Source organism: Mercenaria mercenaria, chromosome 9, assembly GCF_021730395.1.
Source record: "Mercenaria mercenaria strain notata chromosome 9, MADL_Memer_1, whole genome shotgun sequence".
Classification (NCBI taxonomy): Eukaryota; Metazoa; Mollusca; class Bivalvia; order Venerida; family Veneridae; genus Mercenaria; species Mercenaria mercenaria.
Window position 1 is genome coordinate 58,382,152 of NC_069369.1, and position 60,948 is coordinate 58,443,099.

General features: G+C 36.7%; 3 protein-coding genes across 3 annotated transcripts; 2 read left to right on the forward strand and 1 right to left on the reverse strand.

Moving 5' to 3' along the window:
• Window positions 1–1,724: 1,724 nt before the first annotated feature.
• LOC123547217 (solute carrier family 23 member 1-like) lies at window positions 1,725–23,440 on the reverse strand. Its single transcript, XM_045334141.2, has 12 exons — window positions 22,486–23,440; window positions 14,042–14,206; window positions 13,265–13,520; window positions 11,631–11,722; window positions 10,047–10,228; window positions 9,605–9,725; window positions 8,883–9,039; window positions 7,908–8,161; window positions 7,307–7,412; window positions 6,345–6,512; window positions 4,265–4,360; window positions 1,725–2,910 (listed from the first exon to the last, which is right to left on the reverse strand). Exons 1-12 carry the CDS (start codon window positions 22,564–22,566, stop codon window positions 2,741–2,743), a joined length of 1,848 nt encoding a protein of 615 aa, XP_045190076.2. The 5' UTR covers window positions 22,567–23,440; the 3' UTR covers window positions 1,725–2,740.
• Window positions 23,441–27,884: 4,444 nt separating this feature from the next.
• On the forward strand, window positions 27,885–42,301 carry LOC123547218 (uncharacterized). The gene is made up of 7 exons (XM_045334143.2): window positions 27,885–28,034; window positions 29,613–29,694; window positions 33,770–33,870; window positions 37,556–37,819; window positions 38,686–38,757; window positions 40,945–41,091; window positions 41,731–42,301. Exons 1-7 carry the CDS (start codon window positions 27,998–28,000, stop codon window positions 41,826–41,828), a joined length of 801 nt encoding a protein of 266 aa, XP_045190078.2. The 5' UTR covers window positions 27,885–27,997; the 3' UTR covers window positions 41,829–42,301.
• Window positions 42,302–47,969: 5,668 nt separating this feature from the next.
• On the forward strand, window positions 47,970–58,106 carry LOC123547219 (uncharacterized). Its single transcript, XM_045334144.2, has 2 exons — window positions 47,970–48,100; window positions 52,557–58,106. The coding sequence occupies exon 2, from the start codon at window positions 52,578–52,580 to the stop codon at window positions 54,888–54,890; it is 2,313 nt and encodes a 770-aa protein (XP_045190079.2). The 5' UTR covers window positions 47,970–48,100; window positions 52,557–52,577; the 3' UTR covers window positions 54,891–58,106.
• Window positions 58,107–60,948: the final 2,842 nt, after the last annotated feature.

Sequence of the window (60,948 nt, forward strand, 5' to 3'; positions counted from 1 at the left end):
AATGAAATAAACGTATATATTAGCCATCAAGTTTAAGATGATACTCTATGATTTATTAAATAACCTGTTTAAGTGCGTCAATGTTAAAGTTTTAATGTTTTATGGTTAAAATTGAATGAAACTGTTCATATTTATGTAACTTCGTTGTGATGAAGTGATCTATTGGGATATTTTATCTAACGTAAAATCTGCAGTACGTTGAATATGTTCTGAATTTATCTGGCTGGTATCGTGTAGCGACCACGAACCGACAAACACCCTCTGTTTAAACATCACAATAAATTTTAATAGAAACAATGGTTTAAAATTTGATTTACTCCTACAAATTCTGGTATTTGTATTAGGTTTAATGTCTCATCCTCCACATGAAGCAGCTAAGATCAAACTATCCATCACTTTGTTTCAAGCACAGCGTATAGGGCTCTTGTCGCCACTCACCGATGTGGGTCCGAGCCTCACTCGGGGCGTTGAATTCTTCATGTGAGTAGGCTTACTGAAGGTCGATGATTTAGAGATAGACCCTAAAATTTTCAATGATAGTAATACATTAAATAAAGTCTAGAAATTGATTTCCAAGACCTTGAAATAACCAAAAATGATTTCACAAATGTGAAGTTTATGATAGTTTTGTTAATATCAATAACAGAAGTTTTAATTTTTAATTTAAAGTTGTGATCCATAAAGAATGACAACTCTTGCCTTGGGCTAGTACTTATAAGCAGAGATATCTATTAGTTTACTTCCCTTGCAATTACACAATTGAGTGGAAAATGAAAACCGTTTTAGACACAATATCATACTTTTTTTGCACAACAAAAACATTTAGGATTTATTCATTTGTGTTTGATTTACCCCTCAAAACATGGTTCCTATGATTCTGTCAACTTATATATGGTAAAAAGTTAACTTTTAACAAGCCAATAAGAAAATGAAGTACCAGTAAGTAAATAATAGTGCAGATAATACAGTTTTGCTTGTATCAAAATGTCACGATAGAAGCACTTTTGTAATACAGAATACCTGGTAGGATTAGTAAAGGTGCAATTATATTGATCTCTATTTCCTACGCCTAGATGGTTCTACCCAAGTGCCCGCCTGTGATGAAATAATGCACGGAGGGGCACCTGGGGTCTTCCTCCACTATCAAAGCCGGAAAGTCGCCATATGACCTATACTAGTAATTGTGTCGGTGCGACGTTAAACCTAACAAACACAAAACACAAAAACAACAAAAAAGACGTCTTGTCGAAAACTGTATCTGTCTGAATTTGACTTTTTGACATTCTACTCATGAAAAAAAAATTCAATTACAGGTGCTTCAAAGTACATTGGTGGGGAACGTGAATTCAGGTGATATTTTGATTATTTCTGGTAACATTTGCACTTTTAATTCTCCTTTGCTATATAAAGTCAATAGAAATGAAATAAATCATATAAAATACTGCAACGTATTTTCGTCGATTAATAAAAAAAATGTAGAGCTTTTTTCTTTCGATTTGCACGACTTTTTTGTTATTTCCCTGAGTTTCACTGAAAATGGCAGAAATAAAATCGTTGTTGTGGAATAAAAAAGCTTTTACCAGTTCTTGACGGACAAAAATGGAACCGAGAGAGAAAAGCATTTCAACATAACAGAAAACTATGGCAGCCTTTATAGGACATCACAGTTTTATTGAATTGTTTCTGAGATAATCAAAGGAATGCTGAAATAACACAAGAGTATCGCTGTTCTTCGACTTGAATTTATATTGGTATCTAGTCATCTACTTCTCGCACAAATTTGTAAAGTGACACTTCAACATAATCATACATACAAGCTTTGACAGATATAATGAGCACTACATGTATTTGTATGTCACAACCTTTAGAAATAAACACGATTTGAAACACCGAAGCCTTTGCAGTACTGGGACTGGAAAAAACGCTCCAAAGTTTGAAATATTTGCGGTGAAGTCTAGTCTGGACGTATTTTGTTGTAGGGTAGGATACTAAATTTTGTCCACTTTACGCTGACAATTTGAAACGAAACACATTTTCATTCATTACGTTGTTTTGATTTGGCACCATTGCAAAACGTATTAACTCAACTGCCCCACGTTGACTACGTTACGTTGAAAAGTTTGAAAGGTATGGTAATTCGCTATAAAAAATGACCTACTCAACATTTGGTTTGGTTAAAACTGCAATGGTAGTAAAATTGACCTTCTTCCAATAAAATTGTATTATACAAGACACGTGATTCACGTTGCTGGGTTTAGAAAGCTGTAAAACGTAAAAAACTAATGTCATTACGTGGCAGAATTTAATAAACCCAGTACATTGTATTACACAATGAAACTGACCTCTTCGCGTTGTAGTGTTAACTATAAAACGGGATACAATTTACCTCTTTGCGTTTTTGGGTTTGAAGATATGGTAAAACGCTATAAATTGAACATTTGTCAGCTCACACTGAAATACTACGTAATTTAACGATAAAATGTTTTACGTATGACGTTCAACACGTCACGTTGACGTTCCACACGTCCCGTTGTAAGGTTTTGTAAACATAGTAAAAAACACTAAAATCATGTATGTGTAACTTCCCACTTTTGTAAGGTTTGGTAAAAACCAAAAAAATGCAACATTGTGACCTCCTCACGTTGTATGGTTTAGTAAACATGGTGCTACAAATGTGACTTCCCACGTTTGTAAGCGGAACTTGTATAAAAAAAACACGATAAAACGCGATAAAATCTTATCATGTTGTAGAATTTGGTAAAAATGGTATAAATCTTAAGATCTTTGATTTTCTAAGTCTTGCAGGCATCAGTGGTGTATAAATCTCCAGTCCCTCAACATATTTTGTTGCCGCGTTCTCGGGATCATCTACATTTTGCCAGGTCGCTATCCCACGTTCTCTGATCGTTCCTGAAATATAACAGGAGCATTGTCATAAGGGAATTTTATTATACAATTATTGACTTATGTTGAGGTCAATATGTGTTTTACGGACCTGTAAAAACACATATTAACCGAAACATAAGTCTATAAATGTTATACTATATGCCCTTCTCATCTGACTGTCCTATATTTCAAACATATAAGAAAAAGTGATATCACAAGAGTCATTGTCGCTTTTGCAGGTCAATATCGCTTTTTGCGGACTCGCGCGTACACTCATTTCGACCAATCAAATGAGCGCATTTGAGAAGGGTATATAATTTTTTTTATAAACAGTTGAAAAACTGACTTTTTTTTTTAATTAACATATTGATATATCAGTTGTTTAATAAATTATAATAATGCAATTAAATTCATCGATAATGTAATTAATGGATGCCGTTTTACTATTGATTCATTGATTTGTGATATCCTAAATTCATATATGGATATCACAAATCAAAAATTCATTTAGTAATAGCCATTGATTCATGTATGGATATCATAAATTCATTTTATATTATCACTAATTATTTTTGATATCATAAAATGCATTTAAAGGCATCAAAAAATGAGTTATTGACATCTATCTGTTGGAGTATTTGATATATTCTAGCCAGATCTCCCGAAAAAGAACAAAAAGTGGTACAGCCTGCAGTCTGATTCCGTTCCTTGCCGGAGTCTTCATCAAAAATACTTAGAACTCAAAATGCAAAGGGTGTTTTCTGTGCTCAAATTAGCATTGGTTGTAATACCAATAGTTTCAGAAAGGTGAGTGAACTCAACAACAGAATTACGTTGTAAACAATGTTAAACAAACAGAAATAACGCTTTTTTTCTAAAACCTTAGTCAAAATTAAATTTCAAACTCATTCATTCAAAGTTGGACACAGGTGAATCCTTCTCCTTCTTCTTGTCTTTCACCAATGTGTAGGTGAATCCGTAACTACCCATTTCACGCATGCGCAATAAAGACCTGAATAATTCTCTGCTGTTCTAAATACAAATTTGAATAGTAAAAAGAAATTAACAAAGAACATTGTATGACCTCAGTCTCCAAGACACTATTTAGTATAAATGAGCCGCACCATGAGAAAACCAACATAGTGCATTTGCGACCAATATGGATCCAGATCAGCCGGCGCATCCGCGCAGTCTGGTCAGGATCCATGCTGTTCGCAAACCGTTTATCTAACTGCAATAGGCTTTGAAAGGGAACAGCATGGATCCTGACCAGACTGCGCGGATGCTGGTCGCAAATGCCTTATGTTGGTTTTCTCATGGTGCGGCTCAATTTATTCTCTATGGCATCATTTTATCTTTGATGTAACGAAACTCAAACCTGGGACTGTATTATCTAAGAAACAGGCAAGGATACCACCAAACATGTTTGGATTGCCAAGGAGAATCTTCAGCACCTCGTCAGCTTTTTCATTACCTGTCGAGACAAAAATTTAATAATAATTTCACAGGAAAATATATTATTATTTCTAGTTCAGGGAAACAATTTATAATTATATTAAGGCCTCGGTGGCCAAGTGTTTAATGTCATAGACATGTCCGAAATCTCACGTCCTAACCAATTCTGTGTATTCAATGCCATTGGCATTGTTGCATGTGAGCCATCCAGATACATTGCGAAAGACCGACTGTTCTAACAAAACGCCCGAATTCAACAGAAAATTGTTCAAACGCGGTCCTCCTCCACCGTCGTCATATTACCTCCGACGTTACATAAACAAGAGGGCCTAGTTTTTGACCCCACGTGACCCAAGCTTATTCTTTTATTTGACCTGATGATCTAGTTTTTGACCCCACGGGACCAAGATAAAAAATCTTCCGAGATTTTATGCAGCCCTTTTGCATACACAAGGTTTTTCTTTGATTTTAACAGGTGATCTACGTTTTGACCCCAGATGACCTAGATTCGAAATTGGGTTTAAAATCATCAAGATAAACATTTTGACCAAGTTTCCTGAAGATAGGATCATAAACGTGGCCTCTTGAGTGTTATCAAGCTTTTCCTTTGATTTGACCGGATGACCTAGTTTTTGACTCCACATAACCAAGATTCAAACTTGACGTAGAGGTAATCAAGAGTTACATATTCTAACCAATTCTCATGAGTTTCAAACTTAAACTGTGGACTCTAGAGTGTTAACAAGATTTTCCTTTGATCTAGCCTAGTGACCTAGTGTTTAATCCCACATAATCCAGTTTCAAACTTGACCTAGATCATCAAGACAAACATTCTGACTAAGTTTCGTAAAGACTGAGCCACAACTGTAGCCTCGAAAGTGTTCACAAGTTTTTCGTTTGATTTGACCGGGTGACCTAGTTTTTGACTCCACATAACCCAGATTCAAACCTGACCTAGAGGTCATTAATACAAATACTCTGACCGATTTTCATGAGTTTTAAACTTAAATTGTGGTCTCTAGAGTGTTAACAAGATTTTCCTTTGATCTAGCCTAGTGACCTAGTATTTAACCTCACATAACCCAGTTTCAAACTTGATTTAGAGACAATCAAGACAAACATTCTGACCAAGTTTCATAAATATTGAGTCACAACTGTGGCCTCTAGATTGTTCAAAAGCTTTTCCTTTGATTTGACCGGGTGACCCAGATTTTTACTCCACATAACCCAGATTCAAACTTGACCTAGAAATCACCAAAACAAACATTCTGACCAAGTTCCATAAAGATTAAATCACAACTGTGGTCTCTACAGTGTTCACAAGCTTTTCCTTTGATCTGACCTACTGACATAGTTTTTGACCCCACATAACCCAGTTTCAAACTTGACCAAGAGATTATCAAGACAAACATTCTGACCAAGTTTCATAAAGATTCTGTCACAACTGTGGCCTCTAGTTTGTTCACAAGGCAAATGTTGACGGACGACGGACGGACAATGACCGGTCATAATAGCTCACCTTGAGCACTTCGTGCTCAGCTGAGCTAAAAACCCAACAAGACTCAAGATACTGGCCCTAATGGATACTCTCCTTTAATAACGATTACGTCGAAATCTCTATGTGTGTAGTAAGCTATCTTACTAGCCTCCTGAACCAAGGAAATCCTCACATAAAAATGGAACAAGCAAATCGATTTTTGTAGAATGAACAGAACGATTAACAAAAATCGTCTGATGGACGTGAAATCGCGGTTCATCAAAAATGGACGTCAATGTCGGTTTTGAAGGTTTGTAGAGAAAAAAGTTACAAAAATATCAAAAAAGTAAAATACGCAGTCTATAAGGAATATGCTGAATTTTATATTAATCACAATTTCGAAACGAAACCCATTAACTTCAAATTAGGCGCATTTCACCTTAAACAGTAACCGAGTCAAATAAGTTAATTACACAAATTCATGCAGATTTAGAAATTCTGGTTATTGGTTTCAAGGAAAACTTACCTGTCTGTAGTTCTGTCGGAAACGTTTCTATCCAATATGGCACCATGAGCCCAGCAAATATGGCTGTACCAATTATAGCAAGATTCCGACTCGAACTTAGGTCAATAGCCTTGAGATTAGATAAAACAACTCCGGTAAACATACCAAACATTGTAATGAGGGCGCCACCTGCAAAGACAGTTTAGTTACAAAATCATATGTATCAAAGATTCCGCTTAAGGTACAAGTGCCTCATGCCGCCAAAGGTATTTCATTAGGTTTGTAATGCCAGTGTTCCTTAAAGTTGTTATCATGTGCTAAATTAAGTATGTCATCAGCTTAGTCAGGTCAAGGTCGTATGTAAAGTCTTTTTTTTTCACCTGAACGGGCAACTGTACCCCGTGCCGTGCCGGAGTTGATAAAGTCACGGGGTGGACTAATTACAACTGTGTAATACACGACAAACTGCATGTCCATTCATAGCAAGACTGTCACCATCTTCATACCTTCATGTGAAAATAATCTGATTTATGTTAATATAAACAAGTTTAATTGTTTTGTGAATATAATTAAGTTATCACCTTATAAATAAGGATAGTAACCAAACAGATGACAGTTAAATAATAACAAGTTACATTTTAAATAGTTGCTCAGCCTCGTTTTTGTTTTCTTTCTTTCAACAGAAAAATGCGTAGGAATGCTCCGGTTTCATTTAGATGGTCTGTTTTCATGTGTCTGGTTATGTCCCTGCGTTTACTAGACACTAACCTTATTCCCACTACTTAGCAAAATTGCACAACCTTCCTATCGATAAGGGGAAGTAACACTGTCAGACTTAGCAAGATTACATCCCTTTACTGGACAGATAAGGGGAAGTAACACTGTGTCGAAACTGGAAAGACTGAACAACCTTCGCGCAATCATCCCCATACCGTACCAATAAGGAGAAGTACCATTGTCGGACTTAGCAAGATTGATGTTACCTAAGACAGGGTAAGGTATGCAGATGAACACGGCCGATATTTTGCCAATAACTCCAAATATGACATATATCACTCCGCAAACAAAGAACACATGTCGACTTGCAACCTGAAAAAAGAAAAGAAAATTCAATAGTTGTGTACATGGCGCATTCCACTTTTTAGTGAGGTAACTGAAACAATTTTACCACCATGGTTCGTTATGGAATGGCGGCTCGTAACCGCACTGAAGCAAATTAATGCATGTGTTTTTCTTGAAACGTCTTCAAACAATAACCTAAATAAAAAGTTAAAGCCTACTTTACATTCGATGCGATGTGCGTGAGAATAAGATATAAAGTTACTCTTGCCTTTGCGAAAAGTTTCAAAGCAAACCACAGCATTTTTAAAAAATATTATACAATTGTGTTGTGGGATACATTGAAGAATATGCATGAACTAACAGAAATTTCACTAGACATAAAAGCATGTCCCACAGCTATATCTCAGCCATTAGTGTTGTGACCTCGTTACGGTCCTCAACGCAAAAAAGGTTTTGCAATGTGCAACAAAATTTCCAGAATAAACATGTTTTGCAGATCATATAAAAATATTTTTTGTGTACCCTAGTTACTCCAATAGCGCCAATATTCCCTCCATAAGTCGTGGTTGCATGACCACAGCCCAACAAACCGGCTATTGCAGAACAGAATCCTTCTATGGCGATACCCCTGTTGACAGCATGTGCCGGAGGTGGGGGCACGCGACACATTGACGCGCATGCGTAATAATCACCAATGGAATCGAGGATGGAGGTGAATGTCGCAATTATAAAGCCAAGAAAGACACTGACTGTGAAATCTATTTGTCCAAACTGCCCTAAAATGAAAATGGCCGTTAACTTTTTTTCGACCATTTTTTTTAAATCTTATTTCTACATAATATGTAAAGCTATGTTCATCCTAATAGTCTAACAGTATTGATTATTCAATATCACGAAGAAAATGAGAAAACTACTCGAATAAAAATTGATATTTTAGGCTATATTCTCATATAATTTTTACTAGATGCAACGAGTAAAAGATATCCAATTAATTATTTCCCTGAAATATTTTATCCTTAAATATTTATGACATGTAAGAAATTTTCTTCAGATATATGTAACTTTATTAAAAAGATATAAGTTAATTGTGCAAGTAGAGTTACAATCATAACAGCAGTTTGTTAAAAAATAAAAACTTCCAGTTTTTGGTGGTAGTACACATTTATACTGTGATAAGTTATAACCTAATGTATTATTCTGTTAACACATGTAAACTTGTTATTTTTATGTTACATAAATAGTATAATTATACAGTAACTGTTTATATTCTCGAACATGAATTTGGGTAAAGCATACCTCTAAGTTAAGAATATCATGAAACCAAAGCTCGGTTATTAATCAAGTATAAATCACACACAAATCCATAACAAAGGATGAAAAATTGTTAATAATTGATTTTTGGTCTATTGTTAACACAAAGTGTTTCCTTATATTGAGACGGGTACTAACACTTCAATAAGTGAGGAAATTGTTAAATGACATAAAATTATGTTATACCTGGGTAGGGAAAATGGAACCATTTAGCTGTTGTGAGAATATAACTTCTGGCATCAGTGCGTGTATAATACGAGGTGGAATTTTTGTCGTCTGTTAGGCGACCAGTTACCGTCAATATCCCACACACCGCCCAGCCAAACATTATGGCAATTAAGATCTACAATAATATTGAGCCGCACCATGAGAAAACCAACATAGTGCATTTGCGACCAGCATGGATCCAGACCAGCCTGCGCATTCGCGCAGTCTGGTCAGGATCCATGCTGTTCGCTTTCAAAGCCTATTGCAATTAGAGAAACCGTTAGCGAACAGCATTGAACCTGACCAGACTGCGCGGATGCGCAGCCTGGTCTGATTCCATGCTGGTCGCAAATGCACTATGTTGGTTTTCTCATGATGCGGCTCATATATATTTACTATGATTGTTGTTTCGTGACTTTTTATGTAAACTGTTGATTTACAGATAATATAAACTCACAGTGTATATATATTTTTAAAAATCACCACATGGTGTAAAAAACGCGAACTATTTCTTAAGTAAGTTATGAAATATTATTAACTACAGTAGTTAAAAAATGTTATTCAGAAAATACCAAAGTGCATGAAAATATCATTTTCAATTTCTCAAATCATATATTTTGTCCGTATTGATTGTTAATTGTCCAAATATTTTACTTCAAGAACGACACTGATTTAGACAAAGTAATAGTAATTTCGCTTACTGCAAACATTTGATGAAATGGATATCTAGTGATGTGACACCCCTTCTGTCTTGTCCACACCGGAACCGGAAGCTTGATTTTCGACATATATAAGGCCAAAATAAGGGATATTGCACATGTCCTACGAGTGAAAGCGGAATAATTGTCAAATTAAACGTGAATCTCTCCGTCTATGAGTTGTCACATTTTTAACAAAATTTGTTTGCGTGTAATTCATCATACAAAACAAAAATAAAAAGTGGACTTCAGCATATACAAAATGTGATAAAAACAGTCCAAGGGAAAGAATTCAATCTGGCAACCATTATCTTTTGAAGACGTAATTTTACAAAATCATGCGCAATAAATCTGACTGAAAAGGGAGAAGATGAAGGGTAAATATGTTAAAAATGGAGGTGAAACGCGGGTAAAATGCGTACAACTAATATCAAATCATTCTTACATAAACGAGATCCCCCAGTGGACTTTAGCAAAATTGACGGTGGCTCTGACAATATAAATGCCGATCAGCAGTATTGCTGGCACGATGGTAACGGGTCCTATGAACCGCATGAGCACACCAACAAGTCCGGTGGCTCCAATCAGAAAATGGATCATTCCAGCCAAGATCAAACTTCCCTGTAGCTAAATAACAAAAGTCACAAACTATTGTAGGTAGGGACAGTAGCACTTGTCAGTCATCACAATTATCCCAGTCAAAATAAATCTTCTTTCAGAAAATTAGATGAAAAGCGTTTAACATAAAGCATTGTTAGGCAGTATTTTCACAAATCATATTCTTCACACTCCTGTGAAGAATACGATTCTAAGCTTCACGTTTTGGACATGTAAGGAATATGAATGACCAAAAATGGGACTTGCACTAAATCACATAATTATTTCAAATGAACTTCTGTGCAATTTATTAAAGATAACTTCTAAAGTGTAGAAGCCCTCATTATTTAATATCAGAGTCATGCGCAAGAACCTTTGTCTGTCTCTTAAAAGTGCTTCTCGCAAATTTCGAATTTTCAAATAGTTAATTGTAAGTGTTTGCAATTTCCACTTCAAGGGTGTATCTAAGAACTATATGCATATTAATTTTCAATCCTTGGCTGGGCAGCGTGAGAAATGTGTGCTTTAGTGAAACTGCCGCCGTATTCCTTGTGTGTACCGCCCCCCCCCCCCCCCCCCCCCCCCCCCCCCCCCCCCCACACACACACACACAAAGATCGATCACAAATTTCACTGAAAATGTGAACAATATGTTCAGCTTGTGTGAAGAATGCGACCAGTCTTATTTTTCACAAGTGTGAAAACTGTGGTCTAACAAGGCATTGATATGATATTTATTAATTTTTCATACAATGCACTCGGACTAAGCATGTTTTGTGGGCATAAATTTTTATACAATGTACTCGGACTAAACATGTTTTGTGGGCATAATTTTTTATACAATGTACTCGGACTAAACATGTTTTGTGGGCATAATTTTTTTATACAATGTACTCGAACTAAACATGTTTTGTGGGCATACTTTTTTATTCAATGTACTCGGACTAAACATGTTTTGTGGGCATAATTTTTATACAATGTACTTGGACTAAACATGTTTTGTGGGCATAATTTTTTATTCAATGTACTCGGACTAAACATGTTTTGTGGGCATAATTTTTTATACAATGTACTCGGACTAAACATGTTTTGTGACTAAACATGTTTTGTGGGCATAATTTTTATACAATGTACTCGGACTATACAATGTTTTGTGGGCATAATTTTTAAACAATGTGCTCGAACTATACATGTTTTGTGGGCATTTTGTTGGCAAAATATTTTATACAATGTACTCGAACTAAACATGTTATGTGGGCTAAAAAGAACGTGTATCTAGAACAATTCGTGACGTAGAAGACTGACAATATTTTAGCTCTCGTAATGTCAAAATATCAATTAATAAAATCAGAATTCTATTAATCCTTAAAAAGTAAAGAAGCACATTAGTCCCAATAAACTTCCTATATAAGAAACCGAATACCATGAGTACCGTTTGAATATTCTTTTTCACCATGGGTCTTTGCACTGAGACCATATCCAGCGTTGTGTTTGCCAGCAAAGCCTCCTTTTGTGACCTTGAAACTAAAAATGAAGTTTTAAATTATACCAAAATTACAAGTACCCTACAATAAAATATTTAGACCATGAACTACAAGTATCCTACAGTAGAAACTTAAACCATGGTTACAGGCATGCTACAGTAAAATTTAAACCATGGTTTCAAGTATCGTACAATGAAAGTTAAGATCATGGTATCCTACAGTAAAAAATAGACCATGATTTGAGTAGTTAAGTTCATGGTGACTGGTATACTACAGTAAAAAATAGACCATGATTTTGAGTAGTTAAGTTCATGGTGACTGGTATACTACAGTAAAAAATAAACCATGATTTTTAGTAGTTAAGATCATGGTGACTGGTGTACACTCAACAAAATTCCTAATCGGTCAGTTTATATTGTATAACTATTTTGTTGATGATACATGTATTTACACGAAATTTCACATACCGACATTTGAATAGGTACTGCAGCTAATTATTGATTTTTTTTGACCGACTCACGGTCGAAGTAACCGCATTAGGCGTTTTGACAAATATAACATATTTTGCACGTGCAGGGCATGTGCACCAATATGCACGTGTTAATTGACACTTTTTATATTACTGACGAAACTCATACTAGTAAAACACATATCATCGTGAAATTGACTCAAGAGCAACGCGCTTGGGCTGGCGGAATTATACAACAAATTTCAAAATCGGTCACTTCAGTGAATTGTACTTCGGTTAAATTTAGCCAAAAGAGCGCGGAGAGTAGCTAACCAACGATTGAAGGTTCTTGTAAACGTAAATAAGGTTAAGTCCCGGCTAGGAACATTCCGACAGCTAGATCGCGTTGTTCTTGTGTCAATTCCACCATGATATGTGTTTTTTCTAAAAGGACTTTCGTCAGTAATGCCAAAAGTGTAAATGAACACGTGCATGTTGGTCGGGCACGTGCAAAATATTCAATATTAGTCAAAACGCCTAATGCGATTACTTTGGCCGTTAGTCGCCAAAAATAATTCAAAAATTAGCTGTAGAACCTATTTAAATGTCGGTATGTGAAATTTCGTGTAAATACATGCATTATTAACAAAATAGTAATTCAAATATAAACTGACCGAGTAGGAATTTTGTTGAGTGTACTACTTATTGAATGGCTGGCCGGTCAATAGTCAAAACTTTGGACCTCGGGCAATAGTTTGACAACTGACCGGCAATCCATATAATAAGTGTAGAATAGTATCAAGAGGTAGCTTTCTTCGACATTCATTTATGGAATGGCTTATGTTCCTGGTCTTTTTGTGCTATTATCGTTATAAACTTGGTTCTCAGTTTCTTATATGATTAAACACACGTCACCGTGGTTTACATCTAAAAGTGTTGAAAGAACTCGGACTAATTTGGCTATATTTTCCGACGTCATATTAGTAAACGCAAGTCTTGGTTCAGCCGAGGATTCATCAGCGATTTACGTATTGGTAATCTAGTGAATAAAAAACTAGGCCTGGATATTTATCGTCTGCTGGATGGGAATGATCTACACATACTAACCAACACGTAAGGACATTCAAATCATACTTAGTTCCGGATCCAAGTCACAGCGGTCTTTATCTATGGCCACCATGACAAGAAGTGGGATTACGTAGTCTCCAGCGGCTCCTTGGAACAGCGGAAGTCTTGCGCCAACAAACGTCATTAACAGGGTTGTAACGCCGCTCATGAATAAAGTAGTTCCAAGTAATTTGGCTTTAATTTCTTCGTCATTTTCGGCACAAATAACTTCCGCTACCAGCAAAGATACAGCCAGGTTGCCTGACAGTGAAAGTAGTGCTTGCTGTAACAAAGTAAACATTAATTTTAATTTCATTTTTAGCATGCCTTATTTATCAAGAACAAACTTTTTTTAAGCCATTTCGTTTTCTAAAGATGTTTGGTGACGGATAAGGTCTGTTATATTATTTTAATGCATTTTCCCCCATTTAGCTAATATATTCTTACTGTTAAGAATCGATTAAATCATGGATTAAAAGTACAATGTAACATGCATTTCATACAACTATAAAACAACAAGTTAAACACAACGTATAGGCTATATTGTTTACTCACTATACAAATAAAACTTTGAAGCATTTAAAGCTGATTTTGGGTAAATCAAGGGCCATAATTCTGCAAAGCCTCGGCTAGTTAATGAACTTAGCCGAGGAGTTACGGTCAAAAACATTTGGTTTAAGTTTGGTAAAGATAAGATGAGAACTGTTCGACTTAGAGCGCGGACAAGAGTAAAAAAGACCGATTTTCGGAGAGAACTTAGGACGAAAGTTACGAAACCATATGTTGCTAAAAATAAAAACAAACCTGGAAACCAAACACAATTGACAAATATATTGGTGGTGAATCACTGACGTTATAAACCAGAGCTGTGTCGGGAACGTCTTCTATTTCTTGGTCAGTCGAAACATTCGGCGGTTGAGGAACTTCAACGACGCCATTTGCCTCGGGCACGTTTTCTTGTTGTTTTTCCTGCAGTAGAATGTGTTTGCGGACGTAACGAGAGAAAAATATAATTTTAAGATGCATTTCCAGCAGGCACATGTATATTGGACCTACATAGGCAAACCGATATCTACTTATGATATTGGTTCGACATACTGATGATATGAGACATCAACACCTAACTGCCATCTGACGGAATCATTATTGCACAAATATGACGTCCACTTTGTAAAACTAATATCGTACCGATATTGAAACTCATATCCGCCCGATATATATTGATTTTAGTTAAGTTGGTCTGCAGTTCGCAGTTCGCAGTTCGCGTTTCGAATTGCGAACTGCAAACTGGTCTGCAGTTCGCAGTTCGCAGTTCGCGATTCGAATTGCAAACTGCAAACTGGTCTGCAGTTCGCGATTCGAATTGCGAACTGTAAACTGGTCTGCACTTTACGATTCAAATGTCAACGTGCAGTCTGATCAACAATGTCCTGCACATTGCAGACAAGAATGCATTTCACAGTTGGTCTGCAGTTCTAGTTTCGAATTGCGAACTGCAGACTGGTCTGCAGTTTGCGATTCGTGTTGCGAACTGCAAACTAGTCTGCAGTTTACGATTCAAATTTCAAAGTGTGCAGTCTGATCAGCACTGCCCGGCAGATTGTAGACAAGAATGCATTTCAAATTTGGTCTGAAGTAAGCAGTTCGCGTTTCGAATTGCGAACTGCAAACTGGTCTGCAGTTCGCGATTCGAATTGCAAACTGTAAACTGGTCTGCGCTTTACGATTCAAATGTCAACGTGCAGTCTGATCAACACTGTCCTGCGCATTGCAGACAAGAATGCATTTCACAGTTGGTCTGCAGTTCGCGTTTCGAATTGCGAACTGCAAACTGGTCTGCAGTTTGAGATTCATATTGCAAACTGTAAACTGGGCAGCAGTTTACAATGCAAATGTCAAAGTGCAGTCAGATCAGCACTGTCCAGCGCATTGCGGACAAGAATGCATTTCATAATTAGTCTGCAGTTTGCATTTCGCGTTTCCAACTGCGAACTGCAAACTGGTCCGCAGTTCGCGTTCCGAATTGCAAACTGCAATCTTGTCTGCTGATTACAATAAAAATTTCAAAGTGCAGTCTGATCAGCACTGTCTTGTGCATTGCAGACAAGAATGCACTTCACAGTTGGTCTATAGTTCGCAGGTTGTGTTTCCAATTGCGAACTGCAAACTGGTCTGCAGTTTGCAGTTCGCGTTTCGAATTGCGAACGGCAAACTGGTCTGCAGTTCGCAGTTCGCGATTCGAATTGCGAACTGCAAACTGGTCTGCAGTTCGGGATTCGTATTGCAAACTGTAAACTGGGCTACAATTTACGATTCAAATATCAAAGTGCAGTCTGATCAGCACTGTCCAGCGCATTGCGGACAAGAATGCTTTTCATAATTAGTCTGCAGTTCGCATTTCGCGTTTCCAACTGCGAACTGCAAACTGGTCCGCAGTTTGCGTTCCGAATTGCAAACTGCAATCTTGTCTGCTGATTACAATAAAAATTTCAAAGTGCAGTCTGATCAGCACTTTCTTGCGCATTGCAGACAAGAATGCATTTCACAGTTGGTCTATAGTTCGCAGTTTGTGTTTCAAATTGCGAACTGCAAACTGGTCTGCAGTTCGCGTTTCGAATTGCGAACTGCAAACTGGTCTGCAGTTCGCAGTTCGTGATTCGAATTGCGAACTGCAAACTGGTCTGCGGTTCAAGATTCAAAATAAAAATATATTTGAACGTTACTCTTATACTTTTTAAGTAATAGGTCAGTATTTGCTAAATATAAAATTTTGAGCCGTGCCATGAGAAAATCAACATTGTGGGTTTGCGACCAGCATGGATCCAGACCAGCTTGCGCATCCGCTCAGTCTGGTCAGGATCCATGCTGTACGCTAATGGTTTCTCTAATTGCAGTAGGCTTTAAAAGTGGACAGCATGGATCCTGACCAGACTGCGCGGATACGCAAGCTGGTCTGGATCCATGCTGGTCGCAAACCCACTATGTTGATTTTCAAATGGCACGGCTCATTTATGTTAATGGTCTGCACTTCCTCCCTCTTCAGTAGAACTGCAAAGTGCCGGCAAGTCTGCGGCTCCTAGTTTTCGATTCGAACTACGAACTGCAAACTGGTCTGCAGTTCTCAGTTCGCAGTTCGCAATTCGTAGTTCATAATTCGAATTGCGAACTGCAAACTGGTCTGCAGTTCGCAGTTCACGATTCGAATTGCGAACTGCAAACTGGTCTGCAGTTCAAGATTCAAAATGAAAATGAATTTGAAGGTTACTCTTATACTTTAAAGTAATAGGCAAGTGTTTGCTAAACATAAATGTGAAAAGTCTGCACTTCCTCCCTCTCCATTAGAACTGCAGACAAGAATGCATTTCACAGTTGGTCTACAGTTCGCAGTTTGCGTTTCGAATTGTGAACTGCAAACTGGTTCGCAGTTCGCAGTTCGCCTTTCGAATTGCGAACTGCAAACTGGCCTGCAGTTCGCAGTTCGTGATTCGAATTGCGAACTGCAAACTGGTCCGCTGTTCCCAGTTCGCCTTTCGAATTGCAAACTGGCCTGCAGTTCGCAGTTCGCAGTTCACGATTCGAATTGCGAACTGCAAAATGGTCTGCAGTTCGCGATTCAAATTCGAACTGAAAACTGGTCTGCAGTTCGAGATTCGTATTGAGAACTGTACACTGTGCAGCAGTTTACGATTCAAATTTCAAAGTGCAGTCTGATCAGCACTGTCCAGCAAAATGTAGACAAGAATGCATTTCATAGTTGGTCTGCAGTTTGCTGTTCTCAGTTCACGTTTTCAAATGCGATCTGCAAACTGGAAAAGTAAAGAAGAAATGAAAAATCTTGAAATGGAGCTTTTCTATCTTGCAGGATTTTTTCCAATGAATTTAGTAACATTTTTATGGAGGAACCGCCCATATCAATTATCGGTGACGAATATAGATAAGCTTAAATATAAACAATGAAAACATGTAGAAGTTATAGCATGTTTGTCACGGGATGTAACATTTCATGTTCTTTAAACTTAATAGTGACGTGCGCCGCGCATAGCGGGGAAACTAATACTTTTCCCTGGCGGGATCGGCTGCTGTCTAATTGAATTGGATATCCTCGGCAATGAACGTGTTATTACGAATATTAACGGAGATGTCCGAGGCACTTCATCCTTGCCTGTACAGTCTTTGTGAATTCTTGTCATGTAGGTTACATTCTACCAATTCAATTCCTTATTTATTTCATATTAATAACAAAACATTCAGACCTCATTTTCAGCACTTTAGAGCATTTCAATGATATGAAAACCATATATGGTCATTTAGTATAACATGTCTTCTTATCAAAAATAGAAAAATATTGACATGTTATGTTGTATATAAGAAAAATAATCTGTTCTGAGAAACATCACCCTCTAAAAATGCCCCCATGAAAACAGCCGTTTAGCAATTACGTGTAGGTAGACATTTTTCGCAAAGAATAAAACTTATTCCAGGAAATTTACAATGAAAATGGTCTAGATCTATTCTCAATACAATAAGCAATAAACATAAGCCAAAAATTTAACTGTCACCTCCTCATGTCACTCATTATACCAGACTTCATCCATAGCATGGAACTACATTTTGGACTACTTCACATGTAACACTGAGTAGTCACTTCCGGTTTGGTGTAATCCGTCCTGTATGACCAATCTTCTTGGTTTGTTTTATGAGTAAAAAGGAGAGCTAGAATGAGAGAAAGAAATTCACTGGTGTTCTCTTAGTACCTTTTACTGCCAAATTCCTTCTACGCTCAGAGCAGTTAATGTACTCTTACGAGCAATACAGTAAAATTCATAGAAAACTGAATTAAAATCATTTAGAATTCTTATGATTACTTCAATTAATTCACCAGTCGGTGTGGCAAGGAATATTTTGAAATATCTTTAATATTGTAGTTTGTATTTCTTTACAGAGCGCGTGAATTTTTTATTTTTTGTGTGAAAACTTTGTATTATTTTATCTTTATTTTATCAGTTGATATATATTGTGACATGTTTCAATGTAAAGACATTTACACCCATTATAAGGATCGTCTACAGCCAAGTATGGCCTAATGTAACTCTTGAATGGCTTAAAGCCCAACCCGTTTACTGTCATGATGTTATAACATTTTTTCTTATGGAATGCTTTTAACTCAAATACATTTCTGTTGTATTTAGGACTTATTAAAAGGTCATAAAACACATGAACTGACATATAAAAAATAAAATAAAAAAATCTTGTGCAGCTTTTCCAGTAGTGCGTTGTTCCTGTAAAATAATTCAGATTTACATTGTGTGATTTCTGTTACAGTACATGTGTGTATATCATTTCAATTTTAAACAAAAATTATATTGCCCTTTGTAAATAAAATCAACGAAAGATTAATTGTAAGATTAATCAAAGAACTGTTTCATTTGACGGAATTTGCCCGGATATTGAAGTAACTAGCCGGAATGTTCAAGTCACTGTCAGCCCACTCAAGAATGCTCATCTCACGTCTGACTATAGCTCACCTGACTTTGGATTATTTCTGACATATAAAATATTCAGATTGTAACCTACAGGTCAATGCAAGCTTGACATATCTGCGTCGAAGCCTGTATTGATTGTCCAGTCAGAGAGAGAGGCTAATTTTGCGATGAACTGCACCTGAGACGGGCTAATTTTGCCATGAACTTTACCTATTTCTAACTTTCTAAAACAGAACAATTTGATAAATAGTAACGAATATTAACGAAAGTAGTCCACACTCAAGCAAAGTACACAGTCGTATTTTGACAGTGTTTAAAGCGTGTTTATACTGGACTTATTGTACAAAATATTCATAGATAGTGTCATATTAAGAAGAAAGTCCGTATAATCTCGTCCCTGGCAAAACCAGTATATTACATACATCTGCTAATAAAATACCAACATTTAATTAACACCATTCTTGCCGCCGCCTTCGGATATGTCCAAAGGTAGCACTGGAATGGCTCATCGACAGACCTGTTTTATTGTCTTAGTATTATAATGAAATATGACATAAGAAATCTGCAAACGGTCAGTACTAGAGCCTGGGCTTTGATCTTGGCTTAGAAACATTACTTTATAAATCTTGTTTGGTTTAATGTAAGTGGGGCTTTGATATGTGCAGGTGTCTAATACTTTTAGAGATTTTATCTATTTGTGCCATTGATAAGTAATTTGAATTAAATTGTCCATAACTAATTGGAACGACGACATGACCAGTTTGCAGTTCGCAATTCGAATTATGAACTACGAATTGCGAACTGCGAACTGAGAACTGCAGACCAGTTTGCAGTTCGTAGTTCGAATTGAAAACTAGGAGCCGCAGACTTGCCATTACTTTGCAGTTCTAATGAAGAGGGAGGAAGTGCAGACCATTAAAATTAATGAGCCGTGCCATGAGAAAATCAACATAGTGGGTGTGCGACCAGCATGGATCCAGACCAGCCTGCGCATCCGCGCAGTCTGGTCAGGGTCCATGCTGTTCACTTTTAAAGCCTACTGCAAAGAAGTAGAGAAATCATTAGCGTACAGCATGGATCCTGACCAGACTGAGCGGATGCGCAAGCTGGTCTGGATTCATGCTGGTCGCAAACCCACTATGTTGATTTTCTCATGGCACGGCTCAAAATTTTATATTTAGCAAATACTGACCTATTACTTAAAAGTATAAGAGTAACGTTCAAATATATTTTTATTTTGAATCTTGAACCGCAGACCAGTTTGCAGTTCGCAATTCGAATCACGAACTGCGAACTGCGAACTGCAGACCAGTTTGCAGTTCGCAATTCGAAACGCGAACTGCAGACCAGTTTGCAGTTGCCAAATTGAAACACAAACTGCGAACTATAGACCAACTGTGAAATGCATTCTTGTCTGCAATGCGCAAGAAAGTGCTGATCAGACTGCACTTTGAAATTTTTATTGTAATCAGCAGACAAGATTGCAGTTTGCAATTTGGAACGCGAACTGCGGACCAGTTTGCAGTTCGCAATTGGAAACGCGAAATGCGAACTGCAGACTTATTATGAAAAGCATTCTTGTCCGCAATGCGCTGGACAGTGCTGATCAGACTGCACTTTGAAATTTGAATCGTAAATTGTAGCCCAGTTTTCAGTTTGCAATACGAATCCCGAACTGTAGACCAGTTTGCAGTTCGAATTCGAATCGCGAACTGCAGACCAGTTTGCAGTTTGCAATTCGAATCGCGAACTGCGAACTGCAGACCAGTTTGCAGTTCGCAACTGGAAACACAAACGGCGAACTAAGACCAACTGTGAAATGCATTCTTGTCTGCAATGCGCAAGAAAGTGCTGATCAGACTGCACTTTGAAATTTTTATTGTAATCAGCAGACAAGATTGAAGTTTGCAATTTGAAACACGAACTGACCAGTTTGCAGTTCGCAGTTGGAAACGCGAAATGCGAACTACAGACATATTATGAAAAGCATTTTTGTCCGCAATGCGCTGGACAGTGCTGATCAGACTGCACTTTGAAATTTGAATCGTAAATTGTGTCCCAGTTTACAGTTCGAAATACGAATCCCGAACTGCAGACCAGTTTGCAGTTCGCAATTCGAAACGCGAACTGCGAACTAGAGACCAGTTTGCAGTTCACAATTTGAAACACAAACTGCGAACTATAGACCAACTGTGAAATGCATTCTTGTCTGCAATGCGCAAGAAAGTGCTGATCTGACTGCACTTTGAAATTTTTATTGTAATCAGCAGACAAGATTGCAGTTTGCAATTTGGAACGCTAACCGCGGACCAGTTCGCAGTTGCAAACGCGAAATGAGAACTGCAGACTAATTATTAAATTCATTCTGGTCCGCAATGCGCTGGACAGTGCTGATCAGACTGCACTTTGAAATTTGAATCGTAAATTGCACATTAGTTTGCAGTTCGCAACACGAATCGCGAACTGCAGACCAGTTTGCAGTTTGCAATTCGAAACGCGCACTGCAGACAAACTGTGAAATGCATTCTTGTCTGCAATGCGCAGGACAGTGTTGATCAGACTGCACGTTGAAATTTGAATCGTAAACTGCAGACTAGTTTGCAGTTCACAACACGAATCGCGAACTGCAGACCGTTTGCAGTTTGCAATTCGAAACGAGAACTGCAGACCAACCGTGAAGTGCATTCTTGTCTGCAATGCGCAGGACAGTGTAGATCAGACTGCACGTTGACATTTGAATCGTAAAGTGCAGACCAGTTTACAGTTCGCAATTCGAATCGCGAACTGCAGACCAGTTTGCAGTTCGCAATTCGAATCGCGAACTGCGAACTGCGAACTGCAGACCAGTTTGCAGTTCGCAATTCGAAACGCGAACTGCGAACTGCGAACTGCAGACCAACTTAACTGATATCCGATATTGGCCTAACAGGAAATGCTTACTGGGCATTATTTCTTGCGCAAATATTTTGTAATGACTCCTTGAAGTACGTCTTGTAGACATGAATTACTAGACTATCTCAAAATAAACAGAAATCTGTTGTATACAAAGTAATGTGTAGCTGATTTTAGGGGACATGCCTGTGCACAGTGAACATTAAAATTTGATTGAAAACACATACAGCAATTGATATTAGATGTCGAAAATGATAAACAAGTATTCTTTTAGAAGATATTTAATGTGTATCATAAAAATAGCTAAATTCCTTCTATATTTCATCCAATATCAATGGCGGAGCTAAATTCCTTCTATATTTCATCCAATATCAATGGCCCGACCCATTTGCTTATTTTCTCGGCTCATATTTCGTTGGAGAAAAAAAGTTGCTTTATAGAAAAAGGGGCTAAAATGCAGATAACCACTTTCTATTTTCTTTTTATTGCAATTTCCAACTAATGAAAACATTTTCTAAGCTTAGAAAAAACAACCGACATTGATCTGGAGACCCGCAGCTTTAAACGGTGACTAAATATAACATTAAAGTAAAATAACAACATTCGAGTACAGTAGTTGAAGGTCAAACAAATTCTTTGTTCGGTTAATCAGGTCTAGTAGTCCCGTTCCGTGACTTTATTGTCTACCTCCGTATTACAACGGTCTAATAAAATGTCAATAATAGATGGTTTTCAGGTAATGCACCAACACAGTTAGTTTCATCAATCAAACGCTTAATAAGAAAAATCATTTTTCGTTTCACTTACCTGCAGGGGCCATACTGCTACATGTATAAGACAACGCGTCCCGTGATTCCAGATATAAAAACTTACCTTGGAAACATCCTTGGCGTCGACATGGCCGCAATCTATAGTCCACTCAAAACCTTCATTTAACCTGTATGTACCATTCATGATTCAAACTGCAAGTCAAACTGTCAAATCCGTGTTAAAATATCTGTAAAATGATAATTTGACAACGGAGATATACAGTGGTATTTAATCTACATCTTTACCACGCATGTTTTTTGCTAAACAGATAAATGAGGGACTTTAAAAGGTAAAACACAGTTCACAAGTGTCATCGTTTTATATACGTTGCATAAATTAAGATTTCAATTTAATCTGACACGGATTTTCAAATAGTTAAAGATTTACATAGGTAAACAACATTTTAATGTTATTTGAATACTAGTATCTCCTGATCGACTGCCTCGCATTTACGTTGTTATTGTTTTTTTCGCGGCTATGTTCGTTCCCTCTCTACTCTTAGCTCAAATGTTCACGCGAGATTTTTGTCATTACTGTAGGAATATAGTTTCTATCTTAGGATAATAAAATCATACCTACCTTTAAATAGTCTACAATCTCAGGCATCTGCGACAAAATTTTGCGCCATTTTTTTCTTCCGGTTTTTTTTTTCATGCGTCGCAAAATTGCAACAGCTCGTGCGCAGATTTCGTTTCCATCGCAATACAAGCACATGCACAACCGGGCCGTGCTTTGCTACACAGGAAGAACAGTTAACTAAATCATTGGTCCTAACTATTGTACAAGTTCTTCTGGCATGCATTTCTCTTTCTACAAGTTGCTGCATGTACATTTAGCTGTTTAATAGCCTTACTACACGTGCAGCATTCAGCATATGGTGAACGTTTCCAAGGTGCATTAATACAGGGCAAAATTTGCAAAATTGTAAACAAAATATTTTCCTCAAGCTTGATATCAAGCGTGATCTATAAGGAAAAAAAATAGTTTGATTTTGAGGTCAGTGATCTTTTTGTACTTTTTAAAATGGAAAGGTCCGTTATTTAGGTAATGTTATTCAGTACGATGGTGGTTTTTGTCTAAATAAGGCAAAGTAAATCATGCTGATTTACCTAACCGACAGACGAGTCTATAAATTGAATTTCTCAAACTATAACATTGTCAATTAGTTTGTACTGCTCGTTTAAATGGGTCAGCTGTGTTGATGTACTTATAAAATAGACTTGCCCAGTTTATAGGTTGGTCAGGCCTACGGATATGTATTGTACAGTCCGTGTCTGATAACTTCGGAGTGACGTCACGTTTGTTTATGTTTTCTGTACTTATAAAACTAACAATATAGGTAAAGCAGCTTACATAAACAATAATATTGGTTATATTTTATTGTAACACGTCTGTCAGTCCCGGTAGCTCAGTGGTAAGCATTGATGTTTGAAATGCTGAATTTTGCGGGCCGTAGGTTCGCATCGAGGAAAGTGTTTTTTTTTCCAGTTTCTCTTTCAGGGTAACCACCATAATCATTCATTTTTCCTGGAATATATTAATATATTTAGATAGAAATATTATTAAATTAATTTCTATTTAAAGGTGACCAGCCAGCAGCTATGTGTACACATCGTATTATGCATAGTCACGAAAACGTGGAAGTTTCGTGCAGGTTAAATTCCTCTTTGGTATATTGCCAGTATTAGTGTAGTCAATATGTCCGAGGCGTCCACGTCTGTTGTTGCAAAGAGAAACATTGTTCAGTATAAGAATGATGCTAACTGCATAGTACAAAATGTTCTGAAGGTTATTTCAAGCATCATCATTTTTCCATATTTCAGTTCGTTATTGTAGGGATAATACACGTTTTTTTGTGTATTAACGTCTGCAGAAGCCCGCGGGATTGTTTGTGACCGAGACCGAAGGGCTTCTGCAGGCGTTAATACACAAAACAAACGTGTATTGTCGCTATTCTTGCATAAAAAACATTACACGACGACTAAATGCATTGTTTTCATATGTGATGACTTGACGATTCCGGTACATTTTTTATTTACCATTCTTGTTGTTCTTGGAAACGGTAAACATGTTTTAAGTATCAATAACCGGAACACACATAATAACAACACTACTAAAAGCGTGATTTGAAGGTTTTTGAGCATTTTATTTTTATTTTTAGTTATTACAAACGTAACATTACACATAATTTTGCATATAACTAAAAAAATTGATAAACAGGAACACAATTATTTTAAGAATAACAACTTTACATTCGAATTATTTTGAGTACGAACACACATAGTACGGATGAGTACGAAGCTAGTGACTAGCTTTCGAGGTTTATTATATGAAGTCTGCGAACAATCAGTAAAAACAAACCGACTGATACTAACAACAATCATTAATATAATTCCTAAAAACGGGCAATAGCACAAGTTACACGCGATACTTATTTATTCACAGTTATTTACAATAACTGAACAGACACTTTGTAAAGGGAGTAAACTCTAAGAGAAGCTAGTGCGTACATTGATGGGGGCAGTACGTTTGGGGTTGGAAACTGATACAGCTAAACATACTTGGATTACATTGTATCTATAATGCTACAAGAAAAGGTTATTATGGAAGAAACAAGATGCAGATGCCAAATATCAGTCTGCGCAGAAATACATACATACGTCCCAGGTAAAGCATTTCAAAAATAAAAATCATGTATTAACATCACGTGAATTGCCTTGTTTGCGCACGATTTTTCTCCCGTGTATACATGGGCGGATCCAGTGAAAAAAGTAGTTTTTATGCAAGAATGTATATTACCGTAGTGCTGTATTACTGCATTTTGAATATCGGTGGGTAACGAACCAACGCGACAATGGAAATAAAAAGAATCGTACATGTAAGGCTAACGCTCTACGGCCGGTACTAATTTTCTTCAAAGTAAACGTTCCATATTGTAGTATAATATAAAAGTGTGTACTTAGATAATGATAATTATTAATTACCCTCCTGACTTGGACTCGTCCAAATAGTCACTCCGAAGTTATCAGACACGGACTGTATTTTGCCATCGGAATATTTCTATATAATGCTTCTTACCCTTCCGTTTGGATCCGTCCATGTTAACAAACACGTTTGTTTATTTATGGACTGTACAATTTATACTCTAGTTGGTAAATTTTGTACAATATCATTAGTTTTCTTTCGGGATCGTTCAGGTTAACCGAACATATTTCTCATTACAAGCTGTTTTGTGACGGTCTTAGGCCTATGAGGACATCGTGATAAAAAAAATGGAGAACACAATTTTACACATGAAAATTGACAAAAAATTATTCTAATAATATGTTTTGGTTTAGTTAAAATCGAAATAAAAGACCAAATTATGGATATAAATGAGCCGCACCATGAGAAAACCAACATAGTGCATTTGCGACAGCACGGATCCAGACCAGCCTGCATCTGCGCAGGTTGGTCAGGATCCATGCTGTTCGCTTTCAAAGCCTTTTGCAATTAGAGAAACCGTTGGCGAACAGCATGAATCCTGACCAGGCTGCGGGGATGCACTATGTTGGTTTTCTCATGGTGCGGCTCAAAAGTAATAACAAGCACAGGAAACCGAATAGTACTTAACAATATCAGTTTTGATGAAAAGATAAATGCACTTGCTATACATAATAATATATCAGAATCACTATAAAATCTTTCTACGGTGGCTTTTTTTCTGCCATTTCGTAAATTCGTTCTCTCGCAATGACACAGCTACAAACGTCGTCAAATACAGTCAAATACTTCTAAATATAATACTGGTTGACCAGTTCATGTTCTCACCTATCTTTGTAAGAACTTTAGTAAGATCACAATGATTCTAAGAACTTGTATACAAATAAATTTGTGTTGTTATATTTTCTGGTCCTTTGGGACCATGAAGTCCATTCAATAGGTGCGTTATAGAGTTCCGCTTGAGCCGGTGCTAGGGGGCGTGAGAGGTGTTGCACATTTTATTACCTCTCATGAACAGAGTCTGCTGTTATTCTGCTTCGTGGCATTCTATGCTTCCATAGGATCTGTTTACAGATTTTAGTTATAATCCGAAGGGCGCCTCAGTGGCCGAGTGATAAATGTCTCTGACTTCAAATCACCTGTCTCTCAACGCTGCGGGTTCGAAATTTTGCACAGGGTGTAGAATTTTAGAACGAAATTTAGCTGACTTACAGAAGGTCGGATATTCTGTCACGGGTGCCATATGATTTTAAGATGACAAAGCAGTTAGTTTGAAAATTACCATAAAAAGTACGATGAAAGTACCATAATGCTATTTGAATCGCACCATAAGAAAACCAACATAGCGCATTTGCGACTAGCATGGATCCAGACAAGCCTATGCATCCGCGCAGTCTGGTCAGGATCCATGCTGTTCGCTAACGGTTTCTATAACTGCAATAGGCTTTGATAGGGAACAGCTTGGATCCTGACCAGACTGCGTGGATGCGCAGGCCGGTCTGGATCCATGCTGGTCGCAAATGTGCTATGTTGGTTTTCTCATGGTGCGGCTCATTTATAATAAAACTTGGAACCATTCAAATCAAGCAGATTAAATAAAAAAGTATTTCTTACACCAAATGAAGGACCCATACAAAACACACGTTATTCGACCGATGTTTAATACACTTCCAAAATAATGGCATATTTCATTCACAAGTTTTCTAGTATGACAAACCGAATATATATAAAAGTGTATTCTATGTATACACGAAAGTAGTTTTTATTTCGTTCGGTCTGGTTCAGTCTATTTCAGATGCCAGAGGATTTCCTGGTTTAGCGTTCGATGTGTAAAACACGCACTCAAGGTACTCTAATCAGAAAGAATTATTAATATATTATTTTCTGGTTTCAAAATCTTGATCCCTCATTTTGGTGTACGGTGTAAACTATATATATAGCAGTCTGTTACCGTGCTGTTGCCCAATAAGGTTATCGGACACAAATGAAAACTGTACTGTATTGACGGTCATGTATAAATACTCTTTTTTTTTTTTAAATGCATTGTATAAAATAAAAACACGAGACGATCATTGATCGTGCTGTGCCTGAGGCAGGTAAGTAGTATTTTAGGCTAGAAAGGACAGATCCTCCGTCCATCATGACGTAAACATTTCCTCTATCGATCAACTGTCATCAATACACAATATAGTCAATTGTTGATCGAATGTAATCGATATCACTTATTTGAATTTATTAAAAGAGGCCCGAAAGTCTGTATATTCTTTGTGAGGAACTTTCGGTTTATATATATATAAAAACGCATATATTTTTTTCATTTCTCAGAGAAAGAGCATTAACAGAATGAAACATACAAACGTCCTGTGCCTTTTTACATGAAAATAAGATCATATTTATATTAAGATATTATAACATCTTGGATAGTTTGTCCATGTTTTCTTTGAGGTACGTGTCAGGGCCGCCCAAATGATTACAATACTCACCTGACAACAATAATTAGCCAGACAAGGATCCATTAAATTATTTCGTAAACACTTTGAACTGTTTCGCGGATGTAATTTTCACCAAAGACGCATACCCCTTAAATTTAAAGATGGAATCGTTACTTTTAGGAATATGCTTGCTTCTGTGTAAGTAGAGTTATTATATATTATTTCATATTCCAACACTACGTCATATTTTTGTGACGCCCTTGGTATGAGGTTATACTGTATTTATCCCGTATTTCCGAAATTTATTCCCGTATGCCAGACATATACGGGAAATATACGATTAGAATAACCCTTTTAAAAATTCCCATATTTTGAATAATATACGGGGTATCGTATATCTGGAATTCCGTATTTGATAGAATACGGAAATGCGTATTTTATTAGTATACGGACTTTCAAATATACGAGCACCGTACACGCCCTTATTTAAGTTTTCCCGTATTTCTTCCCGTATATGGGTAATATACGAAATCCCGTACACTCCCGTATATTAACTCTTTTTTTCACAGTGTTAAAAGATGAAAGAAGTAGATTTTCAAAGGCATTAGAATAAACATCCTTTAAGATTTTTAATTATTAATTTCAATGTAGCAAATAACTTTTTAAAACCTATTGTCCCATTAATCATTTTATATGTTAAAATGAAAATGCAACAAAGAGATTGTTTTTTTTTATCGTTCTTTTATATGTTAAAATGAAAATGCAACAAAGAGATTGTTTTTTTTTTATCGTTCTTTTGTTGTTTAAAGGGTCATGATGCCTTTGATAAAATTGTGGTTGCCACATTTTTTGTTGGGAACATTAACATATCATTTTCTTGTTAAATCTCATATTTAATCATTGTTTTCTCATGTAATTGTCATAGGTTTGACTATTATGATTAACATAATAGAAAGTACTATAAAATACGCTGTTTTGATTATCTCCCTTCGTGGTATTGACATCATAATTTCATGTGTAATATTGAAAGTAGCAGTTTTCTAACTATTCAATTATGCGTAGTCTCTTGTTGGCAGCATGATATATTTTTAGCATACATTTAAGAGTCTTATGAAACTTTAATGATCGCACCCCTTTAGTTGCACAATTATCTCCCATAAGCACTGCGTAACTGCCGGGCACATATGTTTGAAACGGAGTATTATTAAAGACTAATTCGTACTGTGAACTTGAGTTATATTATTTGTTTCGTTGTTGCTATTGGGCTGGACGACTCAATGTATTGGGAAATGTTACGTGTATCTTTCACTGTACGTCCGTGTTATTATTTTTCTTGCCTTTCGTATTTGTTATATGAGTTCAACAGGGCCATAAATCCCCGTAATATATATATACACACCAGATATATATAAAAGTTCAATTTCCAAGGAAAAACAACAGTAGACTTCTGATTTTTTTTCAATAATTTTAATTTTTCACTGCAAGAGTTATCAATTGTACATATCTTCAGGCAGTTACATTTTGAAATAATATACAATGACGTAACGTAATAACAAAAATACGAAAAACGTAAAAAGACGTTTCGGCAAACTTCAAGAAAATAATGTCATGAAATTCTGACCACGATTCAAGTTTATCATGTTCAGATCGTTTAAAAACAACTAGACAAAATCCGCTTTTTCAAGTTACGAACCCAAGACCAGGAGCCTAAATGAAGGTGTACAATGTATATTTATCCATGCGATAATTTCATGTCGTATATAATTATAATTTCAGGTGTTAGTTTGGTACATGGACAATGTGACATCGCTGAGTGCAAGAAAGGCTCTGACTCGCTCTTCAGTTTTACTGCATGCAGGTAAGATGGAGTCACTTGTGAATTCATGTTGGGTCGAGTACTGGGTGTCAGTACTCGAGTATAACCCATGGGCGTTCTGAATACATGAACTAATGTTGCTAAATACTCGAGCATTACTCCCATCACTCATAAGTATTTTGTAAGTATCACAGAAAAGACTGAAGTTTAGTAGTGATTTTATAACAATCGAATCGTTAAAATGTATACTTCTTTACCTGTCAGTTCTACACGTTTTACACGTAAAAGATAGTAGTTTCTTCTGGAGATTTCTAATCAGCACACCTGGGCAGTTTGACAGCTTTTTTTCACTTATATATTTTATTTAGATTTTCACTCCATCCATTTAGCATTACAAAAATTGTTACTTTTTAAATTTCTGTTGATTTTTGTTTTAATTCTTAAGTTACTATTTAACAAAGTCAAAGGGTGGATTGTGTCCACCTTGGTCAAATTGAGAACAGGAATTTTGTCATACACTTGCAAGTTTCGAGTGTCAAGGTTCTTGATAATAACTTTTTTTTTCATTGAATCCATGGCAGCTTTTAAAGGTTAGCTGTTGTACATTAGACTAAGATCCCGATTATTTAGGTGGTAGTGAGCTGACTATTTGATCACATGAATTCTTTGAAAACCCATAGAATTTGCACAGTTCCTTCACATTACCAACAAAACCATCGTGAACGTGAAAAAATCAGTATTTCTGTGGTTACTTTGACATATTTCAATATGAACTCTGAACGTGTTTAACATGAAACGGACGCTTTATAAAAAAACAAAACAAAAACAAATGCAATGTGTTTCAAAATTTAAGTACTTTTCCAAAAGAAGAACATATTCATTAAAACTTCAAAAAACTTATGATTACTGAGTATTTTGGAAAAATGATTCAGTACTCATGAGTACAGGTACTAACATTTTTCATGAGTACTAAGTACTGGTGGGTACTGGAAAAAATGGTGCTTTCACTTAGGGCTGTAACGATACGCTAATCTCGCGATACAATACATATCGTGATACAGGTGCAAAGATACGGTACACATCGCTATATACATTGAGCATTCATGTGACAAAATTAAAAAGAAAAAAAGTTTCTACACTTGGAAAGTACTTGAAATTTTGTTTTAAAAGTTAAAGAAACTTTTATAAATGATACATTTGTTTAGTTAATATCTTTAACACTGATTTTGATAAAAGTTTCCATTCAGTGTTTCTACCTTTCACTGTATCGTTTCTGTATCGTGAAACAGGTTTATGATACGATATGCCAATCGCCAGACTAAGGTATCGCGATACAGTGAATTGCGATATAGCGTTACACCCTTAGTTTCACTAATAATACTTGAGTGCTAAGGTACTCGACCAAACCTTCCTTGCGATGTCCTCCGTCTATGTTGCACAGTTACAGATCATACAGTTAACACAGAGTCACTTGCAACGTCCTCAGTCCTGGCCATACAGTTACAGTTTATGCAGGTTATACAGAGTCACTTGCGACGTCCTCCGTCCTGGTCATACAGTTACAGTTTATGCAGGTTATACAGAGTCACTTGCGACTCATACAGTTACAGTTTATGCAGCTAATACAGAGTCACTTGCGACGTCCTCCGGCCAGGCCATACAGTTACAGTTTATGCAGGTAATACAGAGTCACTTGCGACGTCCTCCGGCCTGGTCATACAGTTACAGTTTATGCAGGTTATACAGAGTCACTTGCGACGTCCTCCGGCCTGGTCGTACAGTTACAGTTTATGCAGGTTATACAGAGTCACTTGCGACGTCCTCCGTCCTGGCCGTACAGTTACAGTTTATGCAGGTAATACAGAGTCACTTGCAACGTCCTCCGGCCTGGCCGTACAGTTACAGTTTATGCAGGTTATAAAGAGTTACTTGCGACGTCCTCCGTCCTAGCCATTCAGTTACAGTTCATGCAGGTTATACAGAGTCACTTGCGACGTCCTCCGTCCTAGCCATACAGTTACAGTGTATGCAGGTAATACAGAGTCACTTGCGACGACGCCTTCCGTCCTGGCCATACAGGTACAGTTTATGCAGGTAATATAGAGTCACTTGCGACGCCTTCCGTCCTGGTTGTGCAGTTACAGTTTATGCAGGTAATACAGAGTCACTTGCGACGTCCTCCGTCCTGGTTGTGCAGTTACACTTTATGCAGGTAATACAGAGTCACTTGCGACGTCCTCCGTCCTGGTTGGGCAGTTACACTTTATGCAGGTAATACAGAGTCACTTGCGACGCCGCCGGCCTGACTGTACATTTACAGATCATGCAGGTAATACAGAGTCACTTGCGACGTCCTCCGTCCTGGTTGTGCAGTTACAGATAATGAAAGTAATATAAAGTCACTTGCGACGTCCTTCGTCTCCTCCGTCCTGGATGTGCAATTACAGTTCATGCAGGTGATACAGAGTCACTTGCGACGTCCTCCACCCTGACTGTACAGTTACACTTCATGCAGGTAATACGTTCAGTCACTTGCGACGTCCCGCGGCCTGACTGAGCAGTTATCGTTCATGACAGTAATACAGAGTCACTTGCGACGTTCTCCGTTTCGTCAGTCCTGGTTGTGCAATTACAGTTCATGAAAGTAGTTTAAAGTCACTTGCGACGCCCTTCGGCCTGACTGTACAGTTACAGTTTATGCAGGTAATACAGAGTCACTTGCGACGTCCTCCAGCCATGCTGAGCAGTTACCGTTCATGATGGTAATACAGAGTCACTTGCGACGTTCTCTGTCGCCTCCGTCCTGAGTGTGCAGTTACAGTTCATGAAGGTGATATAGAGTCACTTGCGACGTGCTCCGTCTTTTCCATCCTCATTGTGCAGTAAAACTTCATGTAGGTAATGCAGAGCTAGTTGCGACACCCTCCAGCTTGGCTGTACAGTTACAGTTCATGCAGGAAATACAAAGTCATTTGCGACGTCCTCCAGTCTGGCTTTACAGTTTCAGTTTAGAAGGCAATACACAGTCACTTGCGACGTCCTCCGGTCTGGTTGTACAGTTACAGTTCATGTAGATGAGACAGAGTTATCTGCGACGACCTCCGTCCTGGTTGCACAGTTACAGTTCATACAGATGAGACAACGTCACCTGCAAGGTCCTCAATACTTGTCGTACAGTAAAGTTCATACAGGTAATACAGAGTCACTTGCGACGTCCTCTGCCCTAGTTATACAGTTACAGTTCATGCAGGTAAGACATAATCACTTGCGACGTCCTCTGCCCTAGTTATTCAGTTACAGTTCATGCAGGTAAGACATAATCACTTGCGACGTTCTCCGTCCTGGTAGCACAGTTACAATTCATGCAGGTAATTCAGTGTCACTTGCGACTTCCTCCGGGCTAGTTCTTGTTAGTAATTTTTGATACAATTACCGTCTTCTTTGTGATAAAAATGAATTTCCTTAAACTCCAGACTGACTCCATTTGTATTGTGTTCCACTACCTTACTTGTGCACACAATGCAAAATATATTCGAGCATGTATAGAAGTGTGCATGCACACATATATATAAATATGAAGATATACGCTTATATGGATGTGCACTTACATATACGCGTGTACAGAATACATATAAACGCGTGAGGTTCGAAGTTTCATTCTGCAGTGACAGAGTATAGGGAATAGTTAAGTACCTACACTCGGCGCTTTCGCCTCCCTTACACAGGGAAGTTTCATCCACGCATTTTCTGTAACGTTCACGAAACCATAAAATATTCGAGATGGAAGATAAATTACCACTTATTCAATATCATGAATATGCATAGTACCCATTCACCGAATTGCGCGTTTAAGGTGAGAAGGCGTGATTGAAACGGGTTTGTACATTTATCGTTCATAAACCGTCGTGGTTCAATTTGTATTCTTAAGGGTAGGGTTTAACATTAACAGTGTTTTTTCTTTCTTTCTGGTCTGGTGCCAGTGGCCGGTGCCAGTGGCCTAGACCAAGAAACATGCACCATTATTTTCGATGGTTATTGAATACACAAGTGAATTTTTTTTAAGAACACCAGTATTTTCGTGGGTTTTAAAAAGTAAAAAGTGCACTTTTATTTTCAGTGAGTACACTCAAAGAATCGAATGCTTAAGTCGTCTGTTTGACAGTTGTAAAGGACAAGCGGGTATGTCAGAAATCGGATACGCTATGAGGGCAATGCACCGTAAGTAACCATGCGGACACCTTTCTGTGTATCTGAACAAAGCAGTTTCACGTTCATTTTATCAATCGACTGTATCTAACAGGGAATGACAGACGCAAAATCATCAGCCAATATTTAGAAAACGAAAGTAATTTATAAATGACTGCTAATATCATCGTTTGGTTGGGACATGAGTTAGAGTCTGACCATATACACGTTTGTCATACCCATAACTTATTTATCACAAAATAGTGGGAAAAGGCCGCGATTTTATTTAAAAGTTTCTCATGGAAATTAGCAAGGTGAGATAATGTTTAAAATGCACATATTATACAAACATCTAAACATACATATTGAAGTTGGCAGTTACTTGCAGCGAACAAGAATGTACCAGTGTAGAATCCAGGAATACCGGTTAGATAATGGAGGTAACATAATCTCCAATAAAACACCGATTTGGATATTATGATTTGGAAAAGATTGATAAATATAGTCCATAAAAATACTGACATATTTTCAGGATTTTAAATCGGCTTTAGAAATTTCTTTTATTACGCGAGGCTAGTGAGGCGATTTTACTGGTTATTTGTTTTTATAGACCGAAATGAGGAGAATGCTAACCTCTCTGAAGTATCGATCCTGCGCCGAACATACTAGTAGCATCCTGCGCCGAACATATACCCGGTTACCTAGTGTTTTCAAAACAGTCATACAACATGTTGACTGAAATCTTTTACTGTTTCGTAATCATATGTTATAAATATATAATTTTTCGTCAATCTGAATGTTTATCATGATTTCTCAATTTTATGTTTCGTTGTCTATATTCTCTTGATCTTTGTATGTTTTGTATGTTTATTGTCTTTGCTTTATTCCGTGTATATAGTAAAGGCAAAGTTTTGCCGATATTTATGCCCATAAACTTTGAAACTTGAAACGTGCTGATAGTTTGATTACAAAGACTAAGATAACAAGAGCTCGTCGAACACGAAATGCCCCCCTTGATGCATTCAGTAATTGCACAAGGAACAGAAATTATATGCTCAATGTAAACAAAAGTTCTACCATTCAGGTTTAATCTGACCTTGACCTTTAACCTATTAACCTAACAAGAGATTACAGAGTGATCTTGGCGCCATCCACTGAGCCGTTTTTGAATGTTCCAAATTTCAAGACCAGCTCAAGGTCAAAATCAATGTCAAATTTCATTTCGGTACAAAACAAGTGTATGTGGTCCAAATTTGAAAGCTGTGGCTTAAGAAATGTGAAAGCAGGTCACTAGATCAATTTCAAGGTCAAAGTTCATTTCTGTCTACCGAAATATGCATGTGCTTCAAATCTGAAGGCTTTAGCTTGAGAAATAGGTTACAGGTAAAAATCAATGTCAAATTTCAATTCAGAACACAAAAATATGCATGCAGTCCAAATTTGAAGCCTGTAACTTCAGAAATGTGAAAGTAGGTCACTATGTCAATCTCAAGATCAAAGTTCATTCCGGTACACAAAACTATGCATGTGGTTCAAATTTGAAGGCTGTAGCTTGAGAAATGTGAAAGTAGGTCACTAGGTCAAAATCAAGGTCAAATTTGATTTCGGAACACAAAACTATGCAAGTGGTCAAAATTTGAAGCCTGTACCTTCAGAAATGTGAAAGAAGGTCACTAGGTCAGTCTCAAGATCAAAGTTCATTTCAGTACACAAAACTATGCTTGTGGTTCAAATTTGAAGGCTGTAGCTTGAGAAATGTGAAAGTAGGTCACTAGGTCAAAATCAAGGTCAAATTTTATTTCGGAACACAAAACTATGCATGTGGTCCAAATTTGAAGCCGGTACCTTCAAAAATGTGAAAGTAGGTCACTCGGTCAATAACAAGGTCAAAGTTTTTTTTCGGTACACAAACCTATGCATGTGGTCCAAATTTGAAGGCTGTAGCTACATAAATGTGAAAGTAGGTCACTAGGTCAAGATCAAGGTCAACTCATGTCAAGGTTCATCTTGCCACTCAAAACAATACATGTGGTCCAAATTTGAATGATGCAATTTATGGACATGAAGGTTCTAAGTTTTTCCCTATATAAGTCTATTTGAACCATATAACCACTGGGGCGGGACCATATTTGACCCTAGAGGGATAATTTGAACAAACTTGGTAGAGAACCACTAAATGATGCTACATTACAAAATATCAAAGCCATAGTCTTTGTGGTTTGGACAAGAAGATTTTCAAACTTTTTTCCAATATAAGTCTACGTAAACCATGTGACCCCAAGGGCGGAGCCATATTTAACCCTAGGGGAATAATTTGAACAATCTTAGTAGAGGACCACTAGATGACGTCATATACAAAATATCAAAGCCCTAGGCCCTGTGGTTTTGGACAAGAGGTTTTTCAAAGTTTTTTCCTATATAAGTCTATATAAACCATGTGACCCCCGGGCAGGGGCCATATTTGACCCCAGGGAAATAATCTGAACAATCTTGGTAGAGGACCACTAGATTTTGCTACATACCAAATATCAAAGCCCTAGGCCCTATAGTTTTGGATAAGAAGATCAGAAACCGTTTTAACTGTTCCTGGCCAATGTGACCTTGACCTTTGACCTAATGACCTCAAAATCATTAGGGGTCATCTGCTGGTCATGGCCAACCTAACTATCAATTTTCCTGACACTAGGCCCAAGTGTTCTAGAGTTATTGCCTGGAAACCATTTTACTGTTCCTGGTCACTGTGACCTTGACCTTTGACATACTGACCTCAAAATCAAAAGGAGTCATCTGCAAGTGATGATTAACCTCCCTATCAACTTTCGTGACACTAGGCCTAAGCGTTTTTGAGTTATCATCCGGAAACCGTTTTACTGTGCAGGGTCACTGTGACCTTGACCTTTGACATACTGACCTCAAAATCAGAAGGAGTCATCTGCAAGTGATGATTAACCTCCCTATCAACTTTCGTGACACTAGGCCTAAGCGTTTTTGAGTTATCATCCGGAAACCGTTTTACTGTGCAGGGTCACTGTGACCTTGACCTTTAACATACTGACCTAAAAATCAATAGGGGTCGTCTGCTGGTCATTACCAACCTCCCTATCAACTTTCATGATCCTAGGCTCAAGTGTTCTTGAGTTATCATCCGGAAACCGTTCTACTATTCAGGGTCACTGTGACCTTGACCTTTGGCATACAGACCTCAAAATCAATAGGGGTCATCTGCTGGTGATGACCAACCTCCCTATCAACTTTCATGATCCTAGGCCCAAGCGTTCTTGAGTTATCATCCGGAAACGGATTGGTCTACATTCCGACCGACCGACAGACCGACCGACCGACCGACATCTGCAAAACAATATACCCCTCCTTCTTCGAAGGGGGACATAATTAACTGCATACACACTGGAAACACACCTGTAATTATAATAGTTTGCCTTTGTATGTTTGCCGAATGAAAACAGTGGATTTGACTGACTTGCGATGAAGATGAGTATGGTTCGATGTTGAATGTCGGTTTATATTTCACACATGCTCTTGAAAAGGCAAATATTGGCAGTAATGCTATGTATAGCTATTTGCTAATGTGGTGGTAATTATGGCATATGCCGCTTTCTGCTTTTTCAAACTACCTAAATTTATTGACTTATAATTGTCAGTTCTTTGTTTTTTCTTTCAAAATTTACGATGTCATTTTGTACATATAATATTATTTCAGGTCCATCCGACTGCGTGTCAAGCATGGACGGTATGGCCAAATCTATGACAGCACAATCAAAGATGATGACGTCAGTGATGAAGAAATCACCACCACATCCTGCCATGACATTTTTTCAGGGCGGAAGTGGGCAAAGTACCGGAAGTGGGCAAAGTACCGGAAGTTCTCAAAGTACCGGAAGTTTTCTGTCTGGACTGTTTCCATCAATGGGGATGATGCCTCCAATGATGGGACCAATGATGGGAGAAGAAATGGGTGAAATGGGTATAAGCATTTAACCTTTACCCTGCTAAATTTCTAAAATGGACTGGTCCATCATTCAATTTGGACAATACCATTTATTATTCCAAGGGAAGTTCACTGAAAATTTACTGACTGAATAGCGAACAATGCAGACCATGATCTTGGTCTGCACTGGTCGCAAAGGCAGAATCACTTCCAGTCAGCAGGCTAAAGGTTAAACGTTTGATTTATAATGCTTCACTGTGTAGTGTAAAAAAATCCTGGACACGGGAATGACTAAATACACGCACATTTTTAAAAAAGATCTGTAACGTCACTAATTATGAAAATGTGTTCAAACATGTAGAAGTATATCATGTTTTATTTGATTTCCAGCTTCTAACAAATATATCATTTAAAGTAGTGCAAATGATGGGAATTTCTTGTTTATGGCCAAAACATTTTTAAAAGGTAATCAGTCAAAGGACCATGACTCATTTCCTTGACACTGTGCCTGTATACCCTGGCAACATGAATAAATTCGCTTAAAGTTACTAATATTTCTTTATTTGTTTGGGCCAGGTACCTTGAGTTATCGGGAAAACGAACTAATCTTTAAAACAACCATATCCTCTAAACATATGTCCTGGCAATATGCGGAAGTTCAATTCATAGAAATATATATTCAGTAAGTTTGAGCCAGATCCCTTGAAGATTGTAAGAGGAATTATCCGGACAAGATTTTCTTGCTACTGTGCATATTTTCTTGTTTCTCATTAACATTAATGGCGGATATTCACCAAACAAAACAACAAGAGTACAACACAAAAAAACAACAACAACAAAAAACAAAAGGTGTCTCTTATCTATAAACATACATGTTTGCATGATGTGACTTTTAATTGCAGAGATGGAGGGACCGGAACTAGGTGAAGGTCCTATGGAGATGTTAGAAGATATGATGGAAGGAGAAGGAGGAAGTGAGGAAATTATGCACTACTATTTGATCGAAATTTCTCTTAACAAAGCTTTTTAAATATAAGACACTATCATTTATATTATACATCCTTCTGAAAAACCAACAGCGTTAGTAATAAGAATTCTTTAATACTAGATAATCTTGGGTTTTATCCAGTTTATCCTGAAACAAGAATGATGTTAACTTGTTAAAATTCAAAACTCAAACAAGGGTTGTCAGTAGACAACGAAGCTCACAACAAAACGTTTAATAAGAGCACATTCTGAAAGGGGGTTATATTTAAGCGTGGATGTTTGGCGGGAGGAGGCTGGTTGAGTAAGAAACAATACCGAGAAACACAAAAATGTGAAAATGAAAATATATTATACCAAATTAAAAAAAGAAATTTGACGTGGGTGGGGGACGGGATACTTAGAGATGTTGGTGGGGATGAGGGAGTGTGTGAAGGGATTCTGAGAGACGATTTCAAAAATTTAAAAACTCTTTTAATTTTTTTTAAATCTAAAAAAAATGGGTGGGTTGGGGGGTAGGGTAACGTGTTTGCTAGGGGAGGGAATTGAATTCGAAGGGACAAGACACTACTGTTTTGTTTCTTTTATTTATTAATTATTTTATTTTATTTATTTATTTTTTTGGGAGGAGTGGGGGGTGGGAGTGGGGGTTGTGGGGTGATGGCATACTAAGAGACAATACCAAAATACTCATGAAAGTAAAAGAAAACTCTGGAGGTGGGCATTAAAATAGGATGTTTTCCATTGTAATTGTGTTTCCTATTAAGACTATTTATTGACGGGTTGTTAATAAGCATTCAAAGATATTTTAGTTAGTATAAAAACAACAAAAGCTCGATCATGGTAATGTTAAACAATCCCGAGAATTGATGAAGTTGCTAAAATGACAAGATGAATTCAAACAAAAAATTCCTTAAAAAGTTTGTATGCGTGGGTGGGGGAGGGGTGTAAGTGAGGGGGTCAGGGGAGTCACGACTAGATGAATTTTAAATTGTAATAAGTAAATAACAACTAAAGGGCTTAATTCATGGAATATTTTTGCCACAGTTACGGATCTTGTGTCATAAGATGTGAGTGATGATGTGGAACACCTATATATTTCCAAGTTTGCATCAAATCTATATGAAGTGATAACAGAGATAAAGTGAAAGTGCAACTGAAATTCTAAGTAAAATGGGCATTATTCAGTCATGAAAAGCTGGCGACAGAGTTATAGCTCTTGTGTAATATGATGTGGAAGACGATGAGGAAAAACTCTTTGACTTTGAATAATAGGTCTATAACAATCCGTGGCGGAAATAATGTTTTTCTGTTATTCTCTATCACTGTTCCTAAAGTATCAACTGGAACGTGCAGTTGGTCCTTTGTGTTTATTATGTACACACATCGTTGCATCTCGTAATACTTACTGAAAAAAAAATCAAATCACTTTTAAGCATACCCTGTATAATTCAATTTTCGACAAATGATGCGTCCATCAAGTAATAATAGAGAGTAAAAGTGAATCAAAACTTTTACCTAAAATTTTAACTAAAAGGAGGGCATAATTAATGAAATATTGGTGAGAGTTTTGACCTTGCGTCCACGTCATATGCATGAAGATAAGGAAGAACTTATTTCAGTTTAAAGCAAGCTTTGAAAAAAGCTAAAACAGTAATGTTCTAAGTGTGAAATTACATATAACAGATTTACTGGTAGTTGTTAGATCTGACTCCAGCGTTTTGCCAGGTCAGATCGCACGAGGCGCGCAAGCTCACAGTGTGATCTGGCTTGAAAAAATCAACGAGAGATGAATACAACATCACAGATCTAGCTACTGTTGTAATGACCGTTTTTATTATATACCTCCACGTGTTGTAAACGAAATCTTCAAGGTCTATCAGTGTTAAAATAGAACTGAGTGGGGTTGTGTGAGATGTTTATAGAACTGTGTCAGGTCAAGAATATGTATATGAAAGTAATCCGGCAACATGCACAATACAGAATATACTGTACAATACGAAATTTGTTTTCTGTCTGTTGTTATCTGTGTGTGAAATACAAGCCGTATTTTGTTTTACAGAATTTATACAGGTATATAATAGAGCAATAACTGACATTATAAAGTTATGGTATTGTTCTATTCGTGTAACAGACAACTTAATTATCTAACCATCGTTACTCAATGTATCTTTCAGTGTTCATGCCTGGAATGGCAGGAATGTTCCCAGGAATGTTTGGAGGTATGGGCAGTGGAGGTGCTGCTGGGGAAGGCGGCGAGGGTGCAGGAAGTAGTGTGGCTATGTCACCAGGCATGATGTCATCAGGTGAAGGAGGGGCTGCGAGTAAGTATATATAAAAAATATGTAATTTTTGACATAACCAATGATGAATCATTGGTGCAATTGTAGTTATTAAACTTAACTTAGAAAACTAGTTCTAGTACTTGAAGGAGTTCAAATAATACTGACTTATGTCCCTATTCACAGCTTCTATTTTTAACCCTTACCATGCTGGACACGATTGGTTCTGCCTTTGCGACCAGTGTAGATCATGATCAGCCTGCACATCCGTGCAGTCTGACCATGATCTGCACTGTTCGCTATTCAGTCAGTATCTTTTTGGTAAGCACCCCTTTTAACAGTTAATGGTACTGTCCAAATTGGAAGATGGAGAAGTTCATTATAGAAATTTAGCAGGGTAAGGGTTAAACGTAAGCGGCTGATCTTCAGAAGATCCTGTCACGAAATTTTGCAAAACTATCTTTTGTCCTGATTAAATGCATCAAAAGTTAAGTTTCATGTCTCCTTTTTGGAGACTGATAAGCAACAGCTTATTCAAAGGATTTCTTTTATCATATTACAAAATCAATTTACTAAAATCAAGATTTCATGTCATTATTCTCTATATTAGATGTAAGTTAAGATTGAAAGAACTTTTACACCAAGATATATGTATTAAATACAGACTATGTCTTTTTTCAGGATTTGTGGATTACAGAAATGCCGCCGACGCTACGAAAGCCGTGACAGCTCAGATTATAGGAACAACTCTTTTTGCAATTCTCCTATCACTTCTGTAAACTTTTTCTTACTTACGTTTCTACATTTCATAGGTGTAGGAAACCATTTGTTGTAAAGACGAGATTAGTTTTAGATTGTGAAAGATACAAATTCTAAAGTTTTGTGTTTTGGACATTTTCATAGTAAGACTATGGCGTTTTACGTAGTAGAAGGTTTTAGTTGTCCAGTCTAATTTATTCTATTTATTTTGCTGTCTCAGGTTTAGTGCTCTATTAGTAATTCTATATTTTAGCTATACCAATGACACATGCACTGTAGTAATTTAAATGCAAGAATTTTTATGTTTGTTGCAGACAGTTTTAGCAGCCAAGCTGACTATATTTTAGATATTACTTATATTAGAAAATAGTACCGACGTCAACTTGAACAGTCTTACTGTTATATGACATTTTGTAATTTGTGGGCAGGTAAATAAGAATTGCTAATTACGTTCTAAAATTGACGAATCAGCTAATAAAATATTACAAATTTCTTACGGTGTTTTTCATTTTCATGGAGATGCTTTTCGTATTGACAGATTTTTAAAATTCCCCGGGACAAAATTTGTACAGAACTAAATGTTGTTGTATCGTAAAATCAACTGTGTGTTGTATATGATGATAAAAATCCACCACTCAACGTGCACAGAAAGTTGACTTTTTGAAAGGAGACAATTATCCAGTTTTTCATATTTCAATCGCTCTGCAACGACTCGTATTTTCCTAACTTTAATGCTTACTAGTCGCTTAAATGCATATTTAGTTTTATCAGTCGTCTGTCTGTTTGTTTATCAGTCTTTGTTGTAGTCGGACATAACATATGTGCTTAATTAAGCTATCATTAAATTTAGATTCCCAAGGTTTTTTGGTTTATTTGACAAAATATCTTTTGCTCTACGATACCAAAGAAGTATAAAACAAAATACATTTTCTATGAAATATATATTACTGAAATTGATAATCTTCATGATTAATTTTTTGCGCAGCCCTTGATACGTAACTAAAACATGAGTAGTCGAACAGGTGTATGATTAAATGTCAATTGTATTTGCAACAGTTTGCTCGTTCTTCCCTTTTAACTCACCTGAGCACGAAGTCACACGGTTTATATAGACTTCTATAGGGAAAACTTTGATAATCTTCTTGTACAAAACAACATGGCCTGGGTTTGATTTTTTGTATGTAGCATCGTATTGTCCTGTACCAAGATAGTTCAAATCATCTCCCTAAAAATTGCCCCGCCCCGGGTGGCACGTGTTTTAAATAGACTTGCATAGGGAAAACCCTTAAACATTCTTGTCTTAAACCATAAGGCACAGAGCTTAGATATTTAGTATGTGGCATACTCTAGTTGTTGTCTACCAAGATTATTCAAATTATGACGCTGGGGTCAATATATGCCACGCCCGCGGGGTCCCTTGTTTTTCATTGACTTATATAGAAAAGATGTTTAGAAATCTTCGTGTCCAGAACGATAAGACCCAGACTTTAGATATTGGGTATTTAGTATTGTCTAGTGGTCAACTATCAAGTTTGTTCAAATCATGACCCTGGGGTCAAAATTGACTGCGCACCGGGGTTAACAGTGTTTACATTAGCTTAATATACAGGTAAAAAACTTTTTTAAAATTCTGAAACCATTTAGCCCAGAGCTTAGATATTTGGTATGTTGCATGCTCTAGTGGTTCTATACCAAGGTTGTTCAAATCATGACCCTGGGATCGATATAGGCCACACCCGGGTGGTCCCTTGTTTTACATGGGCTTATTTGTTTTTGGAGCAATGGCAAAGAAATTTGGACCACAAGTATAAATTTTGACAACACGTGTAACTTTTGATATAGATTTCAATACTCATGTTTAATGTTCTTAACCCTGACCTACTGTCCTTCTTTCTCGTTTTCGAAGCGACAGTAAAGAGATTTGGACGTCCTGTATACTTTTTCATACAGATTTCGGTAGTTATCTAATCTTTACCATGACCTACTCACCTACTTTCTGAAAAGAAATTTGAGTCACATGTACAGATTTCAATACTTATCTCGAACAATCTGGTTAGAATTATACCAAACTTGGTCAGTAGCATCCTGGCAGATTGTTTAAATGATTTAGCTTGGTCCCTTTTAGGTGCCCCACAGTTGAAAATTGAAAAAAAAGCAAAACTTTAATGACTTCTTTTCATGAACTGCTCGACGGATCTTCATCAAACTCGGTCTGTAGCATCATTATAAGGTCCTCTCTCAAACTGTTCAAACTGTTTAGCTTAAATTATTTCAAGGTCTAATAGTCAATTTCAGGTGAGCAATTTAGGGTCACTATGGCCCTCTTGTTTAAATATCTCATCTTATTTTGAATCATGGTTGTTTCATGTCCTTTGTGATCTTGGGAGTGAATTCAATGCGCTTTTCTTTGTGATATTGGGAGTGAATTCAATGCACGTTTCTTTGTGATCTTGGGAGTGAATTCAATGCACGTTTCTTTGTGATCTTGGGAGTGAATTCAATGCACTTTTACAAGAAAATACTACAATAGTCGCAAAGCGGCTGCACTTGTCATAATCTCCAAAGAAGGGACTCAAACCAAGTCTGCTATTATTTTGCTTTGTAGCTGTCTATCCTTCAAATATACTTTTCTATTTATTTAATTATCACAACACCAATTGTTGAGTGCCTTGTGGAGGCCGTGAACTAGACTTAAGAGTTGCTGTAACTCATTACGTTTTGATCATCGTGCCCATTCCAAGTACTTAATATAGAGTTTGACTGAAGTTAGTTCTAGTGGTAACGAAAGGGGTTACACTTCTTATCTCTCCTAAACAGACTCGATCACATAGAGTATTTTGGTTTTTTGCTTGATAGTGTGCCATGCTTCCAACTGACCTTCTAAAGATATTTCAACATCAATTTTAAGTGCATTGTGGTAGCCATAAAAAGTCGCCAAGATAGCTGGGCCTTATATAAAGTTTTGAAATAGCCGATGCATTGGGCATGAAAATGCGCTTCACTCTTCATTTCTTCTACACACTATGGGAAAAGTCTGAATCTGCTTAAATTTGCTCGGTTGTGTTCAATGCTTGCAAAGGATCGATCGTTGTTTAAATATATCAACATCGTCTTTAAGGTAGTGTTAGTTATCTATTCTGGTCCTACGGGGTCCTTAAGTATGTTCTATAGTTCCGCATTTTTACGTCAGTGCTAGAGGTTATGCGGGGTGCCTAAAGCACTTTTCATTACCACGAACAGGCCTATTGAAATCGAATACTCGTTTGTGATCTTCTTGACAGTTTGCCAGTTCTATATTAGTAAATCAACTAATGCATCCCATGGTGAAAATGGGCAACAGGATCTTCAGACGGCATGTGTTTTGTAGTCAGATATAGTAAGTCTGGCAATGCAACTAGCTAAAATGTGAATGCCGAGGGTTGATGCTTGTATGGGGCATTTTCAATTTCAAGAATCAATTATTTCCCAGTATGGGGATATGAAAAAAATTCATATGTAAACAGTCAGGCGAGATGAATGTAATGATTTTTAAGAAACCTCCAGAAAGTGATAAACACTGAAGATAATGGGGAGGAGCACTTATATTAATAAATTTTATTAAGTCATACCATTTTAACAGTAAGGCACGAATAAGCACGTATTTGTAATTATGCTTTAGTTATGCTGTCAGTGGTGTTATGATGTCTTATAAATATTTTACAGATTACACTGCTTGAATATACGCGCTACTCTGTTTTTAAGGACTGGAAACAGTCCATATTTACTTTTATTTTGTCTCGGCATCAACTGAAGGATATTTTCCGACTCGACAGCCTAGTGGTTGAGCGTCCGCTTCAAGTGCTTGAGGTCGTGGGTTCGATCCACGGCCGCGTCAAACCAAAGACGTGAAAAATAGTACCAGTGGCTCCCTTGTTAGGCGCTCAGCATGAAAAGGGAAATTGACGTCTCTTCTCTTATTCCCTCGTTGCGATGGATTCTATCAGATGTGTCGAGAGTGGTTAATATAAGTTTTAGAACTTACTTCACAATCGACCTAAAAAAATAGTATAAACTAAGATGTTATCGTCATATATTCATCCAACTTGCAATTGACTTCTAAAGGGAAAACGAAATAGTATTATAAGAGGAAATTATAGCTATCAAAAGTTAAGACCTGCAATACCAATTACTGTAAGAGAGAAAAGTCATGTGACATGGGATAAGCATGTACAGTACAAATGTTTGTAACCTTTACCCTGCTATATTTCTAAAATGGACTGGTCCATTATTCAATCTGGGCAGTACCGCTTATTATTCAAAGGGGTGTTCACTGAAAATTTACTGACTGAATAGCTAACAGTGCAGACCATGAGGATGTGCAGGCTGATCTTGGTCTGCACTGATCGCAAAGGTAAAATCACTTGCCGCCAGCAGGCTAAAGACAATTTTCTCCCTTGATACATGTATCCCTAAAAAGGCATATTACTGTCTTCACCAAGAGACAAGTTTCGTAGTAAATAAAAACAAATCGGTTTACCACTTACATTTTTATGCCCAAAGTACTGTTCATTTTATTGAGATTTCACTTTCATACATTTGTCGTTTAGTCTTTCAAATATAATTAACTGGGTTTTAATATTAGTAAAATATTTTCTAACCAATATGTTAGAAAATAACCAATACTAATAAGCTGGCAGACTGGAGTAAAGATGGAATGAAATATTTGTTGGGATCAAGTCATTATATCATTATATCAAAAGGGTAGATTATCGGATAGGTAAACCATGTTTACATCAATTGACTAATCAAGTTTATCTGACGTCTGTGACCTTGACAAACATATTGGTTAGAAAATATTTTACTAATCTTAAAACCCAGTTACACAATGATTTGACTCTGAATCACTTTTATTTGCAAATACTTGTCTATTCCTCCAGATGAAAAAGCAGTTTTTTGCGCTTTCAACACTTCAAAAGATGCACTTCGCGCATCATCTAAGCTGCCGATTTTTAATATGAACATCTTATCCCTCACTGCTGTGGATTTGAAATACTACTGGAGAAGAATTATTTTATGAGAGGAATGCATCAAGCTAGTTTAATTCTACACAGGAGCCTGAGAAAATAATTGGAGAGGCACAAAAGTGTTTCCCCTTCATTAACGCTAGAAATAAGCCTTATGACTTAAAATCATGACGTTAATCGCAACAAAACGGAAGTTATTATCATACATTATGAAAAAATCTACTAAACGTATTTTCCTTGTGAATTTATTTAAAGTAATATCATCAATTGTTTTTTCACTCGGTGTAGGCGTAAATTTTAACACCTTTTCCAAAATAGTTCTTTCTGCTGTATTTATGTGTCTATTCGAAATATTAATAATTTTTATATCGGTTTCGGGGTTACCTTCATTGATAATTGATTCTTCTACTGCTGTAGCCTCGGGTAACCGCTCCGGCAAAAAAAAAGGGATCGTAATTCATACCTTGATATTCTGTATTTTCAGCTGAAGCTGTATTTGTGTTTCTTCTGTTTTCCTGGTGCATCTTTTCTTAAATCCAACTGTTAATATATCTATAGAGTTTAAAACAAATATATGCATTAGTTTTGGAGAGTTTTGGAGTAACTTGCATGCAAAACTTTAACCAGAAGTTTTTAAGTTCAAAAGTGGGCATAATTTTGCAAAATACATGTCAGAGTTATGGGACATGATGCTATGACCTAGTTTTATAAACCCGAATAAACATGAGAAGTTTCCATTCAACATTAGTTTTTGTGATAGTAACTTGCATGACAGGTACTATACAACTGGTGTTACCATTTTTCAGTTAACACCAGACTTGGTTGTATTTATTAGAATATGCTTATTAATAATATAACTTAATCAATCTCCAATGATGTTTATCAGTTTGCTTATCACATTTGCCAATACAAGACACAAGAAGGATAGACATGTTCAAAGTCGATTGCCAAGAATGTTTGTGAAAATAGCACTTTCCTTAGATAAAAGGACCTTTAATCTGGTAGTGCTATCTTTTCTACACATGAAGCATGTTAAGATTTCTTTTATAAATAAATTTACTCAGACAATGAAGATTACTTGGAAGCAATGACTACATTGGTGTCACTTTTACCTCACATTCTGGGTCTGTACTGAAAATCAACATTACCAGTTGATCACGGTGGATTCGAACAGGAAGTAATCGAAAAATAAACCATCATAAGCTGTTCTCAACAGAAGTGGAGTTTAACAAAAATGAAAGTGGTTAACCAGTGCCTGTGTGAGTGTTCATCATAAATGATTTTTGCAGGTGAGCAAAGCTAAACTATTTTTTAATACTGGTACTTTTCTTTTTACACCTTATTTTCATGATCTACTTAAAACACAATGTAACTAGAGAACTACATATCAAAACACGAGGACTATATTTATGATCTACCGGTTTCGGTCTACAATGGGCTTCTTCAGGATAGTTTGTAGTCAGAAATTCGGAGCAAAGTACACAAAAGGTGGATAATCAATTAAAAAGTTGTTACTTAAAATGGTATCACACGTTACTAAAAATAAATAAAATTTGGCCTAGTTCAAGTGTCTTTTGGCAGAGTTCCAATTCGTGAATTAATATTCAAACTACAGATCCCATTAGGTATGAGTCTGTAAATGGCTACAACTTCAATCATTTGTTCATTATTTGCTCTTTACTGTCCAAACTCATCCTGACATAGTGTTTCCGTGCTGCTTGATCTGGAAATTAAAGGTGAGGTACATCTGGTGATTGTTATTGTTGAGATTAGCCGTAACATTGGAAAAATCATCTTCTCTATGAGGATCTCTTGTTTGGTAGGTTTCTGCTTCCTGGTGGATGTTGTTTTGGTGTTGACTTTGTTCAGTATTGTTCCTCCCTGTTTGCTCATTACAAGTTTGATTCTAGGTTTAGCTTGTACGTTGAATGTGCTTGTAGCTGTTGTCTTGGGTGTTGTGGTTTTCTTCCGGATTTTTATTCTCTCAAACGAAGTTTGTTCAAATCCATGAATTAAATCCACGAATTTGGAGTGCCTTTTGAGGGTGTCTCTTCTGGCATATAGACGATCTTCGTGGGTTCCTTGATGTCGATACTATTTTGATAACATTGGGAAAGGTTCTCAAATAGTTCGCCACACGTCTCACATAATTGTGGGTCTCTTCTTTTAGGAAGACCCTTAGCCTCCCTAACTTCAGCCTCTGTAGCTTTTCTTGCATAAAACATTGTTTCTTTTTTTTCACTTTTTATTTATACTTAAAAATGATTGACTTGAAAAAAATGACATTAAAAAGAAACAAAAGTAATAAATGTCATAATGTTTTGTTTTACACACTTGTAAAACCCGAAACCTCGTACACATATCTACGATAACGGCCTGTTATCGGATATGTGTACTTCGGTTTGCCTTCCGGCCGTTATCGGATATGTATACTTCGGTTTCGGGTTTTACAAGTGTGTAAAACAAAAAAAATACGACATTCATTCCTTTACTTCTTCCATGTTACAACAGGTTTAAGCCATCTGGCGTTTTTGTTCTCAGCTTTCTTTCTGAAACTTCTTGAATTTATAGACAGTTGTTTGTGTTACATTGCGTCATTGGGATTATTGTGATATTGATATTGTGTATGTCATGTCCCGTGTCGGTAAAATGGCGGGAAAGAGGTTTGAAATCTTTTTTGCCTCGTATATCTGCCATGTGACCATAAAACTGGTAAAAAAGAATTGCCAGTCTGACATACATACATGTATTGTAGATTGCATTTTTTGCAGAGGATAGATAACACTTGCCGTTTTGCATGTGCTGTGACGCATCCCTAACCCTATATGTTTCACCTGTAGCTGTGCTTTTGAATGTTGTTGTGTTTTACATGTATTTGCAGCTAACGCAGTTCTGTTTGTTGGAGGAACTTCCTTGTTGTTCGTTTGATTGATCCATATCTGATTTCACCAAAATGTTTCCGATATTTGTTGGCTGTCGGGAGATGATTCTTGAATTATATACGATGTTTGTTGAGTTGTTTTCCGACAGAATTTTGATGTAGGTCTCGAATATTCTTTGTGATTGAGGACAGGATGGGTAGAAGGTAGCTATAAATGTTACGATTTTTGTTGTATTCGTCCCTGTTAATTTTTTGAGGAGGTCCTGTCCATCGAATTTTGCTGCCCGGTTTATGAAATTGCGTATAAGATCTGTTGGGTATCCCCTGGCTCGGAGGTTGTTGAACAGGATATTAATGCATGTGATAAATGCCTGGTTGTTACTGTCTTGTTTTCATGTCTGAGCATGCAAAATAAAATGCTAAAGAAGTCCATGCATAGAAAAACAAGAGGGTCATGATGGCCCTATATCGCTCACCTGAGCTTAATTGCTTGTTTGAACAAAATTCTTTGCTAAAGCTTCAAAAACAAAAACAAAACTAGGTCAGAAGGTCATGGTAAAGATTCTTCAAGATAAGTACTGAAATCTGTTTAAAAGTTATACAGATCTCTTTGCTGTAGCTTCAAAAACAAGAAAATAGGTCAGTAGATCAGGGCTAAGAATATTAAAGATGAGCATTGAAATCTTTATCGAAAGTTACTGAGGTGGTCCAAATTTCTATGCTGTTATGATCGGTGTGCAAAACTGTACTTGTCATCCAAATTTCAAGGCTATATCTTAAAAAACAAGAAAGTAGATCAGTAGGTCAAGGTCACAGTCAAGTGACCCCTAATTACTTGGGTCATCAAGTAATTATAATTAAACAATCTAGGAAATATGATCAGATAGTTTTTGAAGTATTTTTTCCTATATAACTCATATACAAGTGACCCCCGGAGCGGGGCCTCTTTTCACCCCGGGGGCATAATTTGAACAAGCTTGTTAGAGAACCACTAGGCAGTAGTACATACCAAATATCAAAGGCTTAAGCTTTGAACTTTCAGACAAGAAGATTCTTTTCCCAATATAAGTCTTTGTAAAACTTGGGCCTCCGGGGCAGGGTCTCTTTTCACCCCAATTATGGTAGAGGACCATTAGGCAATGCAACATACCAAATATCAAAAGCCTAGGCCTTGCAGTTTCAGGCAAGAAGATTTTTAAAGTTTTTTCCTATATAAGTCTATGTAAAACTTGAGACCCCCTGGGTGGGGCCTCTTTTCACCTCAGGGGCATAATTTGAATCATCTTGGTAAAGGACCACTAGGCAATGCAACATACCAAATATCAAAAGCCTAGGCCTTGGAGTTTTAGAACAAAATATTTTTTAAAGTTCTTTCCTATATAAGTCTATGAGGCCTCTTTTCACCCCCGGATTTTAATCTGAACAATTTTAGTAGAAGACTATAAGGCAATGCTACATACCAAATATCAAAGGCCTATGTCTTGTGGTTTCAGACAAGAAGATTTTTAAAGTTTTTTTCTATCTAAGTCTATATAAAATTGGGACCCCCGGGGCGGGGTCTCTTTTCATTCCAGGGTAATAATTTGAACAATCTTGGTAGAGGACCACCAGGCAATGCTACATACCAAATATCAAAGGCCTATGTCTTGTGGTTTAAGACTAGAAGATTTTTAAAGTTTTTTCCTATACAAGTCTATGTAAAATTTGAGACCCCCGGGGCGGGACCACTTTTCACCCCAGAGGCATAATTCGAAAATTCTTGGTTGAGGACTACTAGATGATGTCACATACCAAATATCAAAGCCCTATGCCCTGTGGTTTTTGACAAGAAGATTTTCATTTTTTCCCCTATATAAGTCGATATAAACATTATGACCCCGGGGGCGGGACCATATTTGACTCTAGGGGGATAATTTGAACAATCTTGGTAGAGGACCACTAGATGATGTTACAAACCAAATAGCAAATCCCTAGGCCTAGTGGATTTGGACAAGAAGATTTTCAAAGTTTTTTCTCTATATAAATCTATGTTAACCATATGACCCCTGGGGCGGGACCATATTTAACCCTGATTACTGTATACATGAATTAATTAGCCCTTAAAGAATTGTTTCCGGTATCCCGACCTACCCTAAATTTTTGGCCCGACTCAAAAGGTTTTTATGGCCTTGGAGATTTTTTTTTTCAACTTTTTAACAAAAGGTTGCAAAACTGCACTTTTTATGGTTTAGATATGGTCAGTGATGTTAGTAAATCAATTTACTGATGCTCTAAAGACATAACCCCCTTATTTGTATTCATTTTTTTACACAAAAATAATTTCTGAAAGTACCATAAAAAAGCATGTTACCGGAAACAAACAATCCTTTTTAGGCCTTATCAATAAAATGTAATAAAAGTTTGGAAATAATTAAAGTTCTTTTCTTCAAATTTGCTGTATAACTTTGGTTATTTAAGACTAGGCAACACCCATGACTGAATGAGGAAATGTAAGACACTGATATGTGTCTAAGAGTAATGTCAGGTCATACCTGTATAATGTTACCTTATGTTTGGATATTCTGATATCCCAAACAGTGATTTTCATTGTAATGACAAATACAGGAAAACTTGTCTTAAGCAGCCATCAAAGGGAGCAGCACAATCTGACTGCTTAAGTTTAAATCTTCTTCTTCTTCTTCTTCTTCATTCGCAGACAAGTTTAAGTAAATTAGAACAAATGGTCAATTTAGGAAGCTAGTTGACTGGCTGCTTAAGGCTGCTAAGGCAGGTTCAATTGTTTGATATTCATTTTTCTAAAACATTTATATAGGTATACCAGAAGAGTAAATGGTCTTATCTTTTATACTTGAATTTCTTTTCAGTGTGTCATCGCAGTAAAGAAAATGGAAGTATTTGGGAAAAGGGCAAGTAAATTCCCAGCAATATCAGTTCTTCAAGGTTCTGACGATGATGCTCAGTGTAACTGTATACCATGTGAACAAAAAGGCCACTGGGTACCAGCTTATGGTTACTGCCAGAACTGTGCCGAGTACCTCTGTAAATCATGCTATAAAAGCCACAGAAAACCTGCCCCTTGCAGAACCCATGTCCTTCTGGATAGTTCAAAAATGCCAAAATCTCAGAAGTATCAAAGGTCCCTTTCAGTTGCACATGACCTAGTTGAACCCTGTTCAAAACATCAAGGGGAAATCATAAAGTATTACTGCCATGACCATGCCTTCCTTGGATGCAGTCCATGTATTACAATCAATCACAGAGCGTGCAAGGTAGACTACATACCAGATATTTCAGAAAACTTTGTTGCCTATAAAGAATATGCCAATCTTCTTCATTCTTTGAAAACCCTATTTAACAGCTGTAAGGAAATTGCAGTAACAACCAAAGAAAACAAAAGGGAGATAAAGAAATGCCAGAATGCTGTAAGGGAACAAATTGGAAGCTTCAAACAACACATCAATCATACTTTGGACAAATGGGAGATGGAGCTCAATCAAGAAATTGAGCAGACCTTTGGTAAAGAGAGCACAAAAGTTGAATCTGTAGAAACGGAGTGCAATGAAGTATCAACTGAAGTTCAAAAGATGCAGAATGATATTGAAACATTACATAAAACAAGCAAATTAAATGAGCTGTTTGTCAAAGTAAAGAAAAATGAAAATAATCTGAAAAAATACGCAGGACTCATTGACCAAATGCAAGAAAAGAACACAGTTTCTGATGTCACATTTGAACCTAATTTGGCTATAGAAAGAATGCTGTTGGAAGAAACCAGCTTAGGACAGCTTATACTACAGCTAGATGTCGGTAGTGAGTGTCTTTCTAAATCAGCAAAAGAAGAACCATACAAACATAAAGAACCAGCCACGGAAAGAAAACATGAAAGTCTCGATAGACAGGCAGGAGGCCAAAATACCAACACCAAAAAAGTTTCTGACAAAGAATCTATCAGCCAAAAGCAACAAACCATCATGACAGAGGTTAAAGGTCAAAAGAACAGTAGAGCAAATGTTGATGACAACATTACAGCTACCCAATCTGGCAAAATAAAAAGATATGCAGAACTCGTTGATCAAATGCAAGAAAAGAACACAGTTTCTGATGTCACATTTGAACCTAATTTGGCTAAAGAAAGAATGCTGTTGGAAGACACCAGCTTAGGGCAGCTTATACAACAGCAATATGGTGGTGGTAGGTGTCTTTCTACCACAGCAAAAGAACAACCATACAAACATCTTAAAGAACCAGTCACGGAAAGAAAACATGAAAATCTCGATAGACAGGCAGACGGTCAAAATACCAACACAAAAAAGGTTTCTGACAAACAATGTGTCAGCCAAAAGCAACAAACCGTCATGACAGAGGTTAAAGGTCAAAAGAACAGGGGAGCAGATGTGTATGAAAACATTACCGCCACCCAATCTAGCAAAATAAATATAAAGACAGAACAAGATAGTAAGGACTGCTACATCAGAGGAATGACCATCATTTCCAAAGACAGACTTGCAATAGCTGACAATGGAAACAGTTCCATTAAAATAGTTGATACAAAACAATCTAGAATTTTATCTGACATGAAACTGAATTCTCCTCCATGGGATGTGGTACTGTTGCCAGCAGATGAACTGGCAGTAACAATTCCTTGGAACTATATGATCCAAGTATTATCAATATCAGATCAGTTGTCTACTAAAAGACAAATCAAAGTTAAAGGCAACTGTTATGGACTTTCATACTTCAATCAAAACTTTGTAGTTACATTTAGCTTCCCAGCAAAAGTTGAGATCTTGACAGTGCAAGGTGACATTCTAATGACATTAATGAATGATCAAAGTTTTCAACTGCTCAACCATGTTGCTGTAGATGACAGCAAAAATCTTATCTATGTCTCTGATTCTTACTATTCTTCTAACAGAATAGCTTGTCTAAGTTTGAATGGAGAGGTTACAGGTATATATGAAGACAGTAAACTATATTCTCCGCGTGGCCTTGCTGTTCTAGAAGATGGATCACTACTTGTTGCTTCTGAAAGCTCAAAAATATGCCTGGTTTCATCAGACTTCATAACCAGCCGATTCTTGCAGAAAACTGTTGGTCTCAACAGACCAGAGAGTGTAGCACTTGATAGGGAACAGAAGAAATTATATGTTAGTTCTTGGAACAATAATTTTTTATTGATATGTAAGTTGAAATGGTAGCAGTTGTGTAAGTGCTACAGAACTATATCAGACTATCTTCTTATGGCTGAATAGTATATGAGATACTTATGTAAACAACTTAAAGCAATAACCAGAATTTGCTGATATTTATCAACAAGAGGGCCAAGATGGCCCTATATCGCTCACCAGAGTTGATCTGCCTACTGACCTAGTTTTTGACCCCACATGAGCCAGTTTCGAATTTACCCTAGAGATCATCAGGACAAACATTCTGACCAAGTTCCATAAAGATTGAGTCACAACTGTTGCCTTTAGAGTGTTCACAAGCTTTTCCTTTGATTTTACCATGTGAACTAGTTTTTGACCCTAAATGACCCAGATTAAAACTTGACCTAGAAATCATCAAGACAAACATTCTGACTAAGTTTCATAAAGATTGAGACACAACTGTGGCCTATAGAGTGTTCACAGGCTTTTCCTTTGATCTGGCCTACTAGCCTACTTTTTGACCCCGCATGACCCAGTTTCAAAATTCACCTAGAGATCATCAAGGCAAACATTCTGACAAAGTTTCATAAATATTGGATCACAACTGTGACCTGTAGAGTGTTCACAAGCTTTTCCTTTGATCTTGCATACTGACCTAGTTTTTTAAAAATCATTATGACAAACATTCTGACCAAATTTCATACAGATTGAGTCACAACATTGGCCTCTAGAGTGTTCACAAGCTTTTCGTTTGAACTGGCCTACTGACCTAGTTTTTTATCCCACATGATCCAGACTCGAACTTGGCCTAGAGGTCATCAAGACAAACATTCTGACCAAATTTCATAAAGATTGGGTCACAACTGTGGCCTCTAGTGGCCTCTAGCGTGTTCACAAGCTTTTCCTTTGATTTGACCGGATGACCTAGTTTTTGACCCCACATAACCCAGATTCGAACTTGACCTATAGATAATCAAGACAAACATTCTGACTAATTCTAATGAGTTACAAACTTAAATTGTGGTCTCTAGAATGTTGACAAGAGTTTCCTTTGATCTGGCCTAGTTACCAAGTTTTTAACCCCACATGACCCAGTTTCAAATTTGACCTAGAAATCATTACAAGAAACATTCTGACAAAGTTTCTTAAAGATTGAGTCACAACTGTGGCCTCTAAAGTGTTCACAAGCTTTTCCTTTGATTTGACCGGGTGACCTAGTTTTTGACCCCACATAACCCGGATTCGAACTTCAACTAGAAATCATCAAGACAAACATTCTCACTAAGTTTCATAAATATTGGGCTACAACTGTGGCCTTTAGAATGTTCACAAGCTTTTCCTTTGATCTGGCCTACTTACCTAGTTTTTGACCCAACAAGACCCAGTTTTGACCTAGAGATCATCAAGACTAACATTCTGACCATGTTTCATAAAGATTGGATCACAAATGTGGCCTCTAGAGTGTTCACAATCTTTTCCTTTGATCTGGCCTTCTGACCTAGTTTTTGACCAGATTGGGTCACAAATGTGGCCTCTAGAGTGTTCACAAGGCAAATGTTGACGGACGACACACGACGGACGCCGACGGACGCCGGACAATGACCGGTATAAATAGCTCACCTTGAGCACTTCGTGCTCTGGTGAGCTAAAAATAATTGTACAGAATCATGGTCTAGTTTTTGCGCTTCTTTTCACAATTTCGCTACAAACAAATGCTGCATCTGCAAGTGGTGTCAAGATATAGACAGGAAGACAAAGCAGTACCACAGTAGAGTCTTAAACTCAAGCATTCCGACTCGTTGTTTCAGTGTTGAGATTGACTAATGGCATCACTGCATCATGATACTGGTCTTCATAGAACTGTTCGATCTACCAAATCTGTAACAGGGTTTTAAGTGCATTGGAGCTTTAATTTCTCAAGATATATATCAATTACCATAGTTAGTAGTATGATACTTTTCAATTTTTAAAATTTGTTCAAAACATAAAATATATGGCCAAAAAGTATTTTTCCTCTTGTAAAATTCTGTGCAGTGACAACTTTTTACCCATGCAATTTTAGAAAATATTACATAAAAATGCTAGGATGAAAAGAAAAGGGAGTAACTGTAAAATATCCTGAAAGGAAAAGGGAAGTAACTTAGATATTCTGGAAGTTTTATAATTGAAATTCTGTTAACATTTGTTGTCCAAAATGGCTGAAAATTATAAAATAAATTACCTGATCAAAATCTTTTTTTTAAACTAATCAAGACATTTTAAACAAGAAATATCTTTAAAAATGATGGTCGGCGAATTGTAATAAGGAAAGAAGTTTATGAATTTTTCATCTAACATTCATCTTTCATCTAACATTTTCCAAATTGCAAAACTAAACACCGCACTTTAACAATTTAAATGGTTCTCTTTAAAATTTTTGCAAAAGTTTCGTATGGTTGCAATTTTGTTTCGTTTATCCTTAGACGAATAATTACAGCAGTAGTTTGATGAAGATTCATGAAGCGGTTCATGAGAAGAGGTCATTAAACGTGTTAATATTTTTAGCTAAATTGGTCCCTATCCCCATTTGTAACAAAATAGCAGGAGATCTTACGATATTGTTACACATCGAGTTTGATAAAAAATCCATTACATTTTAGTGGTTAATGCGAAGAAAGGCATATCTACTTTTAGCTATAGTGGTCCCTAATAGGGCCCAAGTTCCTATATAAATAAATTTGGAAGAGGACCTTATAATGATGCTCCAGACCAAGTATGACAAAGATCCACCAAGCTGTTCATGAGACGCTGTATAAAGACTTTTCTAGTTTTAGCTCTAGCAGCCCCTAAAAGGGGTTAAATGTCCCAGCTGAACAAAATTGGCTGCGGGCCTAATTAAGATGCTACAAATCAAGTTTGATTAGAATACATGAGAAAAATCAATTAAAGGATTTTTTTATTTATTATTTTTATTTATTTCTAAAATAGGCCAACTGATCCCGCTTTAACAAATGCATATTCGCTATTCATGAATCTTTGGACAATGACGTCACACCTATAAAAAAGTGAAGGTCAAGCAAAACATACAATTGTAATTATTTCAATATTTCTGTTTCATAAGCAAAGTTTGTCCGTAGTCATATCACATAGATAAACTGTATGCAGCGTACCTTCATTTCAGTGTAATGAAATTCAGTCATTATATAGCATATATATTATAAAACAGATTTCAACTGAGTTCAATATTTGCATACCATACTAAAGAAAAATATTCATATATGATAAATCAGTTAAATAATTTATAACAAATATATCAAAGCAAACAAGTACTCATTTTAATATGCAATCTGAATAAGTCACAAAAGCAAGAAACCTTTTCATATACAGACGACAATTGTAACAAGGAAAATCTTTTAAAAAGCACTTCTCTACATAAAAGACTCTTATCACACCCTTATTCATGTGATACGCAGACCGTATTCAGCTCTTTCTTTAATTTAATATATGTTGGTATTTGAACAGGTTTTTATCATATTTATTAAACTTACTTATCATTTTGAGATATATCAATATTCTTGCTAAATATACTGAGTCAAAGTTAGCTTTAAAACTGTGAACAGCGTCGTTTAGGATAAACGCTTTGTCTACATTTCACTCAGCGTAGCACAATCAACAGAGTGAAAGAAATTGACACTCTCGTCCAATCAGGCAGAGTGTTGCATAAATCTTCCATTTTGATAAATTATCTATAATGCGTTATCAAGTAGTTTGATTTGCAAACTGAAGTCACGTGGCATAGGTAACGAAAACGAATTTAGACGGCGTCGCCGAAAAATCGAAAAGTTCCTGTTACCGCCTGTGGAGTTCTTTAGGGTGTTGTACATGTATGGTATTAATGAAAATGTCTAACAGTTTAACAATTAGCCTGCTTGGGGCAATTGTTTCTGCATTTGCAACCAGCGCAGTAAATTGTAGTGAAAATCCTTTCGAATAATAAACGCTACTGCCCAAATTAAATGCTAGACCAGTCCATTTTAGAAATTGGTCAAGAAAAAAAGTATTTAGAGAAAAGGGGGACTAAACTGCAAGTTTTGATGTGACCATTCATTTTCTTAGTTATATCATTTCCCATACAGTGATTATTGATTCATTACAAATTCTGAAAAAAGTTGTTTTCTGAAATTTAAGCCAGTGCTGTAAATCTAACTCGCTGATTTTTGGTGCCATATCGTGTAATAGACAAACGAAGGATGAAAAAGGGTTTCTTATTAATACCGAGTCACCACTTGTGCGAAAAGTTTTTCATTCGAATAAAACTGAAAGTAAACCGCGTCAAACCTAGAAATACATATATAAATCACTTTATCCAATAAAGTCAGTTTTACGTCGTTCTTTTACCATGGATACCAAATAATTATTGTGTCTATAATTCCAATTAATCGCATGGTTAATCAATGATTTCTTTTTAAAACGACTCGCACGTGTTGACAATAAAATGCTAAGTGTCATAGACGTAACCGCGGCGCTAATTGGCCGACTACAATTGCCTCAGGTATAACGGATAATTTAAGGTTTAGGTCCATATTTGGGAGAAAAAAGTTCGAACGTCATCAAAACATAGAAAGAAAGCATCGTTTTAAATGAAAATTTAACAGCACATAAAACATTTATATTATTCAACAAAACCATTGTCAATTTATTCATGTATGTATTGAATTCCGGAAAGGGACTGCATGAAGGGGCCACACTTCTGGACAGTTCAGCGCCTTTAAAAACTCACCATTTTGAAAAAGCTGTTACATGTCTTCGTTTTGATGCATTTGCAACATCGTGCGAGTGTTTAAACTTTACATAATTAGGTAAAACATCGTTTTTGACAATTGTTTACATTTATTTCTTTACAAATGACATTCTTATTCAAAGGGGGACAACTCATTAAGAATATTTTAGGTATCCAACTCTGTGGAACAGAACATTAAAGCATGTATTGGGCAGATAAGATGTGCGTTAAGGTGCTGTTCATTTACTAAAAAAATCTGTTATTTTGTGATATACTGCTAAACCTTAATTCGCTTTCATACTTCTCCAGGGGAAAATCTCACAAGTACCTGAAATAGGCGGAGCTTAAATTATGCTATCGGCGTGTGTGAGTGTGTATTCAACACTCATTTTGACATGGTGCAAATCGTAAACAGATTAGAGAGTGCGGATTGAAAAAAATTCGAGCGACTTGAATTTCGCTTTGAGGTTACATTTGAGCAACTTATTTTGAAGCTTCAAAGCGACTATTTCGCTCCAGTCGCTCCCTTGCGAGACCCCTGTTTCTGCAACTTAAAGTTTCTTTTGGGTGATTTCTGAGAGACTGACACATTTTTGCAAAGTATGTGTTATATGCATTTTCATTACAGTTCAACCTCTAAAGAGTGAAACACTGCTGGGAAAACTGAAACATGTTGTACAGACATGTTTGCTTTGAAGAGGTTAATTTACTTAGAAGTTCGACTAAGTCTAATGGGAAAGAAAATATTTGCCTTAGTGGGAAGGTATATTCCCTCATTGGAGATGCTGTTAAGGCATCGCCTACAGTGGCGGCCATTTGACTCAAAATTTTACATGCAAATTTTCATAAAAATAAAAGATGACTAAGTGGAAACAATAAAGTAAATAAAATTGTCATAATTATGTTTTAAATATCTATGTGAACATATGCAAGTAGAAGGATGTGCATTTCACTACCTGTATTATGCCTTTATTCGATATTTTTCTATGACAAAATTTTGCAATTTTACGTGCAGTCAAACTCAATATATATTCAAAACATTTCAAAGATAATTACAGCCAATTGTAAAGCAGACCGTGAAGAATAAAGTCTTCAGAAATTATTTTGAAATTTTACCTGATTACTGAATTATACACAAAAATCCCAACACCATCAATTTATCCAATTTGTGTTATCTGTTCACACATAATTTTCATGTATATAAACAGGTGATATTATAGGATTATGTATAGGTTTACCTGGCTACCTGTGGTCAGTAATGCATGTACAAACAACATTTTAAATTAAATTTACATGGGGTTGTCTTTTTGTGTCTAATGCAATAACCAGGAACAATTTCGACAAAAATCC

Bases quoted from the DNA above. Each gene is read 5' to 3' on its own strand.
- LOC123547217 (XM_045334141.2), bottom strand. From the start codon at position 22,566: ATGAATGGTACATACAGGTTAAATGAAGGTTTTGAGTGGACTATAGAT. The intron at 13,521-14,041 runs GTTTGTTTTTAT...ACTTTGTTACAG, and splicing joins CAATTGTGTTTGGTTTCCAG to CAAGCACTACTTTCACTGTC. The intron at 11,723-13,264 runs GTATGATTTGAA...CTTCATTTTTAG, and splicing joins TGACTTGGATCCGGAACTAA to TTTCAAGGTCACAAAAGGAG.
- LOC123547218 (XM_045334143.2), top strand. From the start codon at position 27,998: ATGGAATCGTTACTTTTAGGAATATGCTTGCTTCTGT. The intron at 28,035-29,612 runs GTAAGTAGAGTT...TTATAATTTCAG, and splicing joins AGGAATATGCTTGCTTCTGT to GTGTTAGTTTGGTACATGGA. The intron at 38,758-40,944 runs GTGAGGAAATTA...TGTATCTTTCAG, and splicing joins GATGGAAGGAGAAGGAGGAA to TGTTCATGCCTGGAATGGCA.
- LOC123547219 (XM_045334144.2), top strand. From the start codon at position 52,578: ATGGAAGTATTTGGGAAAAGGGCAAGTAAATTCCCAGCAATATCAGTT.